This window comes from Salmo trutta, unplaced genomic scaffold, assembly GCF_901001165.1.
Source record: "Salmo trutta unplaced genomic scaffold, fSalTru1.1, whole genome shotgun sequence".
Taxonomy (NCBI): Eukaryota; Metazoa; Chordata; class Actinopteri; order Salmoniformes; family Salmonidae; genus Salmo; species Salmo trutta.
This window is the reverse complement of record NW_021823238.1, coordinates 1-50,643: the sequence shown is the minus strand read 5'-3', so window position 1 is coordinate 50,643 and position 50,643 is coordinate 1. Positions and strand designations below refer to the sequence as shown.

General features: G+C 49.4%; 1 protein-coding gene and 1 long non-coding RNA gene across 4 annotated transcripts; both read right to left on the bottom strand.

The window, feature by feature from the left end:
* Window positions 1-2,719: 2,719 nt before the first annotated feature.
* Window positions 2,720-49,238, bottom strand: LOC115189867 (trinucleotide repeat-containing gene 6A protein; the record flags this gene model as incomplete). 3 transcript variants are annotated; one of them, XM_029748400.1, is given in 19 exon segments in its annotated part: window positions 2,720-3,162; window positions 3,431-3,570; window positions 6,219-6,292; window positions 12,699-12,911; window positions 17,434-17,541; window positions 18,802-18,939; window positions 22,536-22,709; window positions 24,664-24,786; window positions 25,885-26,068; window positions 31,667-31,762; window positions 31,866-32,000; window positions 32,703-32,819; window positions 32,978-33,133; window positions 35,632-35,811; window positions 37,735-37,812; window positions 38,480-38,802; window positions 39,233-39,454; window positions 42,588-45,189; window positions 49,144-49,238. In XM_029748400.1, coding segments are annotated over 19 exon segments (5,510 nt in total), but the record flags the coding sequence as incomplete, so codon positions are not given.
* Window positions 45,488-49,116, bottom strand: LOC115189868 (uncharacterized). The gene is made up of 2 exons (XR_003877029.1): window positions 45,870-49,116; window positions 45,488-45,767 (listed from the first exon to the last, which is right to left on the bottom strand). It is a non-coding gene; the product is annotated as an uncharacterized LOC115189868 (long non-coding RNA).
* Window positions 49,239-50,643: the final 1,405 nt, after the last annotated feature.

The window sequence follows — 50,643 nt, the reverse complement described above, 5'->3', positions numbered from 1 at the left end:
CCCCCCCCCCCCCCCCCCCCCCACCCCCCCCAACACCAGAACTCTACGGGTTCAGAACCTGAGCGACCCCCCCCCACAACACCAGAACTCTACGGGTCAGAACACCGAGCGACCCCCCCCCCCCCCCCCCCCCCCCCCCCCCCCCCCCCCCCCCCCCCCCCCCCCCAACACCAGAACTCTACTGGTCTAGAACACTGAGCGACCCCCCCCCCCACCCACAACACCAGAACTCTACAGGTCAGAAACATGGATCCCCAGTTCCCAGAGTTTCAGCATAGTCTTCGTCCTCTATAGAGTTAAGGTATAGATTTATTATTTTTTTTTTTACTTTTTATATTTTTTTTCGAGCAATTTTTTAATTTCATTTTAATATTTTTTTTTAATCGTTTATTTTATTTTGTTTTTAAAATGAAGGATGATGACCACCCACCTGTCGCCCTCCTAAGGCCTGTAAACAAGAGGCCGTCTCCATAACGACGTCGCCATAACAACCCGGAGGCAGTCGCCATAACAACCCGGAGGCAGTCGCCATAACAACCCGGAGGCCGTCGCCCATAACAACCCGGAGGCCGTCCCCATAACAACCCGGAGGCCGTCCCCATAACAACCCGGAGGACGTCGCCATAACAACCCGGAGGCCGTCCCCATAACAACAATAGGCTGGTCTCTAACAACATGTTCTGCCTCTGTTGTCAAAGTGCCGTCCGTCCCCCCCATCCGTCCCCCGTCCCCCATCCCGTCCGTCCGTCCCCCATCCGTCCGTCCCCATCCCGTCCGTCCCCCATCCGTCCGTCCCCCCCATCCCGTCCGTCCCCCCCCCCCGTCCGTCCGTCCCCCCCATCCCGTCCGTCCCCCGTCTGGCAGGGTGGGACTCTAGTCACAGCTGTGAGTGGATACAGGCCTTTACACTGCAGAGCCTCACACGGTTTTTTAAACTTTTTAAAACAACATTGGTGCAATACTTCTGTCTTTAACATCATCAATAATCCTAAACCAGCATTTCTATATGTTAAACTGGTTCTCCACAATACCACCGGAAGGTATTTGTGCCAAGGCAGAGAGGAGAGCGCGCACGCACACACACGCACACACACACACACACACACACACACACACACACACACACACAGTAAGAACGTCCTTGAGTAAACAGCTACACTGGAACTGGCAGCTCCCTCTGTATTGCAGATTAAACACTGAGAAAAAACCCATTTCAGTGCAAAGTGGAGAGAGAAAAAAACACAAAGCTCATAACTCCAACATGGTCAGCAAAACAAAATGACAAAAACAACAAAATGAAAAAAAAACAACAAAATGATTGGAATTCCAATAGACAGGAACATGACGAAATAGACCAAAGCTTTTTTTTTCTGTTTCAGTTTGTGGTCAGAAGGAGCGCTACCTGGGGAAAAGCATAAGGCATTTACTGTCCTTCACATTATAGAATTGGCTGCATGATTCAAGTATATCGACTGATATGTGGGGTTTTTTCGGGGGGGGGGGGCGAAAAAACGTGGATGTGTGTGCAGGGAAAAAAACGTAACGTATTTTCCACAGGGTGACCCCCCCCCCCCCACTTCCTGTATGCATTTTCCACTGGGTGACCCCCCCCCCCACTTCCTGTTTGTATTTTCCACAGGGTGACCCCCCCCCCCACTTCCTGTACGTATTTTCCACAGGGTGACCTCCACTGGGTGACCCCCCCCACTTCCTGTACGTATTTTCCACTGGGTGACCCCCCCCCCACTTCCTGTACGTATTTTCCACAGGGTGACCCCCTCCACTTCCTGTACGTATTTTCCACAGGGTGACCCCCTCCACTTCCTGTACGTATTTTCCACAGGGTGACCCCCCCCCCCTCCTGTATGTATTTTCCACAGGGTGACCCCCCCCTCCTGTACGTATTTTCCACAGGGTGACCCCCCCCCCTCCTGTATGTATTTTCCACAGGGTGACCCCCCCCCCCCCCCTCCTGTATGTATTTTCCACAGGGTGACCCCCCCCCCCTCCTGTATGTATTTTCCACAGGGTGACCCCCCCCCCTCCTGTATGTATTTTCCACAGGGTGACCCCCCTCCCTCCTGTATGTATTTTCCACAGGGTGACCCCCCCCTCCTGTTTGTATTTTCCACAGGGTGACCCCCCCCCCCCACTTCCTGTACGTATTTTCCACAGGGTGACCTCCACTGGGTGACCCCCCCCACTTCCTGTACGTATTTTCCACTGGGTGACCCCCCCCCACTTCCTGTACGTATTTTCCACAGGGTGACCCCCCCACTTCCTGTACGTATTTTCCACAGGGTGACCCCCCCCCCTCCTGTATGTATTTTCCACAGGGTGACCCCCCTCCCTCCTGTATGTATTTTCCACAGGGTGACCCCCCCCCCCCTCCTGTATGTATTTTCCACAGGGTGACCCCCCTCCCTCCTGTATGTATTTTCCACAGGGTGACCCCCCCCCTCCTGTATGTATTTTCCACAGGGTGACCCCCCCCCTCCTGTATGTATTTTCCACAGGGTGACCCCCCCCCTCCTGTATGTATTTTCCACAGGGTGACCCCCCCCCTCCTGTATGTATTTTCCACAGGGTGACCCCCCCCCCCCTCCTGTATGTATTTTCCACAGGGTGACCCCCCCCCTCCTGTATATTTGTAAGTGAGAAGGAGACCAACTAGTGACGTATTATTTACCGTCTTTTTTTTGTTGTTGGTCTTTGACTCTTTTTTTCTTTGTGTTTGAGACGGTGGCGGTAACGATTCTAGACTATTCCGTCTGTCGTCACGCTGTCCAGCGTTCGACTGAGGCGGGCTTTTACATGGAGTCCCCGCCCCCTGTCAGGTGATCCACGGGGAGGAAGGAGCTGATTGGAGAAGGGCTGTTGATCCTCCCGCCCTCGCTGGCGCCCCATAGGCTAGTGGAATAGTTCAACCCGCCCCAAAGGGAGGAGCTGTGGAGGTCGCTGACGTTCCATTGACTGGGCTCCGGGGCGCGGCTGGGGAAGGGGTGGGAACCCTCCAAGGCTCCGCCCATTCGGCTCTGAGAGGAGCCAATGGCCTGCCAGCCCGGGGAGGCAGCAGCCAATGACTGACCTTGTGCAAAGAAACGGTTGATTTCCTCCTCACTGGCAAACTCAGCCAGGATGGTAGTGTTCCCTAGTACACACCTGAGGAGAGAGAGAAGAGAGAGGGATGAAGAGGAGAGAGAGAGAGAGAGAAGAGAGAGGGGGATGAAGAGGAGAGAGAGAGAGAGAGAAGAGAGAGGGGGACGAAGAGGAGAGAGAGAAGAGAGAGGGGGACGAAGAGGAGAGAGAGAGAGAGAGAGAAGAGAGAGGGGGGCGAAGAGGAGAGAGAGAGAGAGAGAAGAGAGAGGGGGATGAAGAGGAGGAGGGAGTTGCGCGTGTGTGTGTGTGTGTGTGTGTATAATTGTCTTACATGTGCAGACTCTTCTGTGCCTTGGCCGCCTCGTCCTTGGAGCTGTAACATACCACAGCATTGCCGTGCGGCAGGTTGAGGTGGAATGTAATCAGAGGACCGTGCTGCATACAGAGAGTCCTCAGAGTAGAACCATCCATCTGGAGAGGACAGGAGGGAGGGAGGGAGGAGAGGGAGGGAGGAGAGGACAGGAGGGAGGAGAGGACAGGAGGGAGGGGAGGGAGGGGAGGACAGGAGGGAGGAGAGGGAGGGGAGGGAGGAGAGGACAGGAGGGAGGAGAGGACAGAAGGGAGGGAGGACAGGAGGGAGGAGAGGACAGGAGGGAGGAGAGGACAGGAGGGAGGAGAGGACAGGAGGGAGGAGAGGACAGGAGGGAGGAGAGGGAGGGAGGAGAGGAAGGGAGGAGAGGAAGGGAGGAGAGGAGGGAGGAGAGGAAGGGAGGAGGAAGGGAGGACAGGAGGGAGGAGAGGAAGGGAGGAGAGCAGTTAGTAACATACATTGTCCTCAGAGAAGAGCAGTCAATCTACAGAGTAGTAGGAGGTAAGAGATGGACGTAACAGCCTTGAAGAAACCAGTCACTAGCCCCTTGGTAGTCCTCCTAAAAGTAGCCAACCAGTCACTAGCCCCTTGGTAGTCCTCCTAAAAGTAACCAACCAGTCACTAGCCCCTTGGTAGTCCTCCTAAAAGTAGCCAACCAGACACTAACCCCTTGGTAGTCCTCCCAAAAGTAACCAACCAGTCACTAGCCCCTTGGTAGTCCTCCCAAAAGTAGCCAACCAGTCACTAGTCCCTTGGTAGTCCTCCTAAAAAAAGCCAACCAGTCACTAGTCCACCTAAAAGTAGCCAACCAGTCACTAGCCCCTTGGTAGTCCTCCTAAAAGTAGCCAACCATTCACTAGTCCTCCTAAAAGTAGCCAACCAGTCACTAGTCCACCTAAAAGTAGCCAACCAGTCACTAGTCCACCTAAAAGTAGCCAACCAGTCACTAGTCCACCTAAAAGTAACCAACCAGTCACTAGTCCTCCTAAAAGTAACCAACCAGTCACTAGTCCTCCTAAAAGTAACCAACCAGTCACTAGTCCTCCTAAAAGTAGGCAACCAGTCACTAGTCCTCCTAAAAGTAGCCAACCAGTCACTAGCCCCTTGGTGGTCCTCCTAAAAGTAACCAACCAGTCACTAGCCCCTTGGTAGTCGTCCTAAAAGTAACCAACCAGTCACTAGTCCCTTGGTAGTCCACCTAAAAGTAGCCAACCAGACACTAACCCCTTGGTTGTCTTCCTAAAAGTAGCCAACCAGTCACTAGTCCACCTAAAAGTAGCCAACCAGTCACTAGTCCACCTAAAAGTAGCCAACCAGTCACTAGTCCTCCTAAAAGTAGCCAACCAGTCACTAGCCCCTTGGTAGTCCTCCTAAAAGTAGCCAACCAGTCACTAGCCCCTTGGTAGTCCTCCTAAAAGTAGCCAACCAGTCACTAGCCCCTTGGTAGTCCTCCTAAAGTAGCCAACCAGTCACTAGCCCCTTGGTAGTCCACCTAAAAGTAGCCAACCAGTCACTAGTCCACCTAAAAGTAGCCAACCAGTCACTAGCCCCTTGGTAGTCCTCCTAAAAGTAGCCAACCAGTCACTAGTCCTCCTAAAAGTAGCCAACCAGTCACTAGTCCTCCTAAAAGTAGCCAACCAGTCACTAGCCCCTTGGTGGTCCTCCTAAAAGTAGCCAACCAGTCACTAGTCCTCCTAAAAGTAGCCAACCAGTCACTAGTCCTCCTAAAAGTAGGCAACCAGTCACTAGTCCTCCTAAAAGTAGCCAACCAGTCACTAGCCCCTTGGTTGTCCTCCTAAAAGTAGCCAACCAGTCACTAGCCCCTTGGTAGTCCTCCTAAAAGTAGCCAACCAGTCACTAGCCCCTTGGTAGTCCTCCTAAAAGTAGCCAACCAGTCACTAGTCCTCCTAAAAGTAGCCAACCAGTCACTAGCCCCTTGGTTGTCCTCCTAAAAGTAACCAACCAGTCACTAGTCCTCCTAAAAGTAGCCAACCAGTCACTAGTCCCTTGGTAGTCCTCCTAAAAGTAACCAACCAGTCACTAGTCCTCCTAAAAGTAACCAACCAGTCACTAGTCCCTTGGTAGTCCTCCTAAAAGTAACCAACCAGTCACTAGTCCTCCTAAAAGTAGCCAACCAGTCACTAGACCCTTGGTAATCCTCCTAAAAGTAGCCAACCAGTCACTAGCCCCTTGGTTGTCCTCCTAAAAGTAGCCAACCAGTCACTAGTCCTCCTAAAAGTAGTCAACCAGTCACTAGCCCCTTGGTTGTCCTCCTAAAAGTAACCAACCAGTCACTAGTCCTCCTAAAAGTAGCCAACCAGTCACTAGTCCCTTGGTAGTCCTCCTAAAAGTAACCAACCAGTCACTAGTCCTCCTAAAAGTAACCAACCAGTCACTAGTCCCTTGGTAGTCCTCCTAAAAGTAACCAACCAGTCACTAGTCCTCCTAAAAGTAACCAACCAGTCACTAGCCCCTTGGTAGTCCTCCTAAAAGTAACCAACCAGTCACTAGCCCCTTGGTAGTCCTCCTAAAAGTAACCAACCAGTCACTAGTCCTCCTGAAAGTATCCAACCATTTTTCCCCCCAGTTTCATGACACTTGCTGTTGTAGCTAGTATGTTGAATTATGCAAAAAATAGATTTTCTGACAAAGTCCCCACTGGTCAAGTCCTATAACAATGGTAGATAGTAGGCCGGAGTGTGTGAGTGTGTGTGTATAAGTGAGAGAGAATGGGTGTGTGTTTTTTTACCTGAGTTGTGAGATTCTTGAGAACGAGCCAGTTGGTTCTCCCTGAGCTGCTGCTACCGTCACTCCAACTACAACCTGCGAGAACAGACGATTATTACCCAGACACACTTCATTTCCACGACAGGGCCAGTCGGTAGCCTACCGGCTCTCCGGGGCCAGTCGGTAGTCTACCGGCTCTCCGGGGCCAATCCGGTAGCCTACCGGCTCTCCGGGGCCAATCCGGTAGCCTACCGGCTCTCCGGGGCCAGTCCGGTAGCTTACCGGCTCTCCGGGGCCAGTCCGGTAGCTTACCGGCTCTCCGGGGCCAGTCCGGTAGCCTACCGGCTCTCCGGGGCCAGTCCGGTAGCCTACCGGCTCTCCGGGGCCAGTCCGGTAGCCTACCGGCTCTCCGGGGCCAGTCCGGTAGCCTACCGGTAGCCTACCGGCTCTCCGGGGCCAGTCCGGTAGCCTACCGGTAGCCTACCGGCTCTCCGGGGCCAATCCGGTAGCCTACCGGCTCTCCGGGGCCAATCCGGTAGCCTACCGGCTCTCCGGGGCCAATCCGGTAGCCTACCGGCTCTCCGGGGCCAATCCGTACCCTACCGGCTCTCCGGGGCCAATCCGTACCCTACCGGCTCTGGTGTTTGTTCTCCCATGTTCCTTTATAACACGGTTCCAGCAACTACAGGAGCCTTCGGAAAGTATTCAGACCCCTTGACTTTTTCCACATTTTGTTACGTTACAGCCTTATTCTAAAATTGATTAAAATTGTGTGTGTCCCCTCCTCAATCTACACACAATACCCCATAATGACATCACAATACCCCATAATGACATCACAATACCCCATAATGACAAAGCAAAAACAGCATAAATTATAGCAAATGTATTCAAAATAAAAACTGAAATATCACATTTTACATAAGTATTCAGACCCTTTACTCAGTACTTTGTTGAAGCACCTTTGGCAGTGATTACAGCCTTGAGTCTTCTTGGGTTAGACGCTACAAGCTTGGCACACCTGTATTTGGGGAGTTTCTCCCATTCTTCTCTGCAGATCCTCTCAAGCTCTGTCAGGTTTGATGGGGAGCGTCGCTGCACAGCTATTTTCAGGTCTCTCCAGAGATGTTTGATCTGGTTCAAGTCCGGGCTCTGGCTGGGCCACTCCTGGACATTCAGAGACTTGTCCCGAAGCCACTCCTGTGTTGTCTTGGCTGTGTGTTTAGGGTCGGTGTCCTGTTGGAAGGTGAACCTTCACCCCAGTCTGAGGTGCGGAGCGCTCTGAAGCAGGTTTTCATCAAGGATCTTTCTGTACTTTGCTCCGTTCATCTTTCCCTCGATCCTGACTAGTCTCCCAGTCCCTGCCAACCGATGAAAAACATCCCCACAGCATGATGCTGCCACCACCATGCTTCACCGTAGGGATGGTGCCAGGTTTCCTCCAGATGTGATGCTTAGCATTCAGGCCAAATAGTTCAATCTTGGTTTCATCAGACCAGAGAATCTTGTTTCTCATGGTCTTAGAGTCTTCAGGTGCATTTTGGCAAACTCACAGTGGGCTGTCATGTGCCTTTTACTGAGGAGTGGCTTCCCACTGGTCACTCTACCATAATTTCAATAATATTTTTTTCTACGGCTGGCCATGCTTTCCACCTGGCTACCCCGGTCAACAGCACTGCACCCCCCACAGCAACTCGTCCAAGCCTTCCCCATTTCTCCTTCACCCAAATTCAGATAGCTGATGTTCTGAAAGAGCGGCAAAATCTGGACCCCAACAAATCAGCAGGGCTAGACAATCTGGACCCTCTTTCTAAAATTATCTGCCGAAATTGTTGCAACCCCTATTACTAGCCTGTTCAACCTCTCTTTCATATCGTCTGAGATCCCCAAAGATTGGAAAGCTGCCGCGGTCATCCCCCTCTTCAAAGGGGGGGACACTCTAGACCCAAACTGCTCCAGATCTATATCTATCCTACCCTGCCTTTCTAAGGTCTTCGAAAGCCAAGTTAATAAGCAGATCACCGACCATTTCGAATCCCACCGTACCTTCTCCGCTATGCAATCTGGTTTCAGAGCTGGTCATGGGTGCACCTCAGCCACGCTCCAGGTCCTAAACGATATCATAACCGCCATCGATAAGAAACAATAATGTGCTGCCATATTCATTGACCTGGCCAAGGCTTTCGACTCTGTCAATCACCACATTCTTATTGGCAGACTCAATAGCCTTGGTTTCTCAAATGATTGCCTCGCCTGGTTCACCAACTACTTCTCTGATAGAGTTCAGTGTGTCAAATCGGAGGGCCTGTTGTCCGGACCTCTGGCAGTCTCTATGGGGGTGCCACAGGGTTCAATTCTCAGGCCAACTCTTTTCTCTGTATATATCAATGATGTCGCTCTTGCTGCTGGTGAGTCTCTGATCCACCTCTACGCAGACGACACAATTCTGTACACTTCTGGCCCTTCTTTGGACACCGTGTTAACAACCCTCCAGACGAGCTTCAATGCCATACAACTCTCCTTCCGTGGTCTCCAACTGCTCCTAAATACAAGCAAAACTAAATGCATGCTCTTCAACCGACCTGCCCGCCCGTCCAGCATCACTACTCTGGACGGTTCTGACTTAGAATATGTGGACAACTACAAATACCTAGGTGTCTGGTTAGACTGTAAACTCTCCTTCCAGACTCACATCAATCATCTCCAATCCAAAGTGAAATCTAGAATTGGCTTCCTATTTCGCAACAAAGCATCCTTCACTCATGCTGCCAAACATACCCTCGTAAAACTGACCATCCTACCGATCCTCGACTTCGGCGATGTCATTTACAAAATAGCCTCCAACACCCTACTCAACAAGCTGGATGCAGTCTATCACAGTGCCATCCGTTTTGTCACCAAAGCCCCATATACTACCCACCACTGCGACCTGTGCGCTCTCGTTGGCTGGCCTTCACTTCATAATCGTTGCCAAACCCACTGGCTCCGGGTCATCTGTAAGTCCTTGCTAGGTAAAGCCCCGCCTTATCTCAGCTCACTGGTCACCATAGCAGCACCCACCCGTAGCACGCGCTCCAGCAGGTATATCTCACTGGTCACCCCCAAAGCCAATTCCTCCTTTGGCCACCTTTCCTTCCAGGTCTCTGCTGCCAATGACTGGAACAAACTGCAAAAATCTCTGAAGCTGGAGACTCATATCTCCCTCACTAGCTTTAAACACCAGCTGTCAGAGCAGCTCACAGATCACTGCACCTGTACACAGCCCATCTGTAAACAGCCCATCCAACTACCTCATCCCCATACTGTATTTATTTATTTATTGCTCCTTTGCACCCCAGTATCTCTACTTGCACATTCATCTTCTGCTCATCTATCACTCCAGTGTTTAATTGCTAAATTGTAATTACTTCACCACTATGGCCTATTTATTGCCTTACCGCCCTAATCTTACTACATTTGCTCACATTGTATATAGACTTTTCTATTGTGTTATTGACTGTATGTTTGTTTTACTCCATGTGTAACTGTGTTGTTGTATGTGTCGAACTGCTTTGCTTTATCTTGGCCAGGTCGCAGTTGTAAATGAGAACTTGTTCTTAACTGGCCTACCTGGTTAAATAAAAGTGAAATAAATAATTAAAAAAGGCCTGATTGGTGGAGTGCTGCAGAGATAGTTGTCCTTCTGGAAGGTTCTCCCATCTCCAAAGAGGAACTCTGGAGCTCTGTCAGAGTGACCATCAGGTTCTTGGTCACCTCCCTGACCAAGGCCCTTTTCCCCAGAATGCTCAGTTTGGCCGGGCGGCCAGCTCTAGGAAGAGTCTTGGTGGTTCCAAACTTCTTCCATTTAAGAATGATGGAGGTCACTGTGTTCTTGGGGACCTTCAACGCTGCAGAAATGTTTTGGTATCCTTCCCCAGATCTGTGCCGACACAATCCTGTCTCTAAGCTCTACGGACAATTCCTTCGACCTCATGGCTTGGTTTTTGCACTGACATGCACTGTCAACTGTGGGACCTTATATAGACAGGTGTGTGCCTCCAAATCATGTCCAATCAATAGAATTTACCACAGGTGGACTCCAATCAAGTTGTAGAAACATCTCAAGGATGATCAATGGAAACACCTGAGCTCAATTTCAAGTCTCATAGCAAAGGGTCTGAATACTTATGGAAATAAAGTATTTCAGTTTTTTTTACTTGTAATACATTTTGCTAAAATTTCTACAAACCTGTTTTCACTGTCATTATGGGGTATTGTGATGTCATTATGGGGTATTGTGATGTCATTATGGGCTATTGTGATGTCATTATGGGCTATTGTGATGTCATTATGGGCTATTGTGATGTCATTATGGGCTATTGTGATGTCATTATGGGATATTGTGGTGTCATTATGGGGTATTGTGATGTCATTATGGGGTATTGTGGTGTCATTATGGGGTATTGTGTATAGATTGGATGAGGGAAAAATATTTAATCCATTTTAGAATAAGGCTGTAACGTAACAAATTGTGGGAAAAGTCAAAGGGTCTGAATACTTTAAGGTACTGTATAGTGATGTGAAACCAGGCCAGCACAGCTCAGTTTGGCCCGAGTGTGAATTAGGCAACACACACACACACACACACACACACACACACGCATTTCCCCAAACCTGCAATAACATTTGATTTGAAACAGTCTTGTACCTTATGGGGACACAAAATTCAGTCCCATTCAAAATCCTGTTGTCCCTAAACCTTAACCCTAAACCTAACCTCAACCCTAAACCTAACCTCAACCCTAAACCTAACCTCAACCCTAAACCTAACCTCAACCCTAAACCTACAAAACCTCAACCCTAAACCTACAAAACCTCAACCCTAAACCTACAAAACCTCAACCCTAAACCTACAAAACCTCAACCCTAAACCTACAAAACCTCAACCCTAAACCCTTAACCTCAACCCTAAACCCCTCACCTCAACCCTAAACCCCTCACCTCAACCCTAAACCCCTCACCTCAACCCTAAACCCCTCACCTCAACCCTAAACCCCTCACCTCAACCCTAAACCCCTCACCTCAACCCCAAACCCTGACCTCAACCCCAAACCCTGACCTCAACCCCAAACCTTGACCTCAACCCCAAACCTTGACCTCAACCCCAAACCTTGACCTCAACCCCAAACCTTGACCTCAACCCCAAACCTTGACCTCAACCCCAAACCTTGACCCTAAACCCCAAACCTTGACCCTAAACCTTAACCTAACCTCAACCCTAAACCTAACCTCAACCCTAAACCTAACCTCAACCCTAAACCTAACCTCAACCCTAAACCTAACCTCAACCCTAAACCTCAACCCTAAACCTAACCTCAACCCTAACCCTAACCCTAAACCTAACCCTAAACCTAACCTAAACCCTAAACCTAACCTAAACCCTAAACCTAAACCCTAAACCTAACCTAAACCCTAAACCTAACCTAAACCCTAAACCTAACCTAAACCCTAAACCTAACCTAAACCCTAAACCTAACCTAAACCCTAAACCCTAAACCTAACCTAAACCCTAAACCTAACCTTAAACCTAACCTTAACCCTAAACCTAACCTTAACCCTAAACCTAACCTTAACCCTAAACCTAACCTTAACCCTAAACCTAACCTTAACCCTAAACCCCCTTGAAAACAGCATATGACCTTGTTAAGGACGAACAAAAAAAATGTCCCCAGTCGGTCAAATGTTTGTTTGTTTACTGTTGTTGTGGACTTCTGGTCTTCCAGTACAGTTACACACACCCCCCCCTTCCCTTGTTAAAAGGCAGCCTCACCAGGTGTGTATCTGGAGTCAGAGGACCCCCAGCCCCCCCACACCCTTCCCTTGTTAAAAGGCAGCCTCACCAGGTGTGTATCTGGAGTCAGAGGACCCCCAGCCCCCCTTCCCTTGTTAAAAGGCAGCCTCACCAGGTGTGTATCTGGAGTCAGAGGACCCCCCCCCCCTTCCCTTGTTAAAAGGCAGCCTCACCAGGTGTGTATCTGGAGTCAGAGGACCCCCAGCCCCCCCTCTTCCCTTGTTAAAAGGCAGCCTCACCAGGTGTGTATCTGGAGTCAGAGGACCCCCCCCTTCCCTTGTTAAAAGGCAGTCTCACCAGGTGTGTATCTGGAGTCAGAGGACCCCCCCCTCTTCCCTTGTTAAAAGGCAGTCTCACCAGGTGTGTATCTGGAGTCAGAGGACCCCCCCCCTTCCCTTGTTAAAAGGCAGTCTCACCAGGTGTGTATCTGGAGTCAGAGGACCCCCCCCCCCCCTTCCCTTGTTAAAAGGCAGTCTCACCAGGTGTGTATCTGGAGTCAGAGGACCCCCCCCCTTCCCTTGTTAAAAGGCAGCCTCACCAGGTGTGTATCTGGAGTCAGAGGACCCCCAGCCCCCCCCCCCCCCCCCCCTTGTTAAAAGGCAGTCTCACCAGGTGTGTATCTGGAGTCAGAGGACCCCCAGCCCCCCTTCCCTTGTTAAAAGGCAGTCTCACCAGGTGTGTATCTGGAGTCAGAGGACCCCCAGCCCCCCAAGCGTAGAGGAGCTTCCCCCCAGGATGGAAGTGGTTTCTGTGGGTGGCTGGTGAGACCGGGAGGAGGGCGGGAAGGAGCTGAAAGACCTTTAGGAGCCAGAGGAACCTTCCACAGCTCATGGGCCAGAGACGAGTTACACCCTCCTGGGGACCATTTAGACTCACCGGACCTGGCTGGAGGGAGGGAGGGGGGAGGGAGGGAGAGAGAGGAGAGAGAGGAGAGAGAGAGAGAGGAGAGAGAGAGAGAGAGAGAGAGAGAGAGAGAGAGAGAGAGAGAGAGAGAGAGAGAGAGAGAGAGAGAGAGAGAGAGAGAGAGAGAGAGAGAGAGAGAGAGAGGGAGAGGGAGGGAGAGAGGGAGAGGGAGGGAGAGAGGGAGAGAGAGGGAGGGGAAAGAGAGAGACAGCGATCCATAAGACAGTAGGAGGAGGAGTTACCACATGGTGCTTTAAACTCCTCCTCCAGTGTGATGGATGTATCAGCCATATTACCAGTGTGATGGATGTATCAGCCATATTACCAGTGTGATGGATGTATCAGCCATATTACCAGCGTGATGGCTGTATCAGCCATATTACCAGCGTGATGGATGTATCAGCCATATTACCAGCGTGATGGATGTATCAGCCATATCACCAGCGTGATGGATGTATCAGCCATATCACCAGCGTGATGGACGTATCAGCCATATCACCAGCGTGATGGACGTATCAGCCATATCACCAGCGTGATGGACGTATCAGCCATATTAACAGCGTGATGGACGTATCAGCCATATTACCAGCGTGATGGACGTATCAGCCATATTACCAGCGTGATGGACGTATCAGCCATATTACCAGCGTGATGGACGTATCAGCCATATTACCAGCGTGATGGATGTATCAGCCATATTACCAGCGTGATGGATGTATCAGCCATATTACCAGCGTGATGGATGTATCAGCCATATTACCAGCGTGATGGATGTATCAGCCATATTACCAGCGTGATGGATGTATCAGCCATATTACCAGCGTGATGGATGTATCAGCCATATTACCAGCGTGATGGATGTATCAGCCATATTACCAGCGTGATGGATGTATCAGCCATATTACCAGCGTGATGGATGTATCAGCCATATTACCAGCGTGATGGATGTATCAGCCATATTACCAGCGTGATGGATGTATCAGCCATATTACCAGCGTGATGGACGTATCAGCCATATTACCAGCGTGATGGACGTATCAGCCATATTACCAGCGTGATGGACGTATCAGCCATATTACCAGCGTGATGGACGTATCAGCCATATTACCAGCGTGATGGACGTATCAGCCATATTAACAGCGTGATGGACGTATCAGCCATATTACCAGCGTGATGGACGTATCAGCCATATTACCAGCGTGATGGACGTATCAGCCATATTACCAGCGTGATGGACGTATCAGCCATATTACCAGCGTGATGGACGTATCAGCCATATTACCAGCGTGATGGACGTATCAGCCATATTACCAGCGTGATGGACGTATCAGCCATATTACCAGCGTGATGGACGTATCAGCCATATTACCAGCGTGATGGACGTATCAGCCATATTACCAGCGTGATGGACGTATCAGCCATATTACCAGCGTGATGGACGTATCAGCCATATTACCAGCGTGATGGACGTATCAGCCATATTACCAGCGTGATGGACGTATCAGCCATATTACCAGCGTGATGGACGTATCAGCCATATTACCAGCGTGATGGACGTATCAGCCATATTACCAGCGTGATGGACGTATCAGCCATATTACCAGCGTGATGGACGTATCAGCCATATTACCAGCGTGATGGACGTATCAGCCATATTACCAGCGTGATGGATGTATCAGCCATATTACCAGCGTGATGGATGTATCAGCCATATTACCAGCGTGATGGATGTATCAGCCATATTACCAGCGTGATGGATGTATCAGCCATATTACCAGCGTGATGGACGTATCAGCCATATTACCAGCGTGATGGACGTATCAGCCATATTACCAGCGTGATGGACGTATCAGCCATATTACCAGCGTGATGGACGTATCAGCCATATTACCAGCGTGATGGACGTATCAGCCATATTACCAGCGTGATGGACGTATCAGCCATATTACCAGCGTGATGGACGTATCAGCCATATTACCAGCGTGATGGACGTATCAGCCATATTAACAGCGTGATGGACGTATCAGCCATATTAACAGCGTGATGGACGTATCAGCCATATTACCAGCGTGATGGACGTATCAGCCATATTACCAGCGTGATGGACGTATCAGCCATATTACCAGCGTGATGGACGTATCAGCCATATTACCAGCGTGATGGACGTATCAGCCATATTACCAGCGTGATGGACGTATCAGCCATATTACCAGCGTGATGGACGTATCAGCCATATTACCAGCGTGATGGACGTATCAGCCATATTACCAGCGTGATGGACTGTATCAGCCATATTACCAGCGTGATGGATGTATCAGCCATATTACCAGCGTGATGGATGTATCAGCCATATTACCAGCGTGATGGATGTATCAGCCATATTACCAGCGTGATGGATGTATCAGCCATATTACCAGCGTGATGGATGTATCAGCCATATTACCAGCGTGATGGATGTATCAGCCATATTACCAGCGTGATGGATGTATCAGCCATATTACCAGCGTGATGGATGTATCAGCCATATTACCAGCGTGATGGATGTATCAGCCATATTACCAGCGTGATGGATGTATCAGCCATATTACCAGCGTGATGGATGTATCAGCCATATTACCAGCGTGATGGATGTATCAGCCATATTACCAGCGTGATGGATGTATCAGCCATATTACCAGCGTGATGGACGTATCAGCCATATTAACAGCGTGATGGATGTATCAGCCATATTAACAGCGTGATGGATGTATCAGCCATATTACCAGCGTGATGGATGTATCAGCCATATTACCAGCGTGATGGATGTATCAGCCATATTACCAGCGTGATGGCTGTATCAGCCATATTACCAGCGTGATGGATGTATCAGCCATATTACCAGCGTGATGGATGTATCAGCCATATTAACAGCGTGATGGATGTATCAGCCATATTAACAGTGTGATGGATGTATCTACTACAGACCACTGATCACAACCAACAATCATGTTCTATGTATCGTCCCAGCTGAGGGCAGGGGGGGTTAGACCTACCTGTTATGCTGTGGGGGGGGGGGGGGGGACCTACCTGTTATGCTTTGGGGGGGGGGGTTAGACCTACCTGTTATGCTTTGGGGGGGGGGGGTTAGACCTACCTGTTATGCTTTGGAGGGGGTTTAGACCTACCTGTTATGCTTTGGAGGGGGTTTAGACCTACCTGTAATGCTTTGGAGGGGGTTTAGACCTACCTGTAATGCTTTGGAGGGGGTTTAGACCTACCTGTAATGCTTTGGGGGGGGGTTAGACCTACCTGTTATGCTTTGGGGGGGGGTTAGACCTACCTGTTATGCTTTGGAGGGGGTTTAGACCTACCTGTAATGCTTTGGAGGGGGTTTAGACCTACCTGTAATGCTTTGGGGGGGGGTTAGACCTACCTGTTATGCTTTGGGGGGGGTTTAGACCTACCTGTTATGCTGTGGGGGGGGTTTAGACCTACCTGTAATGCTTTGGGGGGGGGGTTAGACCTACCTGTAATGCTTTGGGGGGGGGGGTTAGACCTACCTGTTATGCTGTGGGGGGGGTTTAGACCTACCTGTAATGCTTTGGGGGGGGTTAGACCTACCTGTAATGCTTTGGGGGGGGGGGGTTAGACCTACCTGTTATGCTGTGGGGGGGGTTTAGATCTACCTGTAATGCTTTGGGGGGGGTTAGACCTACCTGTAATGCTTTGGGGGGGGGGGGGTTAGACCTACCTGTTATGCTTTGGGGGGGGGGGTTAGACCTACCTGTTATGCTGTGGGGGGGGTTTAGACCTACCTGTAATGCTTGGGGGGGGTTAGACCTACCTGTAATGCTTTGGGGGGGGGTTAGACCTACCTGTTATGCTTTGGGGGGGGTTTAGACCTACCTGTAATGCTTTGGGGGGGGGGGGGGTTAGACCTACCTGTTATGCTTTGGGGGGGGTTTAGACCTACCTGTAATGCTTTGGGGGGGGGGGGGGGGTTAGACCTACCTGTAATGCTTGGGGGGGGTTAGACCTACCTGTAATGCTTGGGGGGGGGGGGGGCTACCTGTAATGCTTTGGGGGGGGGCCTACCTGTAATGCTTTGGGGGGGGGCCTACCTGTAATGCTTTGGGGGGGGGGGGGGCCTACCTGTAATGCTTTGGGGGGGGACCTACCTGTAATGCTTTGGGGGGGGGCCTACCTGTAATGCTTTGGGGGGGGGGCCTACCTGTAATGCTTTGGGGGGGGGGCCTACCTGTAATGCTTTGGGGGGGGGACCTACCTGTAATGCTTTGGGGGGGGGGCCTACCTGTAATGCTTTGGGGGGGGGGGGCCCTACCTATAATGCTTTGGGGGGGGGACCTACCTGTAATGCTTTGGGGGGGGACCTACCTGTAATGCTTTGGGGGGGGGGGACCTACCTGTAATGCTTTGGGGGGGGGGACCTACCTGTAATGCTTTGGGGGGGGGGGGGGGACCTACCTGTAATGCTTTGGGGGGGGGGGGGGGGGGTTAGACCTACCTGTAATGCTTTGTGTCGTACTGGCGAGTGAACCACTGTGGCTGGAGGCACGACTAGATGACCAGGCACTGTTAGAAGGCATCGTGGTGTTCAGAGATGAGGATGGTCCTGGAGAGAGAGAGGAGAGACAGGAGAGAGAAAAGAGAGAGAGAGAAGAGAGAAAGGAGAGAGAAAAGAGAGAGAAAAGAGAGAGAGACAGAGGAGAGAGAGAGAGAGGGTTCAGTGAAACACAGTTAACACTGGACAGAACAATAGACAACAACAACAGCAGGGATGAAAGGAAGCTCGTCCACCAGCCTGAGGACAGTCCTTTTCAGACTGGGTGAGTTGACCTGACAACAAGCTTCAGCTGTAGACGTACAAATCATCAGGGATAATCAATAGCGCTGAGAGATTAAACATCTCAGTTATTTCTGGTTTTTGATGTAGTGACGAAGTAGGGAGTTGTAGTTTCTCTAGAGATAAATCAGATCCGGTCTGAACTGTGTGATGTAGTCTACCTGTTACCTGGCAGGTCTCTGAGGGGGTCTACCTGTTACCTGGCAGGTCTCTGAGGGGGTCTACCTGTTACCTGGCAGGTCTCTGAGGGGGGTCTACCTGTTACCTGGCAGGTCTCTGAGGGGGGTCTACCTGTTACCTGGCAGGTCTCTGAGGGGGTCTACGTAGAGGACGGGTGTGTGTATTACCTGGCAGGTCTCTGAGGGGGTCTACGTGGTGGACGGTGTGTGTTACCTGGCAGGTCTCTGAGGGGGTCTACATAGAAGATGGTGTGTGTTACCTGGCAGGTCTCTGAGGGGGTCTACCTATTACCTGGCAGGTCTCTGAGGGGGTCTACATAGAGGACGGTGTGTTACCTGGCAGGTCTCTGAGGGGGTCTACCTGTTACCTGGCAGGTCTCTGAGGGGGTCTACGTAGAGGACGGTGTGTGTATTACCTGGCAGGTCTCTGAGGGGGTCTACGTGGCGGACGGTGTGTGTTACCTGGCAGGTCTCTGAGGGGGTCTACCTGTTACCTGGCAGGTCTCTGAGGGGGTCTACATAGAGGATGGTGTGTTACCTGGCAGGTCTCTGAGGGGGTCTACATAGAGGACGGTGTGTTACCTGGCAGGTCTCGGAGGGGGTCTACGTGGCGGACGGTGTGTTACCTGGCAGGTCTCTGAGGGGGTCTACGTGGCGGACGGTGTGTGTTACCTGGCAGGTCTCGGAGGGGGTCTACATAGAGGACGGTGTGTTACCTGGCAGGTCTCGGAGGGGGTCTACGTGGCGGACGGTGTGTTACCTGGCAGGTCTCGGAGGGGGTCTACGTGGCGGACGGTGTGTTACCTGGCAGGTCTCGGAGGGGGTCTACGTGGCGGACGGTGTGTGTTACCTGGCAGGTCTCGGAGGGGGTCTACGTGGCGGACGGTGTTGATGGAGAGGTTGTTGATGACACTACCAGGGGTCACGAAAGGGTCAGTCTCAGGGTCGATGTTGGGGTAACCTTTCCATGGCTCCCCGGGCCGGAACTCTGGGGAGAGACATACAGGAATAGGAGGGTGAGGAGAGACATACAGGAATAAAGAGTGAGGAGAGAGACATACAGGAATAAAGAGTGAGGAGAGAGACATACAGGAATAAAGAGTGAGGAGAGAGACATACAGGAATAAAGAGTGAGGAGAGAGACATACAGGAATAAAGAGTGAGGAGAGAGACATACAGGAATAAAGAGTGAGGAGAGAGACATACAGGAATAAAGAGTGAGGAGAGAGACATACAGGAATAAAGAGTGAGGAGAGAGACATACAGGAATAAAGAGTGAGGAGAGAGACATACAGGAATAAAGAGTGAGGAGAGAGACATACATGAATAAAGAGTGAGGAGAGAGACATACAGGAATAAAGAGTGAGGAGAGAGACATACAGGAAGACGAGGGTGAGGGGAGACATACAGGAATAAAGAGTGAGGAGAGAGACATACAGGAATAAAGAGTGAGGAGAGAGACATACAGGAATAAAGAGTGAGGAGAGAGACATACAGGAATAAAGAGTGAGGAGAGACACAGGAATAAAGAGTGAGGAGAGACATACAGGAATAAAGAGTGAGGAGAGAGACATACAGGAATAAAGAGTGAGGAGAGAGACATACAGGAATAAAGAGTGAGAGAGGGGGTCTGGAGAGAGACAGAGGAATAGGAGGGTGAGGAGAGGTCTGGAGAGAGACATACAGGAAGACGAGGGTGAGGAGAGACATACAGGAAGACGAGGGTGATGGGTGGTCTGGAGAGAGACATACAGGAAGACGAGGGTGATGGGTGGTCTGGAGAGAGACATACAGGAAGACGAGGGTGAGGAGACATACAGGAAGACGAGGGTGATGGGAGGTCTGGAGAGAGACATACAGGAAGACGAGGGTGAGGGGAGGTCTGTAGAGAGACATACAGGAAGACGAGGGTGATGGGAGATCTGGAGAGAGACATACAGGAAGACGAGGGTTAGGGGAGGTCTGTAGAGAGACATACAGGAAGACGAGGGTGAGGGGAGGTCTGTAGAGAGACATACAGAAAGACGAGGGTTAGGGGAGGTCTGTAGAGAGACATACAGGAAGACGAGGGTGAGGGGAGGTCTGTAGAGAGACATACAGAAAGACGAGGGTTAGGGGAGGTCTGTAGAGAGACATACAGGAAGACGAGGGTGATGGGAGGTCTGGAGAGAGACATACAGGAAGACGAGGGTGAGGGGAGGTCTGTAGAGAGACATACAGGAAGACGAGGGTGAGGGGAGGTCTGTAGAGAGACATACAGAAAGACGAGGGTTAGGGGAGGTCTGTAGAGAGACATACAGGAAGACGAGGGTGATGGGAGGTCTGTAGAGAGACATACAGAAAGACGAGGGTTAGGGGAGGTCTGTAGAGAGACATACAGGAAGACGAGGGTGATGGGAGGTCTGGAGAGAGACGGACCCCAGGTCACCGCTCAAATCATATGCAAATGGCACCTTTTTTTCTTAGCCTGATAATGACGTTGGCAGACGACCCCCTCAGGAGGAACGGTAGAACACTTGGTAATTGGCTGCTCTTCAGTAGAAACATGTTTAAATGTACAAATCAGGGCTCTCCATAGGACTTTATGCCAAGGTGGTGCTGATGTAGGCCTAAAGATTTGTAAGTCGCTCTGGATAAGAGCGTCTGCTAAATGACTTAAATGTAAATGTAATGTAAGGTTGGATGGGGGGGGGTCAGTGAAGTTGGACAATTGTGCATTTAAAAAAACCTGTATTTACCATTTCCTGAAACCTAGGGGGTGTTTCCTCAATATGCATACTACCGCGCTCCACACTCATCACGCTCCAAATTCATTATCCAACCACGTTGTCTTCAGGACGTTCTGGTGGAGGACCGAGTGCGTAGAGGAATCCGTAAAAACAGAACGTTTGAGAATCTCTCCAACTACTGTATTAACCTCACGCTGCAGCTCCCCCCCCCCCCCATTCACGGAGCCGTCTTACAGCAAGGACAATAGGACAATAGGAGACTCTTAACTAGATATACACAAAGGAATTGTTTTACATCATACCTTCTCAGCTAGCTATATGTGAATTGTAATAACGTAGCTAACCAGCTAGTTTATATCAGGCAACAACAAAAAAATGACCTAAAACTAATTTTATGTCAATTCTTTGTGGGTAGCTAGCTAACAATTTGTTGTGGCTGTCTGGATAGCTAACAGTACTAGTAGCTAGCCCTAACAGTACTAGTAGCTAGCCAGCTAGCCCTAACAGTACTAGCCAGTTAGCCCTAACAGTACTAGCCAGCTAGCCCTAACAGTACTAGTAGCTAGCCAGCTAGCCCTAACAGTACTAGCCAGCTAGCCCTAACAGTACTAGTAGCTAGCCAGTTAGCCCTAACAGTACTAGTAGCTAGCCAGTTAGCCCTGACAGTACTAGTAGCTAGCCAGCTAGCCCTGACAGTACTAGCCAGCTAGCCCTAACAGTACTAGTAGCTAGCCAGTTAGCCCTAACAGTACTAGTAGCTAGCCAGTTAGCCCTAACAGTACTAGTAGCTAGCCAGCTAGCCCTGACAGTACTAGCCAGCTAGCCTTAACAGTACTAGTAGCTAGCCAGCTAGCCCTAACAGTACTAGTAGCTAGCCAGCTAGCCCTAACAGTACTAGTAGCTAGCCAGCTAGCCCTAACAGTACTAGTAGCTAGCCCTAACAGTACTAGTAGCTAGCCAGTTAGCCCTAACAGCACTAGTAGCTAGCCAGCTAGCCCTAACAGTACTAGTAGCTAGCCAGTTATCCCTAACAGCACTAGTAGCTAGCCAGTTAGCCCTAACAGTACTAGTAGCTAGCCCTAACAGTACTAGTAGCTAGCCAGTTAGCCCTAACAGTACTAGCAGCTAGCCAGTTAGCCCTAACAGTACTAGCAGCTAGCCAGTTAGCCCTAACAGTACTAGCCAGTTAGCCCTAACAGTACTAGCCAGTTAGCCCTACCAGTACTAGTAGCTAGCCAGTTAGCCCTAACAGCACTAGTAGCTAGCCAGTTAGCCCTACCAGTACTAGTAGCTAGCCAGCTAGCCCTATTGACTTATTATGGGCTTGTGATCTACGGTATTGTAGGCAGGTGGTAAACTTGCCAAAATTAAACACAGCATGTATTTATTAACATATCGAGATGAAAATATTGTAGTCGGGCAACATTTGAGATGTGAACAGGCAACATTTCATTCAAAACACGAACAAACGGAGTACGCCTTTGGACTCATCCAAGTCAAAGTACGGAGGGCACTTCTCAAACCCCGTTCTCGCTTTGTCATTATGGAGAAGTGTGTGTATATTGCTGATTTTGTTTTGTTTTTTAAAGACACTGCATCTCAGTGATTGAGGCATCACTGCGGTATCTGGTTCGAATCCAGGCTGTATCACATCCGGGCCGTGATTGGGAGTCCCATAATTGGCCAAAGCGTCGTCCTGGGTTTGGCCGTCATTGTAAATAAGAATTTGTTCTTAACTGACTTGCCCTAGTTAAATAAAGGTTACATTTCAAACAAGTAGAGCTGTATGGACGTTACTGCTCTGTTTCACCTGTTCCTATTTAAAGTGTGTACGTGAGTGAGAGTCGGTGCATACCTGGGGGCCAGGTAACGTTTGTGTTTCCATGGGGGGATTTGGCACGAGGGGGCCAGCTGTCGCCCACCGAGCCCATTGATTGGCCGGGAGAGTTGAGGGGGGCGGAGCCAGCAGACAGGAAGTCGTACGGACCGAAGGGAGAATCTTCCAGACGCAGCCCAGACGACATGGCACCTGGAGACACACACACATACACTGTTAGAGAGACACACACACACACACACACACACACACACTAACCCACAGCACCTGAGACATACTTGGTGTTTGAGATGGATTACATTACAGTCGGAGACTGACTGACCTTCAAATAACCTGCATTCTAGATAGAACAGTCAGTCAGCTCCTAATTAACTATAATCAGTCAGTCAGTCACTCAGCTCCTAATTAACTATAATCAGTCAGTCAGTCAGCTCCTAATTAACTATAATCAGTCAGTCAGTCCCTAATTAACTATATTCAGTCAGTCAGTTCCTAATGAACTATAATCAGTCAGTCAGTCAGCTCCTAATGAACTATAATCAGTCAGTCAGTCAGTCAGCTCCTAATTAACTATAATCAGTCAGGCAGTCAGCTCCTAATTAACTATAATCAGTCAGGCAGTCAGCTCCTAATTAACTATAATCAGTCAGTCAGCTCCTAATTAACTATAATCAGTCAGTCAGTCAGTTCCTAATTAACTATAGTCAGTCAGCTCCTAATTAACTATAATCAGTCAGTCAGTCAGTTCCTAATTAACTATAATCAGTCAGTCAGTCAGCTCCTAATTAACTATAATCAGTCAGTCAGTCAGTCAGCTCCTAATTAACTATAATCAGTCAGGCAGTCAGCTCCTAATTAACTATAATCAGTCAGTCAGTCAGCTCCTAATTAACTATAATCAGTCAGTCAGTCAGCTCCTAATTAACTATAGTCAGTCAGTCAGCTCCTAATTAACTATATTCAGTCAGTCAGCTCCTAATTAACTATAATCAGTCAGTCAGTCAGTCAGCTCCTAATTAACTATAATCAGTCAGTCAGCTCCTAATTAACTGTAATCAGTCAGTCAGCTCCTAATTAACTATAATCAGTCAGTCAGTCAGTCAGCTCCTAATTAACTATAATCAGTCAGTCAGTCAGTCAGCTCCTAATTAACTATAATCAGTCAGTCAGTCAGCTCCTAGTTAACTATAATCAGTCAGTCAGTCAGCTCCTAATTAACTATAATCAGTCAGTCAGTCAGCTCCTAATTAACTATAATCAGTCAGTCAGCTCCTAATTAACTATAATCAGTCAGTCAGCTCCTAATTAACTATAATCAGTCAGTCAGTCAGCTCCTAATTAACTATAATCAGTCAGTCAGTCAGCTCCTAATTAACTATAATCAGTCAGTCAGTCAGCTCCTAATTAACTATAATCAGTCAGTCAGTCAGCTCCTAATTAACTATAATCAGTCAGTCAGTCAGTCAGTCAGCTCCTAATTAACTATAATCAGTCAGTCAGTCAGTCAGCTCCTAATTAACTATAATCAGTCAGTCAGCTCCTAATTAACTATAATCAGTCAGTCAGTCCCTAATTAACTATAATCAGTCAGTCAGTCAGCTCCTAATTAACTATAATCAGTCAGTCAGTCAGCTCCTAATTAACTATAATCAGTCAGTCAGTCAGCTCCTAATTAACTATAATCCGTCAGTCAGTCAGCTCCTAATTAACTATAATCAGTCAGTCAGCTCCTAATTAACTATAATCAGTCAGTCAGCTCCTAATTAACTATTATTATCTGTAGGTCAGTCAGTCAGTCAGTCAGCCAGTCAGTCAGCCAGCCAGTCAGCCAGCCAGCCAGTCAGTCAGCCAGCCCCTAAATAACTATTATTATCTGTAGGTCAGTCAGTCAGTCAGTCAGCCAGTCAGCCAGCCAGCCAGTCAGTCAGCCAGCCCCTAAATAACTATTATTATCTGTAGATCAGTCAGTCAGCCAGCTCAGCTGGTGATCAGTAACGGAGAAAAATGTATTCTCTCCAATGCGGACCCACAACACGCTCGCGGACACACACAACACGCTCGCAGACACACACACACACACACAACACACACCCGGACACACACACACACACACAACACGCACCCGGACACACACTGAGTGACGTACCAGGTTTGCGCTCCAGAGGCGAGTTAACGTCCACGGCCGTCCACTTCTTCAGACGAGACTGAGGCTCCTTACAGCCCACACCAGACCCCATGTCCAGGCCTACATTCAGGTTAGAGGTCAAGCCTAGAGACACCAGAGACCAGAGTCTACTGTAGTAGTTCAGATACACACAGACAGAACTACGTAGACACCAGGATTAAACCCTGTCTACGTAGACACCAGGATTAAACCCTGTCTACGTAGACACCAGGATAAAACCCTGTCTACGTAGACACCAGGATAAAACCCTGTCTACGTAGACACCAGGATTAAACCCTGTCTACGTAGACACCAGGATTAAACCCTGTCTACGTAGACACCAGGATTAAACCCTGTCTACGTAGACACCAGGATAAAACCCTGTCTACGTAGACACCAGGATAAAACCCTGTCTACGTAGACACCAGGATAAAACCCTGTCTACGTAGACACCAGGATTAAACCCTGTCTACGTAGACACCAGGATTAAACCCTGTCTACGTAGACACCAGGATAAAACCCTGTCTACGTAGACACCAGGATAAAACCCTGTCTACGTAGACACCAGGATAAAACCCTGTCTACGTAGACACCAGGATAAAACCCTGTCTAGAACTACAGAACTACGTAGACACCAGGATAAAACCCTGTCTAGAACTACGTAGACACCAGGATAAAACCCTGTCTACGTAGACACCAGGATAAAACCCTGTCTACGTAGACACCAGGATAAAACCCTGTCTACGTAGACACCAGGATAAAACCCTGTCTACGTAGACACCAGGATAAAACCCTGTCTACGTAGACACCAGGATAAAACCCTGTCTAGAACTACGTAGACACCAGGATAAAACCCTGTCCAGAACTACGTAGACACCAGGATAAAACCCTGTCCAGAACTACGTAGACACCAGGATAAAACCCTGTCTAGAACTACAGAACTACGTAGACACCAGGATAAAACCCTGTCTAGAACTACAGAACTACGTAGACACCAGGATAAAACAGAATGGTCTACTTCAGGACACCCCCTGGACAGGACACCCCCTGGACAGGACACTAGTCTATATCCTGTAGTGAGACAGCTTGATGTACCAGGACACCCCCTGGACAGGACACTAGTCTATCACAGGCCCCCCTGGGTGTGAGGACCCTATTAAATGATCAGGTTGATATTTCCCATCAGGCATCATGAAGGCCTACCTAAAGGGAAGTTGGTAAAAGAGCCCATGGAGTTGGGCTCCTTCTGCAGCTCAGATGCATTCTGGGGCATGTAGTTGTCCATGTAGGACTTGAGGGGCTGGTGGGCGGGGTTCTGCTTCAGGAGGGAGGGGTCAAGGTGATGCGGAGGCTGCATCATCGACTGGGACGAACCAATAGGACGGCCCTGCACACAGAGAGGGGAGGGGTTAGATTTACACAACGGCACAGTCTGTACTGCCCTATATACAGACCACCCTATAGTCTATACTGCCCTATATACAGACCACCCTATAGTCTTTACTACACTATATACAGACTACCCTATATACAGACCACCCTATAGTCTATACTACACTATATACAGACTACCCTATATACAGACTACCCTATACTACACTATATACAGACTACCCTATAGTCTATACTACACTATATACAGACTACCCTATAGTCTATACTGCCCCATATACAGACTACCCTATAGTCTATACTACACTATATACAGACTACCCTATAGTCTATACTATATACAGACTACCCTATATACAGACTACCCTATAGTCTATACTATATACAGACTACCCTATATACAGACTACCCTATAGTCTGTACTACCCCATATACAGACTACCCTATATACAGACTACCCTATAGTCTATACTACACTATATACAGACTACCCTATAGTCTATACTATACTATATACAGACTACCCTATATACAGACTACCCTATAGTCTATACTACCCTATATACAGACTACCCCATAGTCTATACTACCCTATATACAGACTACCCTATAGTCTATACTACCCTATAGTCTATACTACACTATATACAGACTACCCTATAGTCTATACTGCCCCATATACAGACTACCCTATATACAGACTACCCTATAGTCTATACTACACTATATACAGACTACCCTATAGTCTATACTGCCCCATATACAGACTACCCTATATACAGACTACCCTATAGTCTATACTACACTATATACAGACTACCCTATAGTCTATACTACCCTATATACAGACTACCCTATAGTCTATACTACCCTATAGTCTATACTACCCTATATACAGACTACCCCATAGTCTATACTACCCTATATACAGACTACCCTATAGTCTATACTACCCTATAGTCTATACTACACTATATACAGACTACCCTATAGTCTATACTGCCCCATATACAGACTACCCTATATACAGACTACCCTATAGTCTATACTACACTATATACAGACTACCCTATAGTCTATACAGACTACCCTATAGTCTATACTATATACAGACTACCCTATATACAGACTACCCTATAGTCTATACTACCCTATAGTCTATACTACCCTATATACAGACTACCCTATAGTCTAGACTATATACAGACTACCCTATAGTCTATACTATATACAGACTACACTATAGTCTATACTACACTATATACAGACCACACCATTAGGCTGTACAACACTATATACAGACCACCCTATAGTCTATACTACCCTATATACAGGCTACCCCATTGTCTATACTAGACTATATACAGACTACCCCATAGTCTATACTACCCTATATACAGACTGCCCCATAGTCTATACTACCCTATATACAGACTGCCCCATAGTCTATACTACCCTATATACAGACTACACCATAGTCTATACTACCCTATATACAGACTACCCCATAGTCTATACTACCCTATATACAGACTACCCCATAGTCTATACTACCCTATATACAGACTACCCCATAGTCTATACTACCCTATATACAGACTACACCATAGTCTATACTACCCTATATACAGACTACCCCATAGTCTATACTACACTATATACAGACCACACCATTAGTCTGTACTATATACAGACCACACCATTAGTCTATACTATATACAGACCACACCATTAGTCTGTACTATATACAGACCACACCATTAGTCTGTACTATATACAGACTACCCCATTAGTCTGTACTATATACAGACTACCCCATTAGTCTGTACTATATACAGACTACCCCATTAGTCTGTACTATATACAGACTACCCCATTAGTCTGTACTATATACAGACTACCCCATTAGTCTGTACTATATACAGACTACCCCATTAGTCTGTACTATATACAGACTACCCCATTAGTCTGTACTATATACAGACTACCCCATTAGTCTGTACTATATACAGACTACCCCATTAGTCTGTACTATATACAGACTACCCCATTAGTCTGTACTATATACAGACTACACCATTAGTCTGTACTGTACTATATACAGACTACCACATTAGTCTATACTATATACAGACTGCCCTATATACAGACTGCCCCATTAGTCTGTACTAGACTATATACAGACTACCGCATTAGTCTATACTATATACAGACTGCCCTATATACAGACTACCCCATTAGTCTGTACTGTACTATAGACAGACTGCCCCATATACAGACTGCCCCATATACAGACCGCCCCATATACAGACTGCCCCATTAGTCTGCACTATATACAGACTGCCCTATATACAGACTGCCCTATTAGTCTGCACTATATACAGACTGCCCTATATACAGACCGCCCCATATACAGACTGCCCCATTAGTCTGCACTATATACAGACAGCCCCATATACAGACTGCCCCATTAGTCTGCACTATATACAGACTGCCCCATATACAGACTGCCCTATATACAGACTGCCCCATTAGTCTGTACTGCACTATATACAGACTGCCCCATATACAGACTGCACTATATACAGACTGCACTATATACAGAGACTACCCCATATACAGAGACTACCCCATATACAGAGACTGCCCCATATACAGAGACTGCCCCATATACAGACTGCCCCATATACAGACTGCCCTATATACAGACTGCCCCATTAGTCTGTACTACACTATATACAGACTGCCCCATTAGTCTATACTGTACTATATACAGACTACCCCATTAGTCTGTACTGTACTATATACAGACTACCCTATATACAGACTGCCCTAGATACAGACTACCCCATTAGTCTGTACTGCCCTAGATACAGACTGCCCTAGATACAGACTACCCCATATACAGACTACCCCATTACAGACTACCCCATTGGTCTGTACTGTACTATATACAGACTACCCTATATACAGACTGCCCTAGATACAGACTACCCCATTAGTCTGTACTGTACTATATACAGACTGCCCTAGATACAGACTGCCCTATATACAGACTACCCCATATACAGACTACCCCATATACAGACTACCCCATTAGTCTGTACTGTACTAGATACAGACTGCCCTAGATACAGACTGCCCTAGATACAGACTGCCCCATATACAGACTGCCCCATATACAGACTGCCCCATATACAGACTACCCCATTAGTCTGCACTATATACAGACTGCCCCATATACAGACTGCCCCATATACAGACTGCACTATATACAGACTGCACTATATACAGACTGCCCCATATACAGAGACTACCCCATATACAGAGACTACCCCATATACAGAGACTGCCCCATATACAGAGACTGCCCCATATACAGACTGCCCCATATACAGACTGCCCCATATACAGACTGCCCCATTAGTCTGTACTACACTATATACAGACTGCCCTATATACAGACTGCCCCATTAGTCTATACTGTACTATATACAGACTACCCCATTACAGACTACCCCATTAGTCTGTACTGTACTATATACAGACTACCCTATATACAGACTGCCCTAGATACAGACTACCCCATTAGTCTGTACTGCCCTAGATACAGACTGCCCTAGATACAGACTACCCCATATACAGACTACCCCATTACAGACTACCCCATTGGTCTGTACTGTACTATATACAGACTACCCTATATACAGACTGCCCTAGATACAGACTACCCCATTAGTCTGTACTGTACTATATACAGACTGCCCTAGATACAGACTGCCCTATATACAGACTACCCCATATACAGACTACCCCATATACAGACTACCCCATATACAGACTACCCCATTAGTCTGTACTGTACTAGATACAGACTACCCTATATACAGACTGCCCTAGATACAGACTGCCCTAGATACAGACTGCCCTAGATACAGACTGCCCCATATACAGTCTGCACTATATACAGACTGCCCCATATACAGACTGCCCCATATACAGACTGCCCCATATACAGACTGCCCCATATACAGACTACCCCATTAGTCTGCACTATATACAGACTGCCCTAGATACAGACTGCCCTAGATACAGACTGCCCTAGATACAGACTGCCCTAGATACAGACTGCCCTAGATACAGACTGCCCTAGATACAGACTGCCCCATATACAGACTACCCCATATACAGACTACCCCATATACAGACTACCCCATTAGTCTGTACTGTACTATATACAGACTGCCCTAGATACAGACTACCCTATATACAGACTATATATAGTCTATATAGTACATTCACATTTTAGTCACTTAGCAGACGCTCTTATCCAGAGCGACTTACAGTAGTGAATGCATACATTTCATACACACAGACTACCCCATTAGTATGTACTACCCTATATACTAGTATCGGAAAAGTACCAAGTTTGTTTATAACATGCAACACTAACAGACACACAGAGAGACAGAGAGAGAGACAGAGAGAGAGACGGACCGAGAGAGACAGACAGACAGACAGAGACCGAGAGAGACAGACAGACAGACAGAGAGACAGAGAGAGACAGACAGACAGACAGAGACCGAGAGAGACAGACAGACAGACAGACAGAGACCGAGAGAGACAGACAGACAGACAGACAGAGACCGAGAGAGACAGACAGACAGACAGACAGACCGAGAGACAGACACCGAGAGACAGACAGACAGACAGAGACCGAGAGAGACAGACAGACAGACAGAGACCGAGAGAGACGGACAGACAGAGACCGAGAGAGACGGACAGACAGACAGAGACCGAGAGAGACGGACAGACAGACAGAGACCGAGAGAGACGGACAGACAGACAGAGACCGAGAGAGACGGACAGACAGACAGAGACCGAGAGAGACGGACAGACAGACAGAGACCGAGAGAGACGGACAGACAGACAGAGACCGAGAGAGACGGACAGACAGACAGAGACCGAGAGAGACGGACAGACAGACAGAGACCGAGAGAGACGGACAGACAGACAGAGACCGAGAGAGACGGACAGACAGACAGAGACCGAGAGAGACGGACAGACAGACAGAGACCGAGAGAGACGGACAGACAGACAGAGACCGAGAGAGACGGACAGACAGACAGAGACCGAGAGAGACGGACAGACAGACAGAGACCGAGAGAGACGGACAGACAGACAGAGACCGAGAGAGACGGACAGACAGAGACCGAGAGAGACAGACAGACAGACAGAGACCGAGAGAGACAGACAGACAGACAGAGACCGAGAGAGACGGACAGACAGACAGAGACCGAGAGAGACGGACAGACAGACAGAGACCGAGAGAGACGGACAGACAGACAGAGACCGAGAGAGACGGACAGACAGACAGAGACCGAGAGAGACGGACAGACAGAGACCGAGAGAGACGGACAGACAGAGACCGAGAGAGACGGACAGACAGAGACCGAGAGAGACGGACAGACAGAGACCGAGAGAGACGGACAGACAGAGACCGAGAGAGACGGACAGACAGAGACCGAGAGAGACAGACAGACAGAGACCGAGAGAGACAGACAGACAGAGACCGAGAGAGACAGGAATGTACCTGTTGCTGCTGGTGTCCAACAGGGACGGGTCTGTGATTCTGCTGCTGTCCACCAGGCATGGTCCTCTGCTGCTGCTGAGACTGGAGGAGGAGACGCTGTGGAGACAAAACCACACCGTCAGGAACGACAACATTTTAGATCCCAGTTCACTGGAATTAAGTGTTAGAGAGGTGTGTGTGTGTGTGTGTGTGTGTTCACCTGTAACTGGTTAAGCTGGTTGAGTTGAGACAGCTGGTTGAGTTGAGACAGCTGGTTGAGAACAGCGACCTGCTGTGGACCAAACAGGTTCAGACCTCCTGCACTGGGAGGGTACTTCAGTAGAGAGGGAGGGACCTGGAACATAGTCACACCAACGAGATCAGTATTACAGACTCAGACCTCCTGCACTGGGATGAGTAGGACAGAGTCAGACCTGCACTGGGAGGACAGCTAGATCAGTATTACAGACTCAGACCTCCTGCACTAGGAGGACAGCTAGATCACTATTACAGAGTCAGACCTCCTGCACTAGGAGGACAGCTAGATCACTATTACAGAGCCAGACCTCCTGCACTGGGAGGACAACTAGATCACTATTACAGACTCAGACCTCCTGCACTAGGAGGACAGCTAGATCACTATTACAGACTCAGACCTCCTGCACTGGGATGAGTAGGACAGAGTCAGACCTCCTGCACTGGGAGGACAGCTAGATTAGTATTACAGACTCAGACCTCCTGCACTGGGAGGACAACTAGATCAGTAGAACAGAGTCAGACCTCCTGCACTGGGAGGACAGCTAGATCAGCATTACAGACTCAGACCTCCTGCACTGGGAGGACAGCTAGATCAGTAGAACAGAGTCAGACCTCCTGCACTGGGAGGACAGCTAGATGAGTAGAGATGTCAATAGTAAGGCAATGGGGAGAATATTGTTGGACCTTCAGGAGGCTGAACATCCCCTTTAAAAAAGGACCTTCTGGTTCACATCCCCTTTAAGGGAGGTGTGTGTGTGTGTGTGTGTGTGTGTGTGTGTGTGTGTGTGTGTGTGCGTACCTGAGAGGACAGGACGGGTGGAGGCACTTGGTTACGGAGATTGTTCTGGGCTGAGTTGAGGGGCTGGGGAGCGTTATGAGACGGGGCTACACTGCTGCCGTACATGGAATTTACATTCTGAAACACACACACACACACACACAGGTTAAGAAGACAAACAAGACAAAAAGAAGACACACACACACCAAGAGGACTGAAACACAAAGGATACACACACTTCAGACAGATTGTCACACACACACACACTATATTCAAGAGCAGCAGTAACCACTCACCTGCCTACCAGCCTCAGAGACAGAGGGGGTGGGAGCCTGCCCTGAGCAGAGAGAGGGGATAGGCTGAGCAGAGTGGGAGGGGGAAAAGCTCATGCCGTGATTGGAGGAGAGCTCCTCCGAGGCGGATCTATCGTAAGCAGAGAGCGGCAGGGAGAGCTGCAGAGGCAAGGACAGATGGACAGATGAGGAAGAGGCATGACATCGTGGAAATCAGAGGGAGGAGAGAAGGCCCCAGAGGATGGAGGGAGAAAGAGAGGGAGGGAGGAGAGAAGGCCCCAGAGGATGGAGGGAGAAAGAGAGGGAGGGAGGAGAGAAGGCCCCAGAGGATGGAGGGAGAAAGAGAGGGAGGGAGGAGAGAAGGCCCCAGAGGATGGAGGGAGAAAGAGAGAGAGGAGAGAAGGCCCCAGAGGATGGAGGGAGAAAGAGAGAGAGGGAGGAGAGAAGGCCCCAGAGGATGGAGGGAGAAAGAGAGAGAGGGAGGAGAGAAGGCCCCAGAGGATGGAGGGAGAAAGAGAGAGAGGAGAGAAGGCCCCAGAGGATGGAGGGAGAAAGAGAGAGAGAGGAGAGAAGGCCCCAGAGGATGGAGGGAGAAAGAGAGAGAGGGAGGAGAGAAGGCCCCAGAGGATGGAGGGAGAAAGAGAGGGAGGGAGGAGAGAAGGCCCCAGAGGATGGAGGGAGAAAGAGAGAGAGGAGAGAAGGCCCCAGAGGATGGAGGGATAAAGAGAGAGAGGAGAGAAGGCCCCAGAGGGTGGAGGGAGAAAGAGAGGGAGGGAGGAGAGAAGGCCCCAGAGGATGGAGGGAGAAAGAGAGGGAGGGAGGAGAGAAGGCCCCAGAGGATGGAGGGAGAAAGAGAGAGAGGAGAGAAGGCCCCAGAGGATGGAGGGATAAAGAGAGAGAGGAGAGAAGGCCCCAGAGGGTGGAGGGAGAAAGCCAGAGAAGCGACAGGAGAAAGAATGCCAAAGCTTTTTTATGACACTGAGCTACCACCAGGGGACTACATTCTGATATAACACTGAGCTACCCCCAGGGGACTACATTCTGATATAACACTGAGCTACCACCAGGGGACTACATCCTATATAACACTGAGCTACCACCAGGGGGGCTACATTCTGATATAACACTGAGCTACCACCAGGGGGGCTACATTCTGATATAACACTGAGCTACCACCAGGGGGGCTACATTCTGATATAACACTGAGCTACCACCAGGGGACTACATTCTGATATAACACTGAGCTACCACCAGGGGACTACATTCTGATATAACACTGAGCTACCACCAGGGGACTACATTCTGATATAACACTGAGCTACCACCAGGGGACTACATTCTGTAACGACACTGAGCTACCACCAGGGGGCTACATTCTGATATAACACTGAGCTACCACCAGGGGGGCTACATTCTGATATAACACTGAGCTACCACCAGGGGGGCTACATTCTGATATAACACTGAGCTACTACCAGGGGTGCTACATTCTGATATAACACTGAGCTACCACCAGGGGACTACATTCTGATATAACACTGAGCTACCACCAGGGGACTACATTCTGATATAACACTGAGCTACCACCAGGGGGCTACATTCTGATATAACACTGAGCTACCACCAGGGGGGCTACATTCTGATATAACACTGAGCTACCACCAGGGGACTACATTCTGATATAACACTGAGCTACCACCAGGGGGCTACATTCTGATATAACACTGAGCTACCACCAGGGGGCTACATTCTGATATAACACTGAGCTACCACCAGGGGACTACATTCTGATATAACACTGAGCTACCACCAGGGGACTACATTCTGATATAACACTGAGCTACCACCAGGGGACTACATTCTGATATAACACTGAGCTACCACCAGGGGGCTACATTCTGATATAACACTGAGCTACCACCAGGGGGGCTACATTCTGATATAACACTGAGCTACCACCAGGGGACTACATTCTGATATAACACTGAGCTACCACCAGGGGGCTACATTCTGATATAACACTGAGCTACCACCAGGGGGCTACATTCTGATATAACACTGAGCTACCACCAGGGGACTACATTCTGATATAACACTGAGCTACCACCAGGGGACTACATTCTGATATAACACTGAGCTACCACCAGGGGGCTACATTCTGATATAACACTGAGCTACCACCAGGGGACTACATTCTGATATAACACTGAGCTACCACCAGGGGACTACATTCTGATAACACTGAGCTACCACCAGGGGACTACATTCTGATATAACACTGACCTACCACCAGGGGACTACATTCTGTAACGACACTGAGCTACCACCAGGGGACTACATTCTGATATAACACTGAGCTACCACCAGGGGGCTACATTCTGATATAACACTGAGCTACCACCAGGGGACTACATTCTGATATAACACTGAGCTACCACCAGGGGACTACATTCTGATATAACACTGAGCTACCACCAGGGGACTACATTCTGATATAACACTGAGCTACCACCAGGGGACTACATTCTGATATAACACTGAGCTACCACCAGGGGACTACATTCTGATATAACACTGAGCTACCCACCAGGGGGCAGTGCAGCGCTAGGAGACGGTACACCACACAGACAGAGGAAGGAGCAACACACAGACAGTACCTTGTCGTAGTAAGGGCTTCTCTCCATGGAAGGCTCTTTGTGAATCTGGTGCCTGGAGGCAGAGTTTTTCCCCATCACTCCACTGTACTCTCCCATGTTCACATCCATACGCTTGTCAGACATCATCCCTCCTCCCATCTCCATCTTATTGCTCTTCGACAAGTCCTCAGGAGAGTCTCTCTAGGGGATGGACAGAGAGAGGGAAAGATAGGTCAGACAAGAGAGAGAGAGGCGACAAGAGAGAGAGAGGCGAGAGAGAGCAGCGAGAGAGAGAGCGAAAGAGAGAGAGCAAAAGAGAGAGCAAAAGAGAGAGCAAAAGAGAGAGCAAAAGAGAGAGCAAAAGAGAAAGAGAGAGAGAGAGAAAGAGAAAAAGAGAGAGAAAGATAGTCCACTAATGTGCTGGGGGCTGGTCTAGTGGTAGTGCTGCTGCCCCTGGAGGCAGAGGTTTGCAAGTGCAGCAGCAGAAATTGTAAAATTATTTATCTCGCTCTCAGGTCCTAGCAGGCAGATCTGTTACACATAAGTCTACCCAAGACCTGTTACAGTCACACCTGAAGGGTCGGGTTCAGGGAACAGAAAACCCAAGACCTGTTACAGTCACACCTGAAGGGTCGGGTTCAGGGAACAGAAAACCCAAGACCTGTTACAATCACACCTGAAGGGTCGGGTTCAGGGAAAAGTTTACCCTGAAGGGCGACGACTGACTAGCTCCAACCCCTCTTCGCTAAAAGGGTCGACATCTGACGAGTTCCAACCCCTCTTCGCTAAAAGGGTCGACATCTGACGAGTTCCAACCCCTCTTCGCTAAAAGGGTCGACATCTGACGAGTTCCAACCCCTCTTCGCTAAAAGGGTCGACAACTGACTAGTTCCAACCCCTCTTCGCTAAAGGGCGACATCTGACTAGCTCCAACCCCTCTTCGCTAAAGGGAGACATCTGACTAGCTCCAACCCCTCTTCGCTAAAGGGCGACATCTGACTAGCTCCAACCCCTCTTCGCTAAAGGGAGACATCTGACTAGTTCCAACCCCTCTTCGCTAAAAGGGTCGACAACTGACTAGTTCCAACCCCTCTTCGCTAAAGGGCGACATCTGACTAGCTCCAACCCCTCTTCGCTAAAGGGAGACATCTGACTAGCTCCAACCCCTCTTCGCTAAAGGGAGACATCTGACTAGCTCCAACCCCTCTTCGCTAAAGGGAGACATCTGACTAGCTCCAACCCCTCTTCGCTAAAGGGCGACATCTGACTAGCTCCAACCCCTCTTCGCTAAAGGGAGACATTGACTAGCTCCAACCCCTCTTCGCTAAAGGGAGACATTGACTAGCTCCAACCCCTCTTCGCTAAAGGGAGACATCTGACTAGCTCCAACCCCTCTTCGCTAAAGGGAGACATCTGACTAGTTCCAACCCCTCTTCGCTAAAGGGAGACATCTGACTAGCTCCAACCCCTCTTCGCTAAAGGGAGACATCTGACTAGCTCCAACCCCTCTTCGCTAAAGGGAGACATCTGACTAGCTCCAACCCCTCTTCGCTAAAGGGAGACATCTGACTAGCTCCAACCCCTCTTCGCTATTTAATGACTTTTCTTGTGTTTATATCTTTATTTTTGGTGCAGAAAGATCCTACTATTATCTCATGTGACCACCAAACACTTCTGGACCAACAGAAGGACAATTCCTAACCTCCATTTAAACTTCACATACCAAAGTGGAGAAACCAGCTGATTGAAATAAATCAAAAAGTTTGATGAAGAGTTGGTTATTTAAAATCAGCTGTGTAGTGCTAGGGCTCTGTCGGTCGCCGGGGGAGGGCTCTGTCGGTCGTCGGGGGAGGGACCTGTCGGGGGAGGGCCCTGTCGGTCGTCGGGGGAGGGGCCCTGTCGGTCGTCGGGGGAGGGGCCCTGTCGGTCGTCGGGGGAGGGGCCCTGTCGGTCGTCGGGCCCTGCCGGTCGTCGGGGGAAGGGCCCTGCCCTGTCGGTCGTCGGGGAAGGGCTCGTCAGTCAGCCTTTCACGGTAAAGTTCTACTACGCCTGTTGTATTCGGTGAGTCGTTACAAAAAACAGCATTTGATTTTGAGGGTTCAAGGTTCAAGGCTGCGAACTCACAACGTAATTCATGTTGTTGAACTGTTTGACAAACTGGGTCATCCAGGCATCCTCCTGCTTGTTCGCCGATTTGTTCATCTGAAACACAGAGAGACCTGGTTCATATCCTACACAGAGAGAGAGACCTGGTTCCTATCCTACACAGAGAGATACCTGGTTCCTATCCTACACAGAGAGAGAGACCTGGTTCCTATCCTACACAGAGAGAGAGACCTGGTTAATATCCTACACAGAGAGAGAGACCTGGTTAATATCCTACACAGAGAGAGAGACCTGGTTAATATCCTACACAGAGAGAGAGACCTGGTTAATATCCTACACAGAGAGACCTGGGGAATATCCTACGCAGAGAGACCAGGTTAATATCCTACGCAGAGAGACCAGGTTAATATCCTACGCAGAGAGACCTGGTTAATAACCTACGCAGAGAGACCTGGTTAATATCCTACACAGAGAGACCTGGTTAATATCCTACACAGAGAGACCTGGTGAATATCCTACACAGAGAGACCTGGTTAATATCCTACACAGAGAGACCTGGTGAATATCCTACACAGAGAGACCTGGTTCATATCCTACACAGAGAGACCTGGTTCATATCCTACACAGAGATACCTGGTTCATATCCTACACAGAGAGACCTGGTTCATATCCTACACAGAGAGACCTGGTTCATATCTTACACAGAGAGACCTGGTTAATATCCTACACAGAGAGACCTGGTTAATATCCTACACAGTAATACCTTAGGAGGGATTTTCTTCATGTAGTTCCAGCTGTGTTGCTGGGGCCCATTGTTCCTGTTGTCCTGACCGTGGCTGTCTCTGTGGCCGTCTCTGTGGCCGTCTCTCTCCCGGTCTCTGTGACCGTCTCTCTCCCGGTCTCTGTGGCCGTCTCTCTCCCGGTCTCTGTGGCCGTCTCTGTGACCGTCTCTCTCCCGGTCTCGGTGACTCGGGGCGTTGCTCCACATCCCGATCTCCACCTCCTCCTCTGGTTCCCAACTGGACTGGCACGACACCTCCTCACCACACCAGGTATTACTCTCCTGCTGGTGCATGGGCTTGGGACCTGGAGAGAGAAGGAGGGGGGAGAGGACGAAGGGATGAAACCCTGGAGAGAGAACAGGGAGACGAGGGGGACGACGGGACCTGGAGGGAGACAAGGGGACCTGGGGGGAGACGAGGGGACCTGGGGGGAGACGAGGGGACCTGGGGGGAGACGAGGGGGACGGGACCTGGAGGGAGACGAGGGGACCTGGAGCAAGACGAGGGGGGACGGGACCTGGAGGGAGACGAGGGGACCTGGAGGGAGACGAGGGGACCTGGAGGGAGACGAGGGGGGACGGGACCTGGAGGGAGACGGGGGGACCTGGGGGGAGACGAGGGGACCTGGAGGGAGACGGGACCTGGGGGGAGACGGGACCTGGGGGGAGACGAGGGGACCTGGAGGGAGACGGGACCTGGAGGGAGACGAGGGGATGTGTGTGTGTGTGTCTCACCAGGTTTGTGGTGGTTCTGTGGTCCAGGTCCTTCCCAGCCTCCCGTCCCAGAGTTGTCCCCTCTGTCTCTGTCCCCTCTGTCTCTGTCCTCCCAGGTGGAGCTGGTGTCCATGGGTTTCCCCCAGGCCGATGTCCCGTTGTCCACAGAGACAGGGGGGCCTGACGGCTCACACCACGTTCCTGACTCCATCTTCTGGGGACCTCCGTACTGTTCACCCCAGCCTGGAGGGGCGGAGAGAGGAGAGAGAGGAGGCAAGAGGGGGGGGGAGAGGAGAGAGGGGAGAGGGGAGGAGAGGGGGAGGATGGGGGGAGAGAGGAAGGTATGTGAGATGGAGATTCCTAAATGGCAGGTAACTTTGTACCTTCTGAACTCCGCTGTTGTACGGATCAATAACAGACGAGCTGGGTTTCTAGTCTCAGATGGATCAATAACAGACGAGCTGGGTTTCTAGTCTCAGATGATCAATAACAGACGAGCTGGGTTTCTAGTCTCAGATGATCAATAACAGACGAGCTGGGTTTCTAGTCTCAGATGATCAATAACAGACGAGCTGGGTTTCTAGTCTCAGATGATCAATAACAGACGAGCTGGGTTTCTAGTCTCAGATGGATCAATAACAGACGAGCTGGGTTTCTAGTCTCAGATGATCAATAACAGACGAGCTGGGTTTCTAGTCTCAGATGATCAATAACAGACGAGCTGGGTTTCTAGTCTCAGATGATCAATAACAGACGAGCTGGGTTTCTAGTCTCAGATGATCAATAACAGACGAGCTGGGCTTCTAGTCTCAGATGATCAATAACAGACGAGCTGGGTTTCTAGTCTCAGATGATCAATAACAGACGAGCTGGGTTTCTAGTCTCAGATGGATCAATAACAGACGAGCTGGGTTTCTAGTCTCAGATGATCAATAACAGACGAGCTGGGCTTCTAGTCTCAGATGATCAATAACAGACGAGCTGGGCTTCTAGTCTCAGATGATCAATAACAGACGAGCTGGGTTTCTAGTCTCAGATGATCAATAACAGACGAGCTGGGTTTCTAGTCTCAGACGGATCAATAACAGACGAGCTGGGTTTCTAGTCTCAGACGGATCAATAACAGACGGGCTGGGTTTCTAGTCTCAGATGATCAATAACAGACGAGCTGGGTTTCTAGTCTCAGATGATCAATAACAGACGGGCTGGGTTTCTAGTCTCAGATGATCAATAACAGACGAGCTGGGCTTCTAGTCTCAGATGATCAATAACAGACGAGCTGGGTTTCTAGTCTCAGATGATCAATAACAGACGAGCTGGGTTTCTAGTCTCAGATGGATCAATAACAGACGAGCTGGGTTTCTAGTCTCAGATGATCAATAACAGACGAGCTGGGCTTCTAGTCTCAGATGATCAATAACAGACGAGCTGGGCTTCTAGTCTCAGATGATCAATAACAGACGAGCTGGGTTTCTAGTCTCAGATGATCAATAACAGACGAGCTGGGTTTCTAGTCTCAGATGATCAATAACAGACGGGCTGGGTTTCTAGTCTCAGACGGATCAATAACAGACTAGCTGGGTTTCTAGTCTCAGATGATCAATAACAGACGGGCTGGGTTTCTAGTCTCAGATGATCAATAACAGACGAGCTGGGTTTCTAGTCTCAGATGATCAATAACAGACGGGCTGGGTTTCTAGTCTCAGATGATCAATAACAGACTAGCTGGGTTTCTAGTCTCAGATGATCAATAACAGACGGGCTGGGTTTCTAGTCTCAGATGATCAATAACAGACGAGCTGGGTTTCTAGTCTCAGACGAATCAATAACAGACTAGCTGGGTTTCTAGTCTCAGACGGATCAATAACAGACGAGCTGGGTTTCTAGTCTCAGACGAATCAATAACAGACTAGCTGGGTTTCTAATCTCAGACGGATCAATAACAGACTAGCTGGGTTTCTAGTCTCAGATGATCAATAACAGACGGGCTGGGTTTCTAGTCTCAGATGATCAATAACAGTTGTTTAGCGCCTAGCATGAGGCCGTTGTTTAGCGCCTAGCATGAGGCTAGCGTTTAGCGCCTAGCATGAGGCTAGCGTTTAGCGCCTAGCATGAGGCTAGCGTTTAGCGCCTAGCATGAGGCTAGCGTTTAGCGCCTAGCATGAGGCTAGCGTTTAGCGCCTAGCATGAGGCTAGCGTTTAGCGCCTAGCATGAGGCTAGCGTTTAGCGCCTAGCATGAGGCTAGCGTTTAGCGCCTAGCATGAGGCAAGCGTTTAGCGCCTAGCATGAGGCAAGCGTTTAGCGCCTAGCATGAGGCTAGTGTTTAGCACCTAGCATGAGGCTGTTGTTATGCATCGTCATAACATTTAGTTGATTCCCTACTAAGTTCAATACATTTAGTCGATTCCCTACTAAGTTCAATACAAGTTTGATAATGTCTGGATTCCATGATTCTGTCTGTGTTCTCTGCAATGCAGATTTTATAGAGCCCTGGATCTGGGAGTGATTTATATAGAGCCCTGGATCTGGGAGTGATTTATATAGAGCCCTGGATCTGGGAGTGATTTATATAGAGCCCTGGATCTGGGAGTGGTTTATATAGAGCCCTGGATCTGGGAGTGGTTTTATATAGAGCCCTGGATCTGGGAGTGGTTTATATAGAGCCCTGGATCTGGGAGTGGTTTATATAGAGCCCTGGTTCTGGGAGTGGTTTATATAGAGCCCTGGATCTGGGAGTGGTTTATATAGAGCCCTGGATCTGGGAGTGGTTTATATAGAGCCCTGGATCTGGGAGTGGTTTATATAGAGCCCTGGATCTGGGAGTGGTTTATATAGAGCCCTGGATCTGGGAGTGGTTTATATAGAGCCCTGGATCTGGGAGTGATTTTATATAGAGCCCTGGATCTGGGAGTGATTTTATATAGAGCCCTGGATCTGGGAGTGATTTTATATAGAGCCCTGGATCTGGGAGTGATTTATATAGAGCACTGGACCTGGGAGTGATTTATATAGAGCCCTGGACCTGGGAGTGATTTATATAGAGCCCTGGACCTGGGAGTGATTTATATAGAGCCCTGGACCTGGGAGTGATTTTTATTTTTTTCTCTCCCCCTTTGTCTCTCTCTCCCCCCTTTCTCTCAGTCCCCACCCCCCCCTGGAACTCTCTGTATTTCAGACCAAACAAAGGTCTGTGTTTCTGCCTGCACTCACAGCTCAGAGAGAAAAATCAATGCTGTAGAACATTCCAGAAGGATGACGCAACCCAAACACACACACACACACACACACACACACACACACACACACACACACACACACAGTGTCCTCCACCTCCCCTTAGTGTGTGTGTGTGTGTGTAAAGCTCCCTCCACTCACCAGGGCTGCAGGTCTTGTCCTTGTCGGCCATGTTGTTCAGGGGTGGTGGGGGCTGCTGGGTCTGCGGGGGTTTAGTCATGACCATGGCATCCTGCTCTGATTGGCTGGTCTTGTTCCACATATTAACCCCGCTACAGTTGTATTTGTTGGGGTCTCCCCACGCCGACGTCCCGTCGTCGATCTCCATCCGTCTCCTCACCGACTCTGGACTAGGCTCCTCCCACCCGGTAGACTCCTCCTCTTTGTGGGAGGATCCAACAGGGACCGCCACCCCAGTCCAGCCGCTGGGTTTGGAACCTCCGGGACCTGAGTGTTGGGGACCACCTGGTGGAAGTCCTCTAGGGTCCTGGCCGGGGTTGGAGATAGAGTCTGGGCTTTTACCCCAATCGGAAGGGGGCGCCGAGTCTCCCCAGTTCTGAGAAGGGTGGTTGGGCTTCATGGCCGGCTCGCCCCATCCCCCTTGGGTCTGTTGGTTCTGGGGCTTGGGTCCGGGGATGGATACGGAGGGCTCCCCCCAGCCAGTGTGAGGGTTGTTCGGGTGTTCAGGGGTGTTGGACCCTCCGCTGCCACCCCAGGTGCTGCTGCTGTCGTCGGTGTGTGCGTTGGTGTTGACCGGGTGGACGGATTCACCCCATCCTCCAGACCCCGAACGGTCGCTGTCGTTGTCCCATCCCCCAGACCCGCTAGTCTTCTGGGGCTGGCCCCAATAGCTGCTCCCTCCTCCTCTGTAGCGGTCTCCACCACCACTAGGGGCGCCCCAGCTCTGCTTTTGGGGTTTAGGAGGGTTAGTCCAGGTGTTGGACTGGTCTTCCTTCTGGCTGTTACCCCAGGTAGAGGAAGAGTTGCTGTTCTCCCATCCTCGCTCTCCTCCAGGGCCTTTGTTGTCTCTGTCTCCACACCCCCCAGACAAGGTCTTCTGCTCTGCCCAGCCAGACCCTCCTGACTCTGGGCTTGTATTTCCCGGTCCGTCCCCCCATCCTCCAGAGCTGGAGGTCTGAGAACGAGCTGTGTGGCTTTTCGATCCCCAGCCAGGGCCTCCGTTACCGGGCTTCCTGTCATCGGGTCTGGGTGCGGGAGAGGTGACGTCCCAGGCTGTGTTCTGGCGTACGGGGGTCTGACCCCAGCCGGTGTTGCAGAGGACACGGGGGTCCACGTCTGTACAGGAGAGGACTTGCTGAGTTGACCCAGGGAGGGGGAGTCTTCGACGGGGGTCGTTCCTGTCCCTGTCTAAGCTACGGCCTACAAAGCTCTCCCCGCTCCCCTCACTGCCTCCAGACGTCCCCCAGCACCCGCTCGCATGTCCCTGCACTCCTCCTCCTCCTCCTCCTCCTCCCATCCTGAGGGCATCATCTTCCAGACTCTTCCAGCCGTTGGCTCCACCCCCTGACTTCCTTCCTTCGCTGGAATCCTGAGATTTGTTGCCGGGCAACGAGCTCCACTCCCCATTGGGGGGTTGCCTGTTGGAGGTGGAGCCAGATGAAGAACAGGAGGAAGAGGAGGAGGAGGCGCTGCCCCACGGTCGGGGGATCCCTGCAGGACCCACTCCGTTCCCGTTGACCCCACCTCCTCCAGTCCCCAAGGACAGGTTGTGAGGAGAGGAGGAAACAGCGGGGCCAGAGTCCCACCTCCCTACAGGGGTCTTGTTGTTATTTTTACTGTTGTAAACAACAGCAGCAGCAGGGGAGGGCTGGCCCTGTCCCTGGCCGTTCACAGTGTCTCCAGGGACCGAAGCCCCCCAGGGCTTAGAGAAGCCCCCTGCCAGGCCGTCGCTGTAGGGGTGCTGGGCGGCATACAGGGCCCCGTTGGAGAGCTGATCTCCAGGCTCTGATCCCGCTCCTCCTCCTCCTCCTCCAGCTCCCCAGGAACGCAGCCCCGAGCCGGATTCGTTCCTCTGCACTGAGCCGCCCGTAGAGTTTGGTAAACTAGAGGTGTTTATGGCGTTAGTAGTGTTATTTGGTCCGTTGGTTGCTTCAGCGTTAAGGTGGTGAGCCTTGACAGTAGTATCATTTAGGAGGTGGTGCTGTTGTTCTGATAGAGGAGACGGAGAGAGGCTGTCCGGCTGTATCCCTCCCCAGCCCAGAGAGCCTCCCCGCTGGCCAATCTTACAGCCAGAGGGTCCCTGGGGACCGGGCCAGGCACTGTGGTTAACATTTGGGTTCAAAGTGCTGGGGTTCGCACCAGCTCCGTTGGCCGACGCCCGGTGGCTCGGCTTGTTGCCGCAGCTACCGGCGGCGGCGGCGTCGTCTGGGACGGCGTTCATCGCCGAGCCGTTGGTCACGCCCCCCCACGGGCTTTTCACCACCCCGTTACACATTATGACGTTATTGCTGCTGCTGCTACAGGGAGGAGGGGCGCAGCCGTTAGTCACCGTCAGGGGGGAAAAGTGGTTCCCGTTACGATCTCCGTTTCCGTTAACGCCGGGCGCCGACGACGGCGACGACGTCATCACGGTGACCAAGTTCTTCTCCGAGCCACCAGAGCTAGAGGCGGAGTCTGTGTCCATGCATTCTGAGGTGAGCTCGGGGTCGCTGCCGGAGCTGCTGCCGGATGCCGAGTTGGACGAGGAGGAAGGCGCCTCACTGCAGACCGAGTCTACCAGCACCTTGAAAAGAAAAAAACCCCAGCTTTTTTTAATAAATAAAACTTTATTTATAAAAAAATCGAGCCTTAAAAAATAAAAAAAATAAAAAGGGACCCAAATTCGCTTTACACTTCTATAAAACATCCACATGGCAGTTATAGATACTGAAATACATGGATATTGCGTCTGAAAACTAAAAAAACTGTCCCAAATTCTGATCTTTTTAAAATCACTGAGATATCTTTATCAGAACCAGTTTTTACGGGCTTTTAAAGTTGACTTCAGCCGCAAAGGTATAGGAGGAAAAACACCAATCAGATTGAATGTTTTAAACATTTAATTGCATTAAATAAATCATTACTAGAACTAATTACTTTACAATAGGATACATATATTTGAATTGGAGACTAAATTCCTTCCAAATATTAAAACACTAAAAGAAATATGCTTTTGATTTCACTATATTCAACACTGGATGAAACACGACAACGACAAAAACAATGACAATCATTTCAATTCAGCTTGCAGGAACGGGTAGTGGAACGGGTTGCGGAACGGGTAGTCGACGCCGCCACGACCAGGAGGAATAACGTGATCTGCTGAGAGATGAGATAAGAGAGTCACATACAGGGAAACCAATACACAAAAAAAACTCACACAACACTACAAGACAACAAAAACACACAGGAAACAGCCGACACCTTCATTCTAGTCGACTGGTCCGCTGTGGTGTACAAGACACCCGTCTGATTGGCTCCTGTCTCAGTGGACTAATCCATTGCGGAGGCCACGGGGGGGGGGGGGGCCACTCTAACAACATGTGATACTGAAATTGTATATTAGTTGTTATTATGTACAAATAATGGTTTAACAGTAATAACTTGAATACTATTTTATATCTTAATGTTCTTTTCTTCCTCGTTGAAGACGGTCGCTGTCTGCGGTTCTGAAACAATCATCAGTTGACCGTAGAGATGGAGACTACGATGCCATGTCAAAAGATATAGGCTCAACTCTCTCTCCATCTCATGAATAATAATAATACTACTTCCTGCCAGTTGAGTTTCTAGTTCATATTGATATTAAATTAATGACTTCTATCTCTCCCTCTCTCTGCCAAACAAACGCAAAACTACTAGGTCATCACTCTTAGCTTAGCGGAGTGCTGCGTGGTGACGGCCATCTTGGATCCAGGGCTGGACACCATATCCGTGAGCCTTCACCATCTAACCCTGAGGGGTTAAAACATGGTTCAGTGCTTTAACACTCATTTATTTGGCTCCACAATAAAAAGTCAATTGTCAAGGAGAACCAAATGTAAAAAAAATAATAAACTAACTAGCTAGCTAACTTGTTTTGTGGGATACGTGGCGTTACCTTAGCTAACTTGTTTGTGGGATACGCGGTGTTAGCTTAGCTAACTTGTTTTTGTGGGATACGCAGTGTTAGCTTAGCTAACTTGTTTTGTGGGATACATAGTGTTAAGCTAGCTAACTTGTTTTGTGGGATACATGGTGTTAGCTTAGCTAACTTGTTTTGTGGGATACCTGGTGTTAGCTTAGCTAACTTGTTTTGTGGGATACCTGGTGTTAGCTTAGCTAACTGGTTTTGTGGGATACCTGGTGTTAGCTTAGCTAAGTTGTTTTGTGGGATACATGCGGTTAGCTTAGCTAACTTGTTTTGTGGGATACATGGATGAAGAATACCACAGCTGGTGAACTAGTCAGTGAAACATTCATGCTAACGTTAGCTATAGCATCTTGTCTTCAATAGTATCTACTGTCACTCCAACACCACTCACTGGCTATAGTTTACCTTAAATACATACAAAAAAGTAGACAGGTAGGGAAGGCCTGAGAGTTTACCAAGTCTAGCTAATGCATTGCGTACATACCTTGCTTGCTCCTTGTTGAAGATGTTCTCATCTCTCCATCCGTGACGAGGTGACGGAATCGGTGGGACGACTCGTTAAATAATCCTTTATTAGTGGTAATTCAGAGCATACCGTCAGCTCAAAGTAACGATAACTAACTAGCTAAATACAACATCATCGCTGTTTATCGGAGAAGTCGGCTGGCAGCGTCAGCCACGATTGATGACTAACTAGCCAATGGGAAGACGGTGTGTGCTACTGCCATTGTGACAGGGGTCCAATCCCATCTCACCTGTGACCTCGGTCACACCCCCTGAAAGATTAAAAAGCAGTGGATTGTGTGTAACCGTTTTGGTCGACGTATTAATTCACGCTTCATTCATCCAACGCTTTTCCATCTTTGGAGGGGAGTGAAAGCTAGTGGCCAGGGCTAGCAAGACGTGCTGCGCTTCCAAATGACATAGCTAACGACTGAGAGCAAGACGCTTCGCTTCCAACACAGCTAACGACAGAGCAAGACGCTTCGCTTCCAACATAGCTAACGACTGAGAGCAAGACGCTTCTCTCTTCCAACATAGCTAACGACTGAGAGCAAGACGCTTCTCTCTTCCAACATAGCTAACGACTGAGAGCAAGACGCTTCTCTCTTCCAACATAGCTAACGACTGAGAGCAAGACGCTTCTCTCTTCCAACATAGCTAACGACTGAGAGCAAGACGCTTCTCTCTTCCAACACAGCTAACGACTGAGAGCAAGACGCTTCTCTCTTCCAACATAGGTAACGACTGAGAGCAAGACGCTTCTCTCTTCCAACACAGCTAACGACTGAGAGCAAGACGCTTCGCTTCCAACATAGCTAACGACTGAGAGCAAGACGCTTCTCTCTTCCAACATAGCTAACGACTGAGAGCAAGACGCTTCTCTCTTCCAACATAGCTAACGACTGAGAGCAAGACGCTTCTCTCTTCCAACATAGCTAACGACTGAGAGCAAGACGCTTCTCTCTTCCAACATAGCTAACGACTGAGAGCAAGACGCTTCTCTCTTCCAACACAGCTAACGACTGAGAGCAAGACGCTTCTCTCTTCCAACATAGGTAACGACTGAGAGCAAGACGCTTCTCTCTTCCAACACAGCTAACGACTGAGAGCAAGACGCTTCTCTCTTCCAACACAGCTAACGACTGAGAGCAAGACGCTTCTCTCTTCCAACACAGCTAACGACTGAGAGCAAGACGCTTCCAACACAGCTAACGACTGAGAGCAAGACGCTTCCAACACAGCTAACGACTGAGAGCAAGACGCTTCCAACACAGCTAACGACTGAGAGCAAGACGCTTCCAACACAGCTAACGACTGAGAGCAAGACGCTTCTCGATTCCAACAAGTTAAAGATAGGATAGCGATTGCTTTGCTACCTAAAATCTAAGTAATTCTGAACTGCTGAAATCACTGCAATACTGTTAATATATTTTCTTGTCATTTTTTCCCCCCCAGTCCTACCCACTGATGAAGCAACATCGGAAGGAAGTTTAAACAGCTTTAATGAACGCTAGCTTCAGCGTACGGCTACGTTGTTGATTAAAATGACAAGCCGACCCCCACTTGTATTCATAACTACATTGTTGACTGACAACTTTACACTACATTACTAACTAGCTAGTTCACTATTCGGTCTAAACCAGTCTGATTTCATTACTAACTAGCTAGTTCACTATTCTGTCTGATTTCATTACTAACTAGCTAGTTCCTTATTCGGTCTAAACCAGTCAGCTGCAACACTCGGGTCAGGAAGTTTTAGCTAGCGTTTTCACATTGGGAATGCTAACTAAACTTGGAAATGTTCCTTAAGTAAAATCATACAATATATATATATATTTTTTACATTACAGTAAAAGATTTAAATGATTTCAAAAACAACCCAAAAAAAAAAACAAGATTTCCGTTCCATTTTTCCCCGAGACATCCGAACGGGTTTCTCGTAAGCCGCCTCACATTATAACGTTCCAAGATTAAAATACAAGTGAAAAAAAAACCCCAACAAACAAACAAACAAACAAACATGGCGGTATATACATTTGGAGAAGCTCAGAGAATCCTCACCTTGCCCCAGTTACTGTTGTTGTCACTGCTGCAGGGAGAACCAGAGCTCCACGGGCAATTCTCATACTGCGAATCCAGGCCAGGGTGGTCCAAACCTGGGGACAGAAAGGGGGAGAGACGAGGGGGGGGGGGGTGGAAGTTTGGTTAGCTCACAAGAGAACGCAAACCAGGACATTCTTTCACTAATCATTGATCTGACGTGTGGATTGGTGGAAACGGGAGGGATGGAACCCAGACGTCCACCTGTCACTGAGCGAGAAGAAGGAAAGGTGCATTGTAGAAGTAGTCCAATGTCTCTCTGATCTCAATAACACGAGTCCTCTCCCCGGTCCCTCTAACCCGGCCCGGTCCCCCGTGTCCCTCTAACCCGGCCCAGTCCCCCTAACCCGGCCCAGTCCCCCTAACCCGGCCCAGTGTTGTCTGTGATCATGATGCAGACATTCACAGTGTGTGTGTGTCAGTCTAGTCAGCAGCCACCATTTTGTTTCAGCAGCGTGATGCTACAGCCAACCAGGAGGGAGAGAGAGAAAGAGGGGGGTGGGGAGGGGAGGAGAGACGGGAAAGGGAGGGGGGGAGGGAGGGACATTGGAGAGGGGGGGTGGGGAGGGAGGGGAGACGGGGGAGGGACATTGGAGAGGGGGGGTGGGGAGGGAGGGGAGACGGGGGAGGGACATTGGAGAGGGGGGGGTGGGGAGGGGAGACGGGGGAGGGAGGTGAGAGGGAGGGAGGCGCTGTTTGTTCTTTTACGACGAGAACCTCTTCCTCTGTACTAAACGAACCCTTCATGTCTCCTGTATCCGTTCTTCTCTTCTGGCAATTAGCCACCGTGCTCTTCTGTAAAGACTCGCTCCTTCTCGCCAGTCACACACACACACACACACACACGGCGGCCGCCAATTCTCCTAGAATGTTGTCTAGTCTGCCTACTAAGTCAGAATGTCCTCCTCCTCCCCTCCTCCTCCCCCTCCCCTCCTCCTCCTCTCCCCTCCTCCTCCTCTCCCTCCTCCTCCTCTCCCCTCCTCCTCTCCTCTCCCCTCCCCTCCTCCCCTCCCCTCCTCTCCTCTCTCCTCCCCTCCTCCCCTCCCCTCCTCTCCTCTCTCCTCCTCCTCCTCTCCCCCGTTGTACCCTAACCCTACCTTTGAAGGAGCCCATGCTGTGACAAAAGTAGTTTTAAGTTGAATAGCAAGGTGAGACGATCTAAAAAGGCTTAACAGTAAGAGAGAGATCAGATCAATTCACTTAATTTATTTCACCTTTATTTAACCAGGTCGGCTAGTTGAGAAACAAGTTCTCATTTACAACTGCGACCTGACCAAGAATAAAGCAAAAGCAGTTCGACACTTAGAGTTACACATGAAATAAAACAAAACATACAGTCAATAAATAAAGTGAATGACCGTGTTGTCTGACTGGAGTAGTATAATAGGCAGAGGTCCAGGAAGGCAGAGAGAAGAAGAGTCAAGGTCAAAGGGTAAAATTTAAAAAAAAAAAAAAAGTTTG